The sequence below is a fragment of the Tachypleus tridentatus genome, chromosome 10 (assembly GCF_004210375.1).
Source record: "Tachypleus tridentatus isolate NWPU-2018 chromosome 10, ASM421037v1, whole genome shotgun sequence".
NCBI classification, from domain to species: domain Eukaryota; kingdom Metazoa; phylum Arthropoda; class Merostomata; order Xiphosura; family Limulidae; genus Tachypleus; species Tachypleus tridentatus.
In genome coordinates, this window is record NC_134834.1 from 90,046,064 (window position 1) to 90,116,600 (window position 70,537).

The 70,537-nt window shown below is 33.0% G+C and overlaps 2 protein-coding genes across 7 annotated transcripts; one reads left to right on the forward strand and one right to left on the reverse strand.

Moving 5' to 3' along the window:
* Nucleotides 1–15,455: 15,455 nt before the first annotated feature.
* LOC143228141 (uncharacterized) lies at nt 15,456–19,699 on the reverse strand. 2 transcript variants are annotated; one of them, XM_076459459.1, is made up of 2 exons: nt 19,596–19,699; nt 15,456–17,830 (listed from the first exon to the last, which is right to left on the reverse strand). In XM_076459459.1, exons 1-2 carry the CDS (start codon nt 19,622–19,624, stop codon nt 17,566–17,568), a joined length of 294 nt encoding a protein of 97 aa, XP_076315574.1. In that variant the 5' UTR covers nt 19,625–19,699; the 3' UTR covers nt 15,456–17,565. The 2 variants fall into 2 exon arrangements, with proteins under 2 accessions (XP_076315574.1, XP_076315573.1); XM_076459458.1 differs by having other exon boundaries at nt 15,456–17,866.
* A 12,575-nt stretch (nt 19,700–32,274) lies between these two features.
* LOC143229845 (uncharacterized) lies at nt 32,275–59,873 on the forward strand. Of its 5 annotated transcripts, XR_013016097.1 has the most exons (5): nt 32,280–33,218; nt 35,471–36,809; nt 50,801–50,917; nt 51,889–52,073; nt 57,119–59,873. XR_013016097.1 is itself a non-coding variant. In XM_076462673.1 (4 exons), exons 2-4 carry the CDS (start codon nt 36,405–36,407, stop codon nt 57,125–57,127), a joined length of 531 nt encoding a protein of 176 aa, XP_076318788.1. In that variant the 5' UTR covers nt 32,277–33,218; nt 35,471–36,404; the 3' UTR covers nt 57,128–59,873. The 5 variants fall into 5 exon arrangements, 2 of the variants coding, with proteins under 2 accessions (XP_076318788.1, XP_076318789.1); XR_013016098.1 differs by lacking the exon at nt 50,801–50,917 and having other exon boundaries at nt 32,275–33,218; XM_076462673.1 differs by lacking the exon at nt 51,889–52,073 and having other exon boundaries at nt 32,277–33,218.
* Nucleotides 59,874–70,537: the final 10,664 nt, after the last annotated feature.

A 70,537-nucleotide genomic window follows, 5' to 3' on the forward strand; every position in this document is an offset into this window, starting at 1 on the left:
GAGGTCAAGAACCAACTAACATAACCTTACCACCCAACCCTTGTCATATAATGTCCCAGAAGAAACTGTTGAAGTAGTTCTGGTTTATTTTTTTCATAAAGTTTTTTTTTCTTGAAGTGTCTGTGTGATAACTGTAAGATTTTAGAAATCTACAAAGTTGATGTTTTCAATACAATTTTGAAAGTTCTTGCCCCTGTAATTTGATATGTTCTATACATCTAAAAGAGGTCTAGAGCGTTTTCAAGCTTAAAAGATATACATAACACCTGGATCTTGGTTTATTAGTTTACAACACTGAAGTCCCTCGCGTTATGTCAAAATAACTGCTGATACATTTATACACGAACATATTAGATAAGGTAATAACTTTTTTTTTTTTTTCTCAAGAAAAAGGTACTGAGTGGGCTTTCCACTATCATCGAAAACCAAGTTTAACACAGCAAATATAAATATCATTCAAAATATAAGAGATATAATCTAAACACATAATGAAAAATAAAACTGTATTACATTTTCACCTCAGTTAAAAATTAAAATGACATTAAATGTAATTGGTTATTGTACATTTTTAGATCAACAATGTCACTTTTCTAAAATTAAAAAAAAGCGGTTTTCCTGGAGTCGACCAGTCACCATTCCATTATTATGCACTTACACATTTCAAAGTGTAACAATATGTTTTAATGTATAAAGTCCTGTAGGGATGATACTTGAATAGTACAGTGCGAAAATGTCAGGACAATAGAATATTTTGTAATTCTTTCCATTTGATAAAGCTAATTCTGCCATGCCATAACTGAGTGTAATCTTGATAGATATAGTTAGGCTTCACTGATTTTGATTGAGCAAGAGTGAGAATACTTATCATTCTTTAGGATTCTCCTATAATTGTACTACTTGAAGGATACTATTTTAATTAACATATTGATAAAATTCATTGTTTGAAAGACTCCGTAATTAAACCTAAAAAAAAACCTTGTTTTACATTATATATTAAGTTTTGTTACTATGCAACAGTCCAAAGAGTTTGGAGAATCTGCAGTAGAGCAACAACTTGCATGAAAGATTTACTTGCTGCTGGTTGGACAAATTACTGCATACTTGAAGTGCTCCCTAAACACTTTCAAGTACATCCGAAAACGTGAGACCGATACAAGTAAATTCGAAAACAGAAAATAAAAAGTAAGAACACCTAAACTCAATGATACCGATGTTAAGTATCTTCGAATATGCATCCCCCGAAAAGAAGGAAGACTACCACTGATCTCAATTATGAGATAAATTACCTTTTACTAAGTGACAGAAAAGTGTCCAAATGTACAGTATCCAGATAACTCAACGCTAATATAATATTTCGTCATATAACAGTTGAAAAACCTTTACTCCAAATATTGTCAATAGACTGAAGTTTGCTAAAAAATTCAAAGACTGGACAGTTGATTTTGGAAAAGAGTATTATGGATGGATGATTCCAAGCTTTAAATTTTATTTTAAAGCATATGTTGTACGTCCGGCAGAAGAAAAGTGAGAAATTCTTCACTTAATGCATAGTGCCAACCATGAAGCAAAGGAGAAGCAGTGTTTTTCTGCTGAGGCAGCAGAAGATATTTGCAAAGTAGATGGAATAATAGAGCAGTTGAAGTACTACTAGATACTGATATTTCATGGTATATCCAACTGTTTCCTAATTATTGGTAACGAATCTACTACGAAGACCACAGATACTCATCTGATCTGCGTAGAATTTACTTACGTTAGAAAAAAGATACTGGAGTCATTAGGTCTCAACCTAATTAAGTAGGTCTGGGTCTTGTTGTATCCCATACTTGAAAAATCAAAGTTACATTCAAAGAAACTTCGTAGAATTGTTTTATAGTCATTTGAAGAAATATTTAAAGAACACAAAAGAACAATAAATATAAACATATGCCAGAAAGACAGTCTGCAGTCACTAAAGCAAAAGAGACACAAAAATAATTATTGCTTGTGATAAATATGAATTTTAATAAACGTGTTGATGTTTTACTTATGACTTACCTTCCTTAGTTTTTGAAAGTAGCCTGAAATACAATTTTTAACTTTGTCTTAACACTTGTGAAGAATACTTTATTTCTACATTATTCCTATATTATTATTTGTATTTTTGGAACTGCCATCCCTACATCATCTTACATTTACAACATATTTTTGTACTTTTTTTAAAGTTTATTGCCGTGATGGAAAGTTAATATGTTCTATGAAGCTGTCTAATGAAATTTAATGTTTCTGGCATTGATTTGTTTTACGCCTTCAACTCATATATTATACATTTATTGGCTACCGAAATATACTGATTGTATAGTGCAGAAGACTTTGGATACTCTATATGTTCCATTCATCTAATATTAATCTATTTCTGGCTGGCAATTCTTCTTTCACCCTGTACTGAAGCGTTTCAAAAGGACACCAACTGTCTGTAAAAACCTAATCTAAAAGTGGAATAATAACACCTGCTTATACAAAACATTGTCTTCTCTCCTATATGGACTGTAATAAATTTATTGTATGTACTCTGTATTTTACCTGAATATTTATGTTTGGTGATATATAAGGAAAAATAACTTTGTTAGGTATCTCTACTTCATTTCACTTCTTTATGACACTACATTGTCTTCTTTTTGTCTTCGAGATACACGATTTTGCATTTTCGAAAAGTGGCTTTTTCAATTTTATATATAATATTTTTCGAGTTCGTTTTGTATATAATTTACATTAATTTTAACTTTATGATAATAAGTAATTAGAAAAGGAATGAGTTGTTGACCTTCTTTGCATGTTTTTGTTAATTTTCTTTCTTTCTTTATATAGGTTAAATTCTCCGTTTATTATAGTTTGTGGAAAATTACACATTCTAAGTGTGAACTTTATATTATGTATAATTTCGTTTAAGTTTAAAAAAGATATTTAAATTCGTTTACGTTTTATTTTAAAGTACTAATATAAATACATTAAAAATAAGTTGATAAACTATTGAACATTTCACTTCTATTTTGAACCATCAAACTGGTTTGTATTGAAATTCTAAAGATTTATTTATTTACATATTTAATAAAAATGACTTTAAATACGTGGATGCAATAAACACGAGTATTTATTTAAATATTATTCAGTAACAGTCCATTAATCATTTTATACATTAACTGGATAACGAGAAAATACATTTATTAGTTAGTGATAAGTAAGGTAAATATGTATATATGTATACACTATCTGCAACTAGAAAAAAGGAAAGAAATGATATAAAGGTATGTTAACCTCTTATAAACTGAACTGTTTCATTACACAGAAAAAGTAATTTTTATCAACTCCAGATTGCATTGCATTTGATAGTGTAATTTGTGTGTTATCATAGGTTTTTAAAAGCAAATAAATATTATGTAAACAGAAAACCTACAAATAAGAATACATTTGCTTCAATTCGTATTCAATTCAATTTGAGTCGGAGTTTCAAGGTCGTCGTCAAGCGGAGCGGACGTGCAAGTCGAGAGTTGCGAGAGACGTACTATAGAGACAAGGAATATTTTGCTTAAGTGCTTTATTTTCAAGTTTTACTTTAAAAGGTTTACCCTTAGTCCTTGTCAGGACTAGTAAAACGAATAGGATGAAGAGGAGAAAGATCGTAACACGATCTAATGGAAACGCGCTAACGAACGAGGAGATAATAGAAATGCTGAATGAGATGATCGAAGGACCAGCCTCAGAATCCCCGGGCAGTTCGACAGAGAGTGACTACTCAGGATCAGAAGATATAACAAGACAAGAATCACAAGAAGCAAAAACTACCACGAACAAAAGGAGGCTGAAGAAGAAAAAGGATAAGGTAAATATAGTTTCGAACAATACTACTAACCTTAACTCTAATAACACTAACCCTGGTACTAACAATACTAAAAATTCCAGTGTCAGTAACGCAACTAATGTAAGTAATATCAAAGCCACTAGTTCTAATAATAACAATGCCACTAGTTCTAGCAAAAATAACGCAACTAACCAGGATACTAATAATATCGCTAACAGTAACATGGATAACGCCACTAACTCTAAAAACACCACCGCTGTTATACAATCACACGATTCTCCTCAATACAGAATCCCAACTCTGTTCATTGAAGGAATAAACAACACAACACGCATCCCTCAGATAGTAAAACAACTGAGGGCTTATTACCCGGGCATCCTGTTTAAGGACATTAAACGTCTTCCCAACGGAAGAATTATGTTAAGATGCACAGAACCACACAAGTTTGCACATATTTTGGCCCACTGGCCCAAGGATGCCTTCGGGGTCCAAGCCACCATCAACACACCAAAGTTAACTGTTATTATCAGAGGTGTCGATTTCGACATCGAAGATAACGAGATCACAGAGGAGTTAAAAACACAAAACATTGTAAAATCAGATGGAATCATCTCTTTCAGAACGAAACAAAAAACGCCACTGGTCAAGGTAACCGTGAACAATAAAGATGATCAGGACAAACTATTAAAAAACGGTTGCCTCTTATTCTTCAAAAGACACACGACCGAACCGGAGAAAACACACCAAAAGCCTATTATACAATGTTAAATGTCAAAGGTTCGGACACACGAAAAACAATTGCATGGCCAAAGACAGATGCGTGAGATGTGGCGGACCTCACGAAGTTGCTCAGTGTCCTTATGAGCGTAACCAAGTGAGATGCGCAAACTGTCAGGGCCCTCACGCAGCCAGTTACAAAGGCTGCCCTAAATACACTCAGATACGAAACAAAATTATTTTCAAAACCACTAACAGTAACAAACAAACCCTCGACACACAGATCACTAAACAACCCTTACTACAAACTCCAACAGACACACAGATCACTAAACAACCATTACTACAAACTCCAACAGACACTCATATCACTAAACAACCATTACTACAAACTCCAACAGACACACAGATCACAAACTCTCGGCCACAACCAACACGTACATACGCAGACGTCACACGCTCGAAAACAACACATACATTCAACCCCACAGAATTCACCACAAATTTATTAGCAATGCTAATAGAATTGAGTGAATTCCCTATATTTGAATCAAGGCACGAATCACTCAAGGCTCTTTGTAGCCTTGCAAGTTATTACTTTCACCTTCCCCATCTCAAACCACACCATCTTTCACTTAAAATTCATGCAAGGGAAGTAAAACAACACAATGATACAACACATTAAAATTTTACACATCAACTGCCAAGGAAACCTCAAAGATAAAAGAATAGAAATATACAACATAAACAAACATATAAATGCCAACATTATCATCGTATCAGAAACACTCTGCATAGAGCAGGGGTGTGCAACAGGCGGCCCGCGGGCCACAACCCGGCCCGCCAAGCCATTTAGTGTGGCCCTAGTTGTTGTAATCTAACCATGTGGCCTGATCTGTAATCCAACGCAAATGGAATATTTTTAAAAGCATCGATCCTACGGGATTCCCAGGCTTCGACTCGACAAACTTCTAAAATTATCTTTGCTAGAGAGGAGCAGGCCGAATTCGATTGGTCGGCCTCCTTAGGGCATGAATAGGTGACGTGCACTAGCACTATTGTCTACGACTCAACGTCATGTCCTGAACCTCGCCTTCGCCCGCTGGCGACAATTTTCCCTAACCTCTGCTGTCCGTCATTCATTATTGGTGAAAATTTTATTACCTTTTACAGTTACTACAAGAGATTGAAGGTAAATTGATTATTATTTAGCATATTGTTGTGACTTTACTGAATTTATTAAAATTTTTGCTTTCAGATGCATCTGATTCTATGTACAGTGTGACCTCTGTACGTTCTTTACCCTCCCCGCGAATAGCGAAAAACCGCGAATATTGGATGCAGTTTTAAAACGTATATGTATGCGATTATATACTATATGAAATGCTTCCCAAACACTAATGATACTTATACTCATTGATGCAGTAATAATGTAGCAATATTGCATACTGTTATGTATTTCACTAAATTGTACCGTGCGTTACCGGGCTGTGCTTTGCCGTTTGCGTTGTTGGGGAAGCTGAGGCAGTCAGCCAATAGCAGTCCAATCTTGTTTGGTGAAGACGACAATTGATAAAAACGGCTTGATTGAGTAAATACAACAGAAATCTCCTCGAAAAGCCCTTTCAGTCTCTGTGACCTACAAAAAACGCAGTTCGCGCATAACCCGCGAATATGCGGGGCCGTGAATGGCGAACCGCGAATAGGCGAGGTCACACTGTATTTTGCTATTCTCAATTAATTTAAGTACCGGAAGGCTATGATCGGGATGCCAATTTAGAAACATGTGTTTCTGTCCATAAGAGGTTCCATGTGTAAATAAATTCTATGTTTTTTCTACTTTGCTATTTTCGTGAGAATAATTTTTGTTTTGATTTCAGGGCTAGTAAAATGTCAGCAGTTAAGAAACGAAAAATTGATGATGAGGGAAGGTTATTCAACAGTGAATGGTGCACAAAATATCTTGTTGTCCCACATAATCAAGGTGTTGTCTGCCTCGTCTGTCAAACTACAATTGCAGTCATGAAAGAGTACAATATTAAGCGACATTACGCAACTAAGCACTCCTCCCAGTTTGATGAAATTGTTGGTCAGGCACGAAAGGACAAAATTGAACATTTAAAACATCCATTGAAAAGCAACAAGGTGTTTTACCACTTTCAAGAAAAATTCAGAACTGGTGACAAAACTGAGTTTTAAGCTTTGTGAATGTATGGCAGAAAAGGGAAAGCCTTTCAGTGATGGAGAATTTATTAAAATTGTTTAACAATATTCACAGAATATGCATGTCCAGAGAAAAAATATTTGGTGGAGCAAACTAGCCTTTCCCGCTTTACTGTCTCACGCAGGACAAAAGATCTTTCAGAGGACATCAAAGAAACTTTGAAAGAGAGATTGAATTCGTGTGAAGCTTTCAGTCTGGCTTTGGATGAAAGCACTGATATCAATGACACATCCCAACTTGTCATTTTCATCAGAGCTGTTACTGCAGGCTTTGATGTTTTCGAAGAGTTTTAGATATGGCAAGCCTTTCCTCCACAACCACAGGACAGGATATTTGTGAACAAGTGCTTAAGGTTGTAGAAAAGTTTGAACTGAATCCTTATAAATTATGTGGTGTTACAACAGATGGTGCTCCTTCCATGACAGGTAGGACAAATGGATTCACCAAGAAATTTCTAACTGCAATTGGAGCACAAGACGTAGTTGTAAGCCATTGCATTATTCACCAAGAGAGCTTGTGCACCAAAGTTCTGGATTTTGCAGAAGTTATGAAAATGTCGTCCAATGCGTAAATTATATTCGAACACGAGGATTAAATCATCGACAATTTAAAACTTTTTAGATGAGCTGGACAGTGAGTATTCAGATGTTTTGTACTTCTCTGCTGTACGTTGGCTTAGTAGAGCTGCTACTTTGAAGAGATTCTGGAATCTGCGAGAGGAGATTAAGTTCTTCATGGAGAGCAAACGTCAGAATGTGGACTTCTTGAGCAATGAGAACTGGCTGAATGACTTAGCATTCCTCACAGACATTACACAGCATCTGTCTGATTTAAACTTAAAACTACAAGGGAAAAGTCAACTTGTGAATAAGTTGTTTGAGCATATTTGTGCTTTTGAGAAGAAATTGGAACTTTTCCAGGTTCAGTTGAGAAGAGCCATATTGACCCATTTTACATGTCTTGCAACCAGGAAACTGGAATTTCCTAATCTGGATTGCAACAAATATGGAACCAGTGTACAAAAGCTGCGTGATGAGTTTGCAAACAGATTTCCAGATTTCAGACAAACTGAAATTAGATTGAAATTGTTCGCTCAACCTTTTGATTTGGCAGTGGAAGACAGTCCTGATGATTGCCAAATGGAACTCATTGAACTGTAGGCTGACATGGACACTAAAAGGAAATTCTCTGAAAACAGTTTGCTAGACTTTTACAAACTCTGTGTACGTGAAAAGTTTCCCAATTTGTCCCGTCATGCACAAAGAATTGCCTCCCTTTTTGGTAGCACCTACTGCTGTGAGCAATTTTTCTCCAAAATGAAGCTAATCAAAACCAAATGTAGAAGTCAGCTGACTGATGAACATTTGACCAGTCAGTTAAGAGTGGCAACCACTTCTGTCAAAGCTGATATTGACAAGCTCTGCAAGGACTCTAAATTTCAAGTGTCGCACTAAAATGATCACTCATGCAAAAATATAAAATATTATTGCTTGCATTTTGAGAATTTTTTTTTAATTTATTGTGCATGTACACGAATAAGCTTGTTTTTTAAGTTGCCCCGCTTGATTAATGAAGTTGGTTATATGGCCCACCGACGAAAAATGTTGCACACCCCTGGCATAGAGAAACAAAATACCACAATCCCCGGATTCATCACGCACAGCATACCTTACTCAGAAAACAACAGAGGTATAATAGCCTACTTTACTACAGAATTTTCGCATTTACTATCAATAGAAGATTCCTTTAGATCTAACATAAATGAAACTATTTTTTGTAATATACACTTTAACAACCGGCTAACTAGTCCGATTCTAGCCATATATTGTTCACCATCTAAAGATATTGACATTAACTTCCTTCAAAAATGTGTAAATCGCAAACTCAAACCAATTATTATTGGGGATTTTAATTCTCCGCATACAGAACTAAGGGGAAACAGAAACACACGCAGAGTTTTGTGCATAAAAAATTTTCTTTTTTAGTAACAAAATGCACCTAATTAACGACCATACACCTACACACTTTTCAGCCGCCAACGGCTCATACGATGTACTTGATTTCATCATAGCACCCAAGGACACAGTAAACAGAATCTCTAACTTTAAAGTACATGATGAAATCACGAGTGACCACTTCCCCATTTCATGTATGATTCACCCTCGCCACCCTGCCGTGGCGTACGTGCCTCCCTCTGCATACCCAATACCAAAACTGACTGGCTCACTTTCAATGCTACACTGGACCCTACCCCACCCAAGTGAACATGCTAACAACAAGACAGAACTAGACAATTATGTAAATCAAGTTACAGAAGCCATAAAAAACACAATTCCTAAAACAAGAAGAAAGCAATCACATAATGAATGGACTCTAACACCAGAAATTCACGCACTAATAATCAAACGCAGACAATTAAGACGAACACACTATATTACACGTGATCCATCTATCAAAACACAAATCAATAGAACAAATGCAAAAACTAAACAAGAAATTAAAACAACAAAAGAAACTAATTGACAAAACTTCTGTAAAAAATTAGAAAAAATCAAGAACAATCCAAAAGAATTTTGGAAAAAATTCAAGAGTATTGCTTCAGACAAAAACACAAATCACATGCTACAACATATCACACACAACAATAAAATCGCAAGGACGGACGTAGAGAAAGCCGACCTATTAGCTGACTACTACAAATCCTCCTTTAGCGACCTAAATTCAGTAGACTTTGACGCACAACACCAACATCATGTCAACAAGTTCATAAATACAAACCAAGCTTCATTCTCACCACGGTTCCCTGGCGAGACGCTAGAGGCATACTCAAATTCATTCAATAAAAAAGTAACCATAACTGAACTAAAAATTAATATCAAAAACTTGAAGAATACTTCCCCCGGACATGACCAAATTCCAAACATTATTCTGAAAAAAAGCTCTACTCTCCTATTACAACACCTCACAAACATCATGAACATTTCACTAGCAACTGGATATTACCCTGACACTTGGAAAAAATCCATTATAACCACGATCCCAAAGAAACAAACCAACAGAACTAATCCAGATAATTTCCGTCCTATCAGTCTGTTAAGCTGCCTTGGCAAACTGATGGAGAGAGCTATCTCCAACCGTCTTCTCCATTTTGTGAATCAAATAACATCCTTCCAGAATCCCAAAATGCCTCCAGGAAAAACAGGCAAACAACAGATCACCTCACGCGACTAACCGAATCAATCTATAAAGCTTTCAACAACAACCAAGTAACCATTGGGGTATTCCTAGATGTCAAAATGCATTCGACAGCGTATGGCACAATGCCATCAAATACAAACTAAAACACCTGAAAATAAATCCCACTATAGTTAAATGGATTTCAAATTTCTTAACAGATAGAACAGCACAAGTAAAAGTCAATAAAACTATATCTAAATCATTTAATATAACCGCAGGAGTGCCCCAAGGATCAGTCCTCTCTCCACTTTTATATATTATTTTCGTCAGTGACATACCTTTCCCAAATCTAACATACACGCATAATTCACAATACGCAGACGACATCGCTATCTGGAGCACCTCCAGAAACCCAGTGATGGCCATGTCTCGCGTACAAGAATCACTGAACAACGTCTCAACATGGAGTAACAAGTGGAGAGTAGTGTTAAATCCAACCAAAACACAAGCAATCACCTTCTACAGGAAATTAAAAAAAAAAAATTATCACTCGGAAATACGACCATTAACATGAGCAAAAACATCACATTCCTTCGCATCACTTTCGACACAAAACTAACATGGAAAAACATGTTAACTACATACACTCATCAATTAGAAAACGGATTTCACACCTAATGACTCTAACCAGTAGACAATTGAAATGTTCACCAAACACCATTATCCAAATAAACAAGGCTTACATCCGTCCACTAATAAAGTATGGATGTCAAGTAGCATACAATATGTCAAACAACACACTCCAGAAAATCCAAGTTCAACAGAACAGAATACTAAGATCTGCATTCAGTCTACCGTCATTCACGCCAGTAAATTATATACATCAAATCAGTAACTTACTAACACTAAGAGATAGACTAACCGAAATATCACACAAATATTATATAAAAGCAGAAAACAGAAACAAACTAATGGCATCACTATACAAATTAACTAGTGCACCAACAAAATACATTTCACCTTACAACATATTTCAAGAATCACAAATTACACAACAAAGTATCTAAAGAACTAAACTCATGTTAATAATATGTATTCTCTTTTTCAGATATCGGGCACAGGACAGGCAAAACTTTCGGCGCCTGTCTTATGAAAGTGGGTTTTCTTGGGGCACTCCGTTTCCCCACAGCAAAAAACTTAGGCATTGGATTTTAGATCCCAGCCCAAGCAACTTTATTGCCAAACCCTGATTCGGGTCGTTTGAGTTCATGTTCAAAACTAAACCTAATAACCTTTCACGAAAGGGGACGAAGAGGAACCACAACGTTCCTAAACACCCCAGTTGGAGAGAGAATTCTTACGATTTCTCTCTCTAAACTAAACCCTGCCACGTTAGTCTGCGTTTGCATTCAATTCGTATATTTGTCAATTGCTAAAATAATTTACTTTCTTATCAGTAGGATAAAGAACGCACGATTATTTTACGTTTGCTGAAATAATCTAACCATGTTATATATCTGACTAACCTACCATTAAATCTGGGCACAACACCGAATTTTCTAATGTTTTGTCATCAAATGAAGGCTTGTACAATATATATAGTTTCCTGTAAATGTCTGTTAGAGAATATGATTTGTAAAATCGATTTAATAGTTAATATAATATTATAACAGAAAATAAGACAATATCGGCTACTTTTAAAATGTTTCAATTTCAATGTTGCGTTTTTCAAAATATTAATACTCCTTTTTATATATGTGTTTAAAGTACATCAAAAAATTCAGTTAGATAACGTCTTGTCGACATCCAACTTACATGTATGAATATGGTATAAAAATTAGCAAAATTATGTGTTTAAAGAGCTGTTACCATGGTGACTGAAGCACAAATATACACTGTTAATAAAAAAAAAGACTTACGTAAATTTACTTACCTCACACACGGTTCAAACTTTTATTTTGCTTTTTGTAATAATGTACACAAATCAATCATTCTCTATTTTAACTCTCATAACAACAGTGTGTGTATATGTATTGCTTTTGTTGGTTGGAATAGATAAAACACGTAGACTAAAGGAAAATACCTTCTACTCATATCAAACCATCATTCGTAATGTTCGTCTATGGTAAACCTTCTATTACCTTCCTTAAGTGAGAATCTAATCAAGCAGAGAGCTTACCCAAATAAGATAAATTAGATGCCGCTATCGTTCGCTAGTATGGATTTGTCTAATCCTAAATATCAAACAGGTGAAGAATATGGAAAGCAGCTATCATTCGTCTGTATTAAAATGACCAGTCCAAGAGATGAGTCACATGAAGAGCATGGAATATCGCGTTCGTCTGCCAGTATAGGCTTAGATAACCACAAAACTCAATCACTTCAAGAATCTCAAGTGAGACCAGTTGTCCAATTTTATTCCCTGTTGTTGTGTTCACTGAGAATTTCGGGTCTTGATCTTCTTTATCCATGCAATGGTTCATCAGTCCAACGAATATGTTGGAAAATATGTAAACTCAGAATGGTTTGGAACGTCGTAATATTTATTTATGTTTTGTGCTACTTAGGTTATAGCATTTCTCTTTACGTCATCAACATTAAAGGTAACAGTTTATGGCTTATTATATGGATTTTAAGAAACATGAGCTCTTTGTTAACGATGATTATTTTTCTATTTAATAAACGAAATATTGTAATATTATTGGAAGCCATAAACAAACATTTAATTTTCACAGACAAGAATTTATTAACAAAAGTAAAGAAATTCTGTTTGTATTCCATAATTACTGGATGGACTTATGTAATCATATTCTTTTTAACTTCATTACTGAGCTTATTAACGAATGATAAAGTGAATAATATTTTAGAAGAAAGCTATTTTGGCTTGACAGTTAATAGTTTTAGTGGGAAATGTTTTGCATACTTATTGCTACTTCTAGACTGGGGATTGTACAGTATTGTTTTTTGGGGAGTTCTCGTGTTTGGTCCAATTTTTTATATATCTCTTTCTATAGCAGTAGAAATGTGTTTTAAAACGTTTAACTCCAGAACTATGGAGCTGACGAACTCTCAAGACCCTACTGTTCTGGAACACATTACAGAACTGTCATACAGATATGACAAACTTCGAGAATTGATAGATCAAACGAATACTTGTCTGTCATTTGCTCCCCTGGTGTGGTATAGCGTTTTACTACTGATTACTTGCTTGGAAGTGACACATTTATTAACATACTCCTCAATATCGAAACTTTATTGGATATTTGACATATCTACATATGCTCATCTGTGGATTGTATTTCTCGGAACAACTGTTGCTGCAGGAAAGCTTATGAAGACGTCACAGTTGTCTGGAGTTCTTGTTCAACGTTTGGCGAGAAAAATTAATGTGACATCACCTTCTCTTGTCTTTTTCAGTTCCAAATACTGGAGAAACAAGTATCTAATCCAGTTTCCCTTACAGCAGGAGGCTGTCTTGCTATATCAGAGAAAAGTATTTTACCTGTTGTCGGTGTAATTTGTACTTATACTGTGTTGTTGATTCAATTAACACCAGAAGCGTTAAACAAGATTACTGGTCAGTAGTGCTAAAAAGTACATTAAGAAGAAATGTTCTTTTTCTTTTTCAAACTCGTCGTTTCAATACTATTATCACTTTATGAAACAAATAATTTAACACTTATTGGAAATTCAATTTTATAAATGAAATATACAGTTTTTTAGTCTGACACCATTTGTTAAAACGTTTTACACAAATTGTGTCTGGATAACACAGACTCTCTCTTTAAAATTGTATTTATTTGTACGTGGGTTACTTTGTATGTGGTAATGACGATCACACGTGATATCAATTGTTTGCACTTCTGGATAGTGGCTGTTTGTCTTTACATGCATCAATATAAAATACTATAATTTAAACTCATTGATTTTGTACTTGAGACCTGTAATTTATGTTGTGATTATATTCTGTTTCAAATAAAGTTTTAAAAATAATATTTGGAATGATGAATTTTATTGGTATATTGGTTGTTTGATTAAAACTTAAAACAGAAATATTTACAATTAAATATTTGACTTCCTTTTGGTAAATCATAAAATAAATCAACATTTCATTATCATTTGTTATAAAAGTAAGTTAATTTTTTTTTACTTTCTTGAGTTATGTTGTTCAATAATAAGTTAATAAACTGAATATTAGACATATATCTGTAAGTATAAGCTTACTGTTTAATAATTTGAGATACACCGAGAACAAAGAGTACTGGTGTACTATCTCATTTGAATAATTACACGAATTTCATTTAATCGTATGAAATCTGTAACAATTATTTCTTAACGTTAAGTATTTTACAGTAAATACAGAGACGGTTAAATAAGTTTGTTTTTGGAATTTCGCACAAAGCTACTCGAGGGCTATCTGTGCTAGCCGTCCCTAATTTAGCAGTGTAAGACTAGAGGGAAGGCAGCTAGTCATCACCACCCACCGCCAACTCTTGGGTTACTCTTTTACCAACGAATAGTGTGATTGACAGTTACATTATAACGCTCCCACGGCTGAAAGGGCAAGCATGTTTAGAGCGACGAGGATTCGAACCCGCGACCCTCGGATTACGAGTCGCACGCCTTACGCGCTAGGCCATGCCAGGCCTCCAAAGGCGAGCATGTTTTGGTGCGACAGGGATGCGAACCCACAACCCTCGGATTACGAGTCGAATGCCTTATCAACTAGGCTTTGCCGGGCCTAGGTTAAATAAGAACACCCTTATCTTAAGTTTTCGTTGTTTTTTAAAGTTACGCATATCAATCACACAGATTACTTCTCACAAAATATTTATCCATAAGTGTGTGTTTCAGTATATTACAACGACGAACACCCGTGATACTGCTTAGTTTTTACAGAAGTGTGAACTTTGGATAATGAAAAGTATCCTTTAAAATACAAAACCTTTTAAGTTTGTGAGTCTTGTTTTCGAACACCAAATAAAGACAAATAATTTTTATTTTATTTCCACTTTCATAAGAAAATGAGATTTGGCTGCTAGTATTTTTATCAATAGATATATATATGAAAAAAATAAAAATGTTTGTTTGTTTGTTGAATTTCGCGCAAACCTACACAAGGGCCATCTCCGATAGCCGTTCCTAATTTAGCAGCGTAAGACTAGAGGGAGAGCAGCTAGTTATTACTACCCAACTACAATTCTTGGGCTAATATTTTACCAACGAATAGTAGGATTGAACGTCACATTATGTCGTCCCCATAGTTGAAAGGGCGAGCATGTTTGGTACGACTTGGATTCGAGGCCGTGACCCTCGGAATTCTGTTAGGAATGAGACCTACATTTGTTCACGTGATCAAATATATTGAAATCAGTTTATTGCTAGTTATATAATTAATGAGAAAAAATATGCTACTTCAGAAAAAGAGAAATTCTTTATTGTTATTAATTGAAGAAAAATATGTAAAATAATCTGTACATAAAAAGCTAAGTAGCCCGTTTCCCATCTTCTAGGATATTTTCATGATACATAATTACCTTTCACCAAGTGCAATTAAATCTAAAGTTACTAAAATATGTTTATATTGTATCAATTTATTTCTTGTATTATTGTTATTATTTTAAACTCAGGAAGGCTTAGCAGTTGTAAAAGGTGTAACTCGAATGTGCAGGTAATGTATTAATGACATTTATTTACAAATCACAACCACTATTCACAACTCTTATGTAAAGGGCAGAATATATCACAAATATGAACACTAATGTGAAAAAGTAATTCCATCAATCTCGTTTTATTACCCCAAAATAAGTAACTTTCAGATGGCTTAAAATCATACTAATCAATCTTACAATACTGGCTCAACAGATGACTATACGTGTTGCTAAAAGTTGCCTTTTGTATAGTCCATCAGCTCATAATACACTATATAATATATAATATTAAAAATAGATACCTTCAATGTTGTATTAAATTGTACGTCTACTTGGAAGTTACTAAGTACAGGGGACTATTTTACACATGTAAGCAGAAAGATCTGAGTCAACCTCCTACTCTTTCATAGAGAGAACAAACTAAAAACAAAATTCGGAAACTCCAACATAGAAAAATATCTTAATCTTTAGAACAAATATTACAATCTCTTGGCTAACTAGATGAAAATAATTGCAGTTAATCCAGAGAACCTTTATTATTCTATTCTTAACAACATATATTTTCAAGTAATCTATTCATTCAAACTTGAGAGACCATCAAACCTTTTACCGTCCCATTTGTGATCTCCTGTTAAATATTTTTACAAATATAGTTTTCTTTCGTTTATATTATGTGGTAGTCAAGTGTTTCTGTCAAAAAAAATCAATATTTTCTGTCATGAGCTTCAGAAAAGCTCAAATATTAACAACATTTAGAATAGTTAATAAATATTAAATATAATTAGCTATTTCTATATTATTTGTTCTCTTACTTCCATGTAAAAACTTAATAAATATAAATACTAACATTGATCTACTCCTTAAAACTGACAGATTAGAATTTCAAGTCAGTCAGTTCTCTTTGTTAAGCGATCGTTCTTCCCTAAACATCCTCGTCAATAACGAAGCGCTACAATACTATGTTAAAAATAATAAAGGATGTTCCAACTTCACCCGACAGACTATATAAAGGTCACAGACAGATCTTTACATTTCTTTTATCACTATTTAGATACAATATAACAAGGCATACAAAAATGTTTGAAACTTATATGATCTTGGATAAAATATAGGTATGTATGTTAGTGAAGGACTTTTGAAAACAGTTATAAGAATAAGGAAAAATAATGAAACTTTCGACAAAGGTATTATTTGAAATGCATAAATGTTGTTAATATGTGGTTTGGTAACCACCAATGACGTGCCCTTGATCAGAGCACAGTACGTTACAGGTATTAGGGTCTGAAAATCTTTAACTCTTGCATTGACTGACACAATGTAGGCCTCCGCACCTGACAAACCAATGTGTGGTTTTGAAGGCTTCATGGGTGTGGCACATCGCTGGCTGTTAAGACGTTACGACTGCTAGATAGGATTTATCGATTTCGAAGGGGTATTTTTTGTGATCCACAGGGTAACACCGTTGGTCAGTAGACTCTTAGCTTATTATGAATCCTGTAATGACAACTTCATTAGAGTGGATTCCATACCTGTTTTGTAAGATTTCATCATTTCTATCTTGATAGGTTTAATTCGTCTTCAGATAATACCAAGTGTGATTCCTTTGATGATGATTGATGTTCTTTACTGTGGGGCTCCTGGAACGTTGTTTGAAATTTTGCTTCAGTTAAAGGCATATGACGGCGAGGATTTGAGAAGTACTGGGTGGTGTTATGGCTAATTGGATTTGACGACTGTCTCCCCCCATTGGTAGACTCCTAGTTTCGGGGAATTGGATTTCATGGAAACATGTTTAATGTCCAAGGCGTTTAACGGTTGATGGAAGTTGGCGGGTAGTCCTTCGATTATAATTATGGTGGAATTAACTGGGTTGTTTGCTTTGGTGAATTTGGTACGTGAATTGGTTATTTTACTCTGTGGTTGATGTTTTACCTGAGAGATAAACTTAATTAGATACCTTACCTTTGTTCACTACCTTCGTTAGTGGTTGAATAAGGGTATTTCGTACAGTTGTGGAGAAAGTTAGCTGGATGTAGATATAGATTTGACTGCGTTGTCAAATTCGTAGCAGTATCCGGAGAGCTTCCGTAGACCGCTTTCGATACGGTCCGGCGTAAAATGGCAAGTCGTTGCGGCGAAGTGAGGATAGGTCCTGATGGACGTGTCATTGGCGAATACTGTTTTTCTTCTTTATGACGAATGTGTGTGTTGGAATGTTTAGCTCTGTTAAAAATTGTTCTTGATAGGTCGATATAAAATCTTAAATATGAGATAAAGAAAGTCTTACCTATCTTTTACCTCTTATCTGTGAATGAATACAATACAATATCAGTAAATACCAAGTTCAAAATATTGATCAATACCAGTCAAATGAGTCCATTCTAAATAGAAGTCTCTGACGTTGGTTCTGCCATACATAAAGTCTCTTTGAGTTTTAGAATCATTCAGGAGAGACATTGAGTCCGTACATTCATGTGACATTAGAAGTCTGCTAACTGAATGAAAAATGTATGTCATTGCAATTGACAAAGCACAAATAACTCACTATACAGACTTGTTCTTAACAACAACGACACAAAAAACAAATATAGGGTTTTTAAAGAATAATTATAAATATTTTGAAAGCTATAATTGAAATTCTAGTTTAATTTGCTGACCTTCTTGTACTGTTTTAAAACTGGTTTATAAAGTGTTTTTAAATTCATTAAAATTCGCATACTTCTCTAACATGTCGTATAACGTGTAATTAGTAAAACAGATAAATACTTTTCATTTTTATCAACTTGGCAACTAATAAGTCATTATTGTGCATTTATTATCAAAATAACCAAACTCTGTTATATATAACAGCGAGAGTCCTATATCCACAGTCACCTCCAAGACAAAGAGTACAATTTATATCCCACGTTTTAGCTTGTACCCTGGTTTCCTTTCAATTAGTGTACAGTTTTTATTTTTGTTTCGGGTTCTTTTTGGTTATAACAAACTTATATAATTATTCAGGTCATGATTTGCTGTTTTTAACGCAGTCCTACCTTTTGATTTTGTTTTAATTTACTTATCAGTTTTAATATTCTCTTAAAGTACACACTTGTCTCTATGTTGTCTTTAATAACTAAGTTTGTGATCAAAATGATTTATAGACATATATTTCATTAGTCGACATTACACTGTAAAACATGCCAAATAAAATATACTAACAAACATTTGTGCTGAAAGTATCGCCTACTTGGTAAACATTTTAAGCAAACTCTCTCATATAAACGTACTAAAATCTAATCAATATTCATACAGAAACTAACGTATTACTAGCAACAGGTATTTTATAAAGTATATTGTTATCACGAAGAGTATTTTTTGCAATTTTAATATTTTGTAAGACTCCGTTAAATGCTTTATTTTAATTTTAACTTTTATATATTTTAATTTTTTTCTGTTATTCTAATTAATCGAAATATAAAATATTTTGTTGTTTATAAATAAATTGAGGAAATGTTGATTGTTTCTCAAACCTTTATTTATGACAACCTTATAACATTTAAATCTGTCTCTGTCCAGAGTAACAGTTTCTGAGAGTTTGGATATATAACTTTTAACAAAATTTGAAATATTCATGTGCTTACAAATGTTTAACGTAATCACTCCAGTAACATGTTTCAAGTGTAAATAATAAATGTAATACATTGTGAAATAATAATTTGCTCTCACAACAGATACAAATACCTACAATATGCAATTAACCAATATGACACATCAATTTTGAAACACTTAAGTTCTAATTATGATTATGTTGCTAAGTTCTACATGTTTAACATACAAATACCACTGACTTTACTTTCCTCTATACTCTGTGTAGATTAAATACACTTGTGTTAGGTATAACCTTAAAATTACAACACATGACATATAGAATAATTTGTTGTATTTTACAGAATTTTTGCTACATTTTATAAAACGTTTATCAGCTCATAACATATACATTACTGACCTTTGTTTGTACAGTTTTAAGGCCTGCATATAGTCTCAAAATATAAACCATGGGTGGTTTCAGACAGCTTATTCATGAAGAGAGATACAGAAATCGAATATCCTGCAGCAAAATAAAAAGAATGAAAGATGAAATCCCACAACTCACTTATCTTCTAATTCCATATTTGTTGCTTATTTATGATACATTTTGATAATCTTTAAGTACATTCATTATGTGAAATATTCTATTCTAATAGAAAAGTTCAAAACAAAATGTTTCTATAATAAAAATAATAAACTGGGATAACATATGGGTTGATATGGTTTTACAACAGTTAGTTTTTGTCTGATATACTATAGTACCAGAATTTACAGAGAAAGCAGTAAAACTATTACATGAAACACATAATATATTGATATACATTTTAATTTTTATTTGATAAAAAATTAAGGGCCAAAGTGCACAAATTTAAAATAACTGTCTGCCTCCATAAAAATTTAATAACTAGCAATGTTTTCCAAATGTCTTTATGCATTACATATATATAAACATACATACATATAAACACACACATACATATATACATACACATCCATTCATTCTTATAAATAATTAAAATTTAACAATAGATAGCTAGTTAGACATGGTATTTGACACAGAGAAAAGCAACTGAGTATTTATTTGCTATACTACACAATAAAAGCTAGTGACCTACTTTTCAGGTTTATATGGCTATTGCTTTTGAAATTCTTTATTATATATCCTTTCTATTCAAGTAGGGTGATACTGTCTGGTTTCAAGATTAAAATATGTCAAAAAGTAGTGAGTGGCAATTATACATTGTGAGTCTTCAAGATTTGGTCGTCAAATGAAAAAAAATTAAACTACTGGTGTTGACTGGGCATGAAAATTAGTTGATAAATGTTAGCTTTATTTGTTTAATAAATATACAGACATATACATATATATTGCTAAGCTAGAGATTACACATACAGGACCAGCATGAAAGTAGGTTAGTTGTAATAATTGAAAACTCTTGGCATGGCTTTTAACACAGAGTACAGACTTCATACTTTACAGTTTTAAGTGCAGTGTTAGTATAAGTTTATAAAACTTATGAACTACACCATCAAATAATGGTTGGTTCGTTGATTTGGTATCTTATGGCACAAAGCAGCTGGCCTATCTGATGAAAAGTTAAAGTAAATTTAGTAAAATTCATAAAAGGAAATTAAGGTAAAACAAAACAAAGTTTAAAAAACACATAAATATCATAAAACCAATGTTTACATCTAGTCTACAAAATCAAGAGAAACCTACAGTAATTCAAGTTGTAAAGGACGTTCTATAGCGTGACTGTAGGCCCGGCATGGCCAAGCGTGTTAAGGCGTGCGACTCGTAATCTGAGGGTCGCGGGTTCGCATCCCGGTCGCGCCAAACATGCTCGCCCTTTCAGTCGTGGGGCGTTATAATGTTACGGTCAATCCCACTATTCGTTGGTAAAAGAGTAGCCCAAGAGTTGACGGTGGGTGTTGATGACTAGCTGCCTTCCCTCTAGTCTTACAGTGCTAAATTAAAGACGGCTAGCACAGATAGCCCTGGGTAGCTTTGTGCGAAATTCCAAAACCAAACAAAAACAAACAAGCGTGACTGTAATAATCATAACTCACCAGGAAGACTAATAGGTAAGTGCAAAAACCATTGTCAGTCACTTGAAGTTGGCCTTTCCAGTCCAGATTCAGAGTTATTTGACGTTATGGCTATTTTCAAACAGTAAAGTAGTAAAAGTTTTAAAAACTTGTAGTAAAATTTTAATAAGAACTCGCAAGGATGACTAGTGGGTAGTTCAAACAGCAGCGTTAGTCACCTGAAGTTGTCCTTTCCAGTCCTAGTTTCGAGTTATTTCATGTTATGGCCATTTTGTAATTTCAAATCGAACTAGATGGACTGCAATTCTTAAAGTGTAATCACATTAAAAAGGTCTAATATATAAATTAAAAACTGAACTGGAATTAAAAAGATTAATGGCCTTTAAAAAATTAAAAACATTTCCAAGGTGGACAGTGTCATCATCACCAATAACACTGTCTAACATTATGGACAAACCTTAGGAGATAACATGTTTAAAATGGTTTTGTCGTTGAGAGTCGTCACAACAGCAAGAAAGTAGAATGTGGCTTAGCGTGACCTAAGTGTAACACAGAGTAAATATTGGTGCATCAGTTCCAGATAAAAGAAAATGATGAGTTAAAAAGCCGTGACGAATGTATAGTCTAGGTAGAACAACTTCCTCTTTCTGATCTTTACAGAAGCAAGATGGCCAAAGTTCAATATAGGGTTTTATTTAGAAAAGCTTTTTTTCACGTTGCTCACTCCAAGTCGACTGCTAGCTGGCACAGAGCCGAGCCTTGAATACAGGACCATAGTCCATGTATGGAACAGTCACAGCAGTGACAATGCCAAAGCAGATAGATTTAGCTGCGATGTTGGCAAGCTCATTCCTGCGAATAGCAACGTGGCCTGGTATCCAGAACTGGATAGAAGTAGATGTTAAAGAGAAATGGGCCAGTCAGTTTTGAATATCGGCGAGAAAATGGTATGAACTGACATTAAACGATTCCAGAGCCAGTAGAGAACTAAGCGAGTCAGTCTAAATAGCGCAGTTTGAGTACTGCTTAGATTCTATGTGATCCAGGGCAAGAGAAATGAAATACAGTTCAGCAGTGAAACACAGAAGCTGTAGAGGGGATTCTGTGCACAACCACCGAATCTCAACAAGCCATGAGAGAGTCCACAGTGTCACCTGATCTTGAACAATCCATATAAATAGGAATTGAAGGAAGATTCGAAAGATGTTCAGCAAATAATACATAGTATTTCCAATCGAGAGTATCTGCTTTTCTCAGATGACTTAAAGTTAGGTCACATTTGGAAACTGTAAGAAGCCATGGTGGGATGGGCCTACCAGTGGATACAGCAATGTTATCCAAGGACAGACCGAATTCATCTAACTACACCTGAATAGGAAAACCAAAAGGACCAATGGCAGATCATCTATTCTGAAAAGTATGGCCTACTGAGGAATGAAAACACAGCCCCAGGTGGAATGCTTTGGTAAGGAACGAAGATTTGAAGCATATAGTAAAGACAGTTGCAAACAGGAGAGGTGCAAATAAGGTTCATGAGACTCTATGTATAAGCTCTGATCTGGTAAATTGCAGAAAGCCCCAGTGCAGAGTCGAGGTCCTCGATGATTAATGGAGTCCAGCATCTTTTAAGGCCAAGGTCCTGGCAGAGCCATAGACTAGTGACTCATACTCGAGTTTTAATTGAATAACAGCATTATATACCTTTAGCACAGAACATCGATTCACTCACCAAGTGGTGGAAGAGAGTACATGGAGGATGTTCAGTGCTCTTGTAGATTTGACTCGTAGCTGCTTGATGTGTGGTAAAAAGGTCAGCTTATGGTCAAAGTTAAACCCTAAGAACTTGTTCTCAGGGACCACAGGCAGCACAACTTCACCGATACGGAGTTCAGGATCAGGGTGAATACTCCATTGGTGACAAAAGTTCGTGCAAATGGTTTTAGAGAGAGAGAGAGAAGTTAAAACCGTTTACTGTGGTCTACTTCAATAAATGATTGAAGGCAGTCTGTAGCTGCTGCTCAATATACCTTATGTTTGACAACTGACATGAGATGTAAAAGTCGTCAACATAGATCCCATTTGCAATAGTGAGAAAGAGTTGTTCAGTGATGGCATTAATCTTTATACTCAAAAGTGTGACACTCAAAGCACAGTTCTGAGGGACTCCAACTTCCTGTAGAAAATAACTGGGAAGTGTCGAACCCACACACTCTTTGAATCTCTTGTCTATTAAAAAGTTCTTAATAAAAATGGGTAAATAGCCACGTAACCCACATATATACGAAGGTCTCACAAAATGCCATACCTCCATGTTATGTCATAAGCCTTCTCAATGTCAATGATTATTGATACAAGATGTTGTCGTTTGAAAAAGGCTTCTCTGATTGACGTTTCAAGTCAAATCAGTTGATCCACAGTGGAGAGCTATCATCGGAACTCACACTGGGTGGGCAAAAGGGGGTTCATTCGAAGAACCAAACATGACGAGCATTAACTATCCTCTCTAAGATCTTACATAGACAGCTTATCAAAGCAATTGCATGGCTGTTTGAAGGAATCTTGGGATTCTTCCCAGGCTTAGAGAAAGGTACTAAAATAGCCTGGAGCCATGCATCAGGAAAAACATTCTCCTGCCAGATCCCGTTAAAAACAATCAGAAGAATAGGAAGAGAAGCAGGAGATAGATGGCACAGCATTTCATAGTGTACATCATCAGGTCCAACCAATGTACTGCTAGACTGATGAAGGGCCAAAGTGAGTTTCACCAGTATAATGGAATGAGTATTGTCACAGAGATAATCAGCTCAAAAGGAAATAGGTGATCGCTCTGCCCAAGTCATCTTACCCACCGAGCATGTGTACAGGCCTGCTGGAATGCGATGCGGTTTGAGGGTTTGAGATATCTACAGAAAGTATCTCCGGTCTGTTTTTGAGCCTTCTATGCCATGTGGCAGACAGGATTCTACCACGGATGAGGATATCGTGGTAGTATGTCTAGGTTTTAGGAATACATTGGGTATTTGTCTGTATAATACAGTCAGTTACTGTTGCCACACAGTTATCTATTGATGGCTTACAGATGATGACAGGATCATGTTCAGCAAGAGCAGTGAAAGAGGGCCAGTTTGGGTAATCCAGCTTCCACCGTGGTACGTGAGTCAAATGGCATCGACTACAGCCAGTTTCTCTCAAACTTATGGAAAAATAATCACTGCCTCTTGAATTATTGTCAACACTCCATGAAAATGGGAGAAAAGTGAAGGGGAGCAAACTGACAGATCAATAGCAGTAAAGGACTGACTAGGTGCATGAAAATAAGTAAAAGAACCAGTATTGAAAAGAGAAAGGTTGTGATCAGAGAGCATAAAATTTACAGAGTGACCCCTCTTATCAATATCAGCACTTCCCCAGAGGGGATGATGTCTATTAAAGTCCCCCAGGATGAAAAAGGGAGACGGCAAGCAACTGTTCAATGAGAACATCAACATCTGATTGATCATGGCTCTCCAAGCAACAGGTAGAGAGAATAAACAGTAATGGTATGACTCAAGGAAACACATATGGCTATGGCCTCTAAGGGTGTGTCGAGTGGCATAGACAGAGTGGTACATGCTGATCAACCAACAGTGCCAATCCTCTTTACACTCTTCCATCACTCAGCCTGTCATTTCTGTACAAAGAAAACTGCCGAATGATGACTATCAGCAGGTTTCAGAAATGTTTCCTGTAAGAAAAGACATACAGGATGATTGGAAGCAATTAGTGTTTTGATGTCATCCAAATTAGAACATAAACCTCAACAGTTCCATATTATCAAAATGGCCATTTTTACTTACATGTAGGTAAATTGGGTGAAGAACACTTCTGTTTATGACCATGTTTTTTCTTTACTGTCTTTATTCGAGGGAGATCTATCGACCTACATGAACCCTGCGCTGGGTCGAATTAGCAGGTCTTTGCTGTTGGAAGTGGATTCCAGTGACTGAGGACGACGAATGATTGTTTTGCATCTTGGGGTGGGAGAAGAAGATGTATCAGAGGAAATGCCTGTAACTGAAACCAAAGAAAATGGATCTTAGGATTTGATGGAATGTATATAAGGGACAGAGATAAGTGTTAAAGTTGATTCATCAACGTTTTTCACCACGGAGGTCAAAAGACTTTTCATTTATTTTGAGAACAATTCTTTTGGAGGCACAGAGAGATCCGTCTGCACTCTCACAATAGTAGCGGAAAAACGTGCAGCAACATACGTCCAAGATGAAGTGGTGGACAGCAACTTTTGAACCACAGGATAAGTAATGTTATGAATGGTTTTAAATGCTGCACCTCTTTTTCCAACCATTTAGGGCAAGAACGAAAGTAGGATGGGTGAAATCCATTGCAATTGTCGCAGTGAGGGTCCGTTTCAAACTCATAGGCATCATGGTCCTTGCTACCACAACAAGCACATGTCAGGGAACCACGACATGACGATTTTTAGTGGCTGAACCGCTGACACTGAAAACAAAGAGGGTTTGGAATGTATGGCCGTACCCTGCAATTGAGATAAGCTGCCTTTGTGATGGTAGGTGGACGTGGTGATGTAAATGTCAGAATTAGGATATTGGTCCGTATCGTAATTTCTTCTTTGTGAGTGGAGATACAACTCACTGCAGTAACTCCTTGAGTGGAGAAACCAGCAAGAATCTCTGACAGGGGATGTTACTCAAATCCCTCTCAACAATAACTCCTTGTGATGAATTCAAAGCAGCATGAGGTGTAACCTCAATAGGTATATCCCCAATCACCTTTGAATGCAAGAGAAGTTCACTGTGTTGAGATGTGGATGTTTCCACTAATATGTCACCAGATTGAAGCTTCTTTCCTAACTTTGGAGAGACGGCAAGTCTCTCTAGTCTCTTCTGAATGAAAAATGGAGACATCTCCCCCTGAGGGTTTGTTTGAAAAAGACTGTAGTATAAGAAAATGAGGTACAACAGGTGTTACAGATGTTGAAGATTGCTGTTCAGAATCATCAAGACGTGGTCGTTTACCTATGGACTGTTTTTCACCATTGTTTAAAGTTTTTATATGGAGGATCCATTATAAAAAAAATATTTCGGAGCCCACTGTCCCCACCCACCATGGAGTCCTAGAAGGGGATGCACTACAGTGTCAAACAAGGACACTGCAGCAATGCCAGGGTTTCATGAGCTCTATACCCAAACACCAGCATCAGATACAATGTCCACAACACCTGTTGAGAACATCCAACAATGGAACTTGGTTGACTCTAACCCAAGTGGACTAGCCGACTGACCCAAGGGGGGTCACCCAAAGGCTTCCCGTCTACAGGAATTCAATGCCAAAGTGGTGTGTTAGGTTTGGACCCCTGAACCACGAGGATACTCTCCTCCCTTTCACGGGTTGTCATGCATGGCAAATACGTGGATGAATATTTAGATCTTAGAGGAGATAAACTGATAGAACAGAACCTTCCCTGAAAGGTCCCCTCACCATGTGCAGGAATCAACACTGAGGGGTTTTAAGTTGAAATTCATGAATAGCTGAACTATCAAAAGATATTCATCAAATTAAAGACTTAACATGGTATGCAATTTTTCCTACCATTCTCTTGTCCTAATTATAATTCAATGTGTAAAAGCAAAGATAAGTTAATAAATGAAACAAATTTGGACAAGCGTAAGATGATTTAACTTTTTTCTAATCTTCACAAATGGCTTTTTTTTTCTAACTTTCTAATTTTATTCTATCAAAATAAAATGTAAAATAAGTTATTCCTTAATGTTTAAAAAATTATCCTAGTAATAAACTGATAAAATTATCATAAAGAAGTAACCCCTTATTCTTTAGATAAAAAATACAGTGACAAGATTACCATAAATTTATCTTAGAAACATTAATTAGAAATAATTTAATTAGAAACACTGCTTTAGCTCTTATTCATTTCAAACTTCATTTGTTCTGCATTTTATTTAGATGTTATCAGTATATAAAGGAAAAACTTAGAAGAAAAAAGAAAGAAAGAAACTGTTAATATTTAAAATAAAGATATATAAGAATATTATAAATAGCAAATTCTATACTGTATACAGTGATTTTAAGAACCTTTTGAATCAACCAATAAAATTTCTATTTTGTGGAATAAGCAACATTATAGTAGAGATTATAGCCAATTAAAGAATGCATTAGGCCTGTATATCACAACTGTTTTTTTCAATTTAACTTCTAGTGGAAAAGAGATGTTTAACACATATATACAAATAAAATATCTATCACTACAATTTACGTCAAATAATAAAGAAATTAATAGCAAAAAACAATCACTGCAATTGTTCTAACTCTTTAGAAAGCTGTAATTTCTTTAAACATAAATATATATTTTAATTTTGTTTATACAGTCTCTGTTCGTAAGCTCAGTTTGATTCTAGATGAAATCGACCACAATGATATGAAGAAATGATATAACAAATTACTGTTAAAAATGAAAAGATGTTTTATGTAAAAAAATGTACAGTGTTGAGATGTAGCTCTGAAAAAAATGTCTAAAATTACTGTATTTGTTTTTTTTTCTAAAACTTTTTCTGTTAATGATTTAATATGGAGATTAATTCCACCATACCAAAGTTAACAAGAAACAACAACAAAAAATTTTAAAGAACACAAGAGTTACATAATTAAGTCATGAGGGTAATATAATCACAAGTATATTTCAAGATAATACGTTTGAGTTATTACCTACAGTTGTTCAGAAAGTTTGTACTAAATTACTTTTAGGTATACTGATGGAGCTGTGATTAAATTTGTATTTAACTTTACTTTTATTTGATAAATACCAAGTATATGATCTGTGACAAATATAAGCAAAAACAATTCTATTACTGTTGTTAACTTCTAATTATACTTTAGGAAAAATATTAAGAAACAAAATTTTATAACTGGTAGTGAAAAGTTTACCCAATACGATCTATGAAAACATCATGTTAGAAATTGGGCTACAAACCTTATTATAAAGTGTAGTCCAATCCTTACACTTAAAACACGCTGTTCGACATGGAATTTCACATACAAAATAGATGGCGTTACAAATTAAACCTAATAATGAATAAAACTCGCTTTATTAACAAGTTATTACATAAATATTAATACATTTGTTTATATATATAATAACAAAAGAGATATAAGTTAGAAAGAGGATTAAGTAGTTGTATTTTTTAATACATTGAATATTTAAAACAATTTGAAAACAACGCCAAATAATGCCAGAGAGTTAAGATCTTAACATTAGGCTTTACATAATATGCAAGTAAAGTTAGTATATAAACCTATTTAAAATGAATGAAAAATAACTCAATGGTGTTAAAATCAAGTCTCAATCAAATTATTAAAAACACTTATTATTAGAACACTTCCTTCCAGTTACTTGTTATTTATAGTGTAGAACACTTCCTTCCAGTTACTTGTTAGTTATAGTGTAGAACACTTCCTTCCAGTTACTTGTTAGTTAGATTGTAGAACTCTTTCTTCCAGTCACTTGTTAGTTGTTTTCCTAGTTGCTTAATGCGAGCCCCACGCTAGTACTACGGTATGTCTACGGATTTACAACGCCAAAATCAGGTGTTCGATTTCCCTCGGTGTGCAGAGCAGACAGCTTGATGTAACTTTGCTGTAAGAAAACAAACACAAACGCTTTATGCGAAAAATGTATAACTCATTCTTTCAGTTACTTCACATGCAGAGTGTAGAACTCCTCCTTTTGGTTACTTCTCAGTTGGAGTGTAGAATTCTTCCTTACAGTTACTTGTTGGTTAGAGTGTAGAACTCCTCCTTCTGGTTACTTATGAGTTGAAGTGTAGAACTCTTCCTTCCTGTAACTTGTTGGTTAGAGTGTAGAACTCTTTCTTTCAGTTACTTCACATGCAGAGTGTAGAACTCTTCCTTATAGCTACTTCACACGCATCGTGTAGAATTCTTACTTCTAATCATCTCAAATGCTTAGTACAGAACTCTTCCTTCCAGTTACTTTACACACAGAGTGCAGAACTCTTCTCTCCATTTACTTCATACGAAAACAATAGAACTCTTTCTTTCAGTTACTTCTTGATTAAAAAGTGGAACTCATCCATCCATTTGCTTCATGCAAATATTGTATAACTCTTATAGTTACTTGTTAGTTAGGGTGTAGAACTCTTCCTTCCAGTAACTTGGACATTAGAATGTAGATCTCTTCCTTCCAGTTACTTGTTGGTTAGAGTGTAGAATTCTTTCTTTCAGTTACATCACATGTAGAGTACAGAACTCCTCCTTCTGGTTACTTGTTAGTTAGAGTGTAGAACTCTTTCTTTCAGTTTCTTCACATGCAGAGCGCAGAACTCCTCCTTCCAGTTACTTGTTAGTTTGTTTTTTTCTAGTTGCTTCATGCGAGCACCCTGCTAGTACTACGGTATGTCTACGAATTTACAACGCTAAAATCAGGTGTTCGACTCCCCTCGGTGTTCTTAGCAGATAGCCTAATGTTGCTTTCCTATAAAAACAACACACAAACGCTTCGTGCAAAGAGTGTAGAACTCATTAATTCAGTTACTTACTATTTAGAGTGTAGAACTCATTAATTCAGTTACTTACATTTAGAGTGTAGAACTGATCCTTCTGGTTACTTCTCAGTTGAAGTGTAGAACTCTTCCTTTCAGTTACTTGATAATTAGAGTGCAGAAATCTTCCTTTCAGTTACTTGCTGGTTAGAGTGTAGAACTCATTCTTTCAGTTTCTTTACATGCAGAGTGTAGAACTCCTATTTCTTTTTACTTCAGTTGGAGTGTAGAACTCTTCCATCTAATTTCTTCTCACGCAGAGTTAGAACTCTTTCTTCCAGTTCCTTCTTACTTAGGATGTAGAATTCCTCCTTCCATTTACTTCTTATTTTGAGTGTAGAACTCTTCCTTCCAGTTGCTTCAGACGAGAAGTATGGAACCCTTTATTCCAGTTACTTCACAGGCAGAGTGTAGAACTCTTCCTAATAGTTACTTCACACGCATAGTGTAGAACTCTTCCTTCTAGTCACTTCACATGTAGAGTACAGAACTCTTCCTTCCAGTTACTTTACACGCAGAATGTAGAACTCTTCTCTCAAGTTACTTCATACAAAAATAATAGAACTCTCTCTTCCAGCTATTTCTTAATTAAAGTGTAGAACTCTTCCATGCATTTTTCTCATGCTAAGTGTGTATAACTCTTTCTTCCAGTTACTTGATAATTAGAGTGTAGAACTCTTCCTTTCTGTTACTTCACACGCAGAGTGTAGAACTATTCCTTCCTTTTACTTCTCACTGAGACTGTAAGGCTAGCTCTTCTTTCTGGATACTTCCCACTCAGAGTGTATGATACTTTTTCCAGTAGCTTCTTTCTCAGAGTGTATGATACTTTTCCCAGTAGCTTCTTTCTCAGAGTGTAGGATACTTCTTTCCAGTTTCTTCCTACTTGGAGTATAGGACTGTTACTTCTAGTTACTTCTTACTTGTAGTGTAGTATATTTCTATTCAGTTACTTCCTACTTACAGTATAGGACTGTCCCTACCAGTAGCTTCTTACTTGTAGTGTAGTGTATTTCCTTCCAGTTACTTTCTACTTGGAGTATAGGACTCTTCCTTCCAATAGTTTCTTACTTAGAGTGTAGGACACTTGAGTTCCCTTAATTCCACATATCTTTGACGGTGAAATTCTTCTAACATGAGATAATTAAACAATTTTTAATTATGAAAAAAATATATGTAATCTAATTTTGTGAAGTCTCATTACTTACCTAAAATTTGGATATTTCTTGTTCATAACTGATATGAGATAGCTTTTTAATTTCTAGCCATGGTAATTTTCTTTATGTGCTATTTTTTAATATATATGAGGAACACGATTTCAAGGTACAGTGTGTCGGAACTTAGTAAAAGTATAGCGGACAGGAAACTTATCAACAGCTTGATGGCTTTTGGCAAATGTTTTGTGGAATTTGATCGATTGAGTCTTAAATAAATTGAAGCTAACATTACTAAAATACCGCAAACACAAAGTAAATACATGTTTTCGAGTTCGAGCGATTTTTCCATCCGCCTGAGTAGACAAAAATTATACGACTAATTCGAGAAAAGAAAACAAATCCATTTTATCTGGAACTTGTTTTATAATATTTTTGATACTTTTCTGTAGAACTGGTTTCTAAGGTTTTACTCTTTGCAACAAGACGTGTTTACAATATCACATAGATAATTGTTGTTAAGAGAAAATATATGATTGTTGCACTTTATTTTAATGTTTTGATAAAGTTCAGAGAAACGACCTTTACATGCCAGTTAAATATAAAAGAATATATTTTTATTCAAACCATGTTTCGCCTTTGCGGCTTCTTCGGAATTAATATACATAATTGAGTGATATTTAAATATTCTTAAAAATTATGAAACTGCTTGTAATGTTCTATTTTACAAGTCTTCTGTGACATGAGTTTAACAATGTGTAAATGTATTATTGTTGTTGTTGTTCTGTTATAGTATTGTTATGATACTAATTACGTAGCTATACAAACACGTAACATATATTACTTTAATAATTTATATGCAATAAAGATTTCCTATTTCTTTTGACGATTGATTAATTGCGACCGTAACAGATATATAATATGTTACATCTAAAGTCGTATCGTTGATTTTCGTTTTTAAGGATTCGAAATTAAGCATCTAAGCTAACAAAACGCGTTCTTTTTTCTTCTTCTTTTGAAATTCTTTAGTATATAGTTAAGTACCGCTTTTTAGCGTGTAAGTTCATAGACTTATCGCTGAGGCGCTGGACAAGTGGAAAAGGCAGTTGAAATAATCCAAAAATTGATGTAATTTTAATAAAATGATAAAAAGTAATTGATGAGCGAAATGAAAGGTAACAGATATTTCTCTTTAGACTAAAACGTCAGTATTTGGTATATAAGTGTTTGTCTCTGTTGCAATAAAAATGAGTTTTTGTTTGTTCCGAAAATGTGTTTGCACCTACTACCTAAATGTGCATGCGTACAAACCAACGTGAGTATACTTTATTATACATTTTAGACAGTAATTTGTTAATTCCTTATAATATTGCTCTACAACCTAACGTTAGATATTTTAAAAATTTTAAGTACAGTAAAGTTTAACAATATTTAAACTACTGTGAAAATGTACACAAGTTAGTGTTAATTAATATATTTATCGAATATAGGCGTACTTAGTAAAGGCCTGATTCGTGTTAAAGGTGAACTTTCAACAAATTTAATAATTGCCTTAGAAACTGTACTTTGGTTAGGTATAATTCCTGTGTGGTTGACATATTTTAAACACTTTAGTTTTTGAGTAAAAAATGAAACAATATATACGTGTTTTCGAACTCAAGCTCCTCTCGGTCGCTTGGCTGTTTCCGTGACGTTTTATAACTATGACGTAATACGTGCCAGACACGCTTCGTTGCGCGTCGACCATTTTGTTCCTTTCAGTGCTGGTGTTTTATGTAAATCTATCGGTGCTTTTTTCAGATTACATACTTTGTGAGACTATTTTTGTCTTGATATTGCTACTTTATGTTTGTTTTATGATAACATGGTTTACTGTGTTGCTTATGTATGTAAAAACGGTTCGGCATCGGGCAAAAGCTTCTTTTCGTTTCCGTGCAAGGAGAAGGAACGGCAAGGTGGCGACAGTGGGTAGGAATGGTCAATAGGAAGAACTGGACTCCTTCACACCATGCAAAGCTTTGTCAAGATCACTTTGAACGCTTATGTTTTGTGTCGGATCCCACTGTTTTGGATTCCGTGTATTTCAAGCCAGGCAGGTTGAGACTGAAAAAACCATCGGCAGTAGACAGGATCGTCCCCACCATCTTTCCTCGTGTAGAGCTGAGGGCTGATCTCAGCCTGCAGTGTTCAGGTTCCACCCCTTTGAAGCCATCCCTTGCCATCACGAAAAGAATAAACTTAAAGGTATGTGTGCAGTATAAAGTGATAAACAATAACTAGTATAATATAATAATTTAAAAAGTACAAGTTTTTGAAGAATGTAACTAGACATACACATTTCACGTTCATGAGCGTGTTTTGCATTTGTGGCACCTTAGAGTCAGTGAAATCTTGATTTCTTAGTCTAGACAGTGGACAAATCTATCCCAAATAGAGTATATTTGAAGTTTAAAAGCTGGTAGATCATTCTGTAGATGTTTTTGTATCATTTTTACACATGGAAAAGTTTGAAGAATACCATTTTTTCAAATTTGACATATCAAGATAAATTGAAATAAGACTATGTCTTGAACATGTTGAAGTAATCAAGTACATTTTATGTATTTAAAAAAACAAACATTGTAGACTTGTAAACAATCAAATATAAACTCCATAACATATTTCCATAACTCATCATAATAAAAGTAATCTTAACACAGTACTTTGTCATTGTCATATTAAATGTAAATCTCATAAACCTCATAAAGCATGTTGTTTTAATATATAATCTTATTTCTTCAGTATCACTCACAGTTCCACTACTCTTGCTCGTGGAACTGTCCTCATCACTAGAACTTGTCAGATCTGTGTCAAAAGTAACTGTTCTAGGTTCGTTCAGAGTAGGTTCGAATTGATATGGCGCCACTCGACACTGTTCAGAACACGAAGTCAAAACAGACTCTGCCTCTGTTTCTCCGTATGCACTGGCCATGTTTATTTACATTCAACGCTCTGGCGTTGGCAGTTTGTTTGGCAACTATTACTCCACAGTACTTTTCCTAGCGGCAAACGTAAAAACTAAAACGTTCGAATTGCCGCTCGGAAAGGGCTCTTTCTGCACCAAGTTATATGTTTCATTTATTAATTAGCACATATGTTTTATAAAAAATGTGAACCTGCAAAATTAATCAGTATGAGTAGTTCTTTTGACTACAAAGTTTTCTTTTTTCTGTAAAATTCACGTTTAAACCTGAGACCAGTGGACTTGCTGAAAAGACAAAAGAATTAGAATTGTTTTTTATTATACAAGAAATCCTCTGTTTGAAGAAGTGCTATTGCAGTGAAGACACCAATTTGACCGTTCTAGAGGATGTTTACTATTATATATATTTATGTTGTATAGTTATCAGTTGGCGCACATTTGATGTAGCAAAATATTGTTATATTTGAAATTTATTACTGTCCTAATTAATCTTATTTCACATTCTTAAAAGTATATTAGTTTATATTTATAAATGATTTTTAAAGCATGAAAGCGTCGGGTTATTTTGAAAATGACTTGAGAAGGTCAAAACGTTGTTCTGTGTTTTATTATTAAAGTTTTAATACCCATACCAGCCGTTCGCAGATACATTATTGGAAATATCTTTCGCGACACGATTCATTCAGACAAGGCCATGTTATATTACAACAAGCGGTGAAGCATAGTAGTAAGTAATATATACACCCTAATATACCTTAAGGAGTTGATGTTACATTACGTGAACCGTTAATTCAAGTGACTGGTTGACATTTTATGTCAACTCAGATGGTTGCTACGTTTATGTAGACCGAGGAATATCTGCGCTAGTTGTCCCTAATTTAACTGTAAGACTAGAGGGAAGGCAGCTAATCATCACCACCCACCGCCAACTCTTGGGCTACTCTTTTATCAACGAAAAGTGGAGTTGACCACACTTTATAACGTTTCCACTGCTGAAAAGGTGAGCATATTAGGTGTGACGGGGATTCGAACCCGTGACCCTAAGATTATGAGTCTAGTACCTTAACCACCTGGCGATGCCGGTACTATAGTAAGTGAGGAGTTAATATTTATTTCGTCCCGAATTTCGTATTGGTATAGCCATGTTTCTCTCTGGATGTATAAAACAGCTCACAGTTACATCATAACACTTCCTTGCTACATTTAGTATTAAAATATTGTGATTGTTCGCAAATATAAAAATAGACTAAATTTTGAAAATCATTCTTATTCGTTGATTTGAGACTATTTAAAAACATTGTAACCAGGTAGAGTGCTCAAAGACCCCTCATCCTTGACAACTTTATTAATTCTTAGTTACTATAGCAACATTTAGACTTTTCCCATGATAGCTGGATATTAAACAATTCTACATGTTGTTTGTGTTTAACTGAAATTTTAGTTGTTTTTTTTAAATCTTTAAATTTATCATTGTTGTTTAATTGATTTATTTCCATATATAAATATTTATACATTCATTGTTTTATTGTTACAGACCTTCGTCATCTATTTCGCTACTTTCTTTTTTGTTCGGCGTTTGTGGATAGTTTTTTCAGGTTTTGTATAAACTCGCCACGAAATAAATGAACCTATAGTTTAAATTTTAAATATAAATCGAATCGTCTGCATCAAACTCGAAGTAATTGGCATTACTTACGCCATTATGGGACACACCAATGATGTGAAACGCAGCTTTAGAATTTACAACCATGACTTGGATGCAGAGATGCCAACCATTATGATTTGAGTGTAATCATTACGATTTTGGTGTATACATTACGACTATACGCTCATACAGACAAATATTACGACTTGTTGCAACTCCCAAATTATTATATATTATATAGGCCTGTACAATAAAGTGATAAATTGTTCCCCCAGGGCTTGAAAGTGGTGAAAAGAAAATTTCTAGTGAGATACAAATAAATTTTGATAATAAATAAAAGACATAGTCCAAATGGCTGCTTGCGATAATCGTGTTTGTGCTTGAAATAATAAAAAATATTTGTATCTCCGACGTTTACCAATACTTTGAGTGCGGTGCTTCTCCATACTGGGTACGTGGGTGAATCCATAGTTACGTCGTCAGTGTTTGTTAGCCAATCAGCGCTCGCGTAGATGGGCATTTCTCGTTTTCTATGCGGCATAGAAACACCAATGTGATCGTTCACAAGTGAAAAAAAAAAAAGAGGCCTCGTTCACCAGACTGTCTTGTTTCTGGTAAATCTAAAAGGACTAAAATTGTGAATCAAAAATTTAGGAAAGAGTATAGTGCAAAATATCCGGTCATTCCATCAAAAGTCAGTGACAGTCATGCATTTTGTACAGTTTGTCACATCGATTTTTCTGTGGCACATGGCGGAATAAACGATTGTTCCAGACATACAAAGTCGGCATCTCACCAATAAAAAACTGAGGCAAAGACAAAAATGATGCAGATAACGACATTTATGAGTAAGGATTCAGAATATGAAACCATAAATGCAGAAGTGATGTTCACGCAATTCGTCATTGCTTATAATTTACCCCTAGCTGTAGCCTCTCATGCAGGACATGTATTCAGAGAAATGTTCCCAGACTCTGATGTAGCGAAAAAATATGGCTGTGCTAGAACCAAAACTACAGCCATTGTACAAATGTTGTGTTGTGAAGATGACAAAATGATTTCAAGCATACTTACTAACAGTGTTTACAGTTTAGCCACAGATGGATCCACAGACATGGATGACTCAAACCGTATCCAGTGGTTGTACGATATCTGTACGGGTTCTGTCTACCATCATTACGCTCAGTCATTTGAAATAGTTGGCATCTCCGTGGATGTGGTCATTATAGTAAGCCCATTTTCTTTCATATAAACATATTTATTTTGGCTTGAGTTGGGGAGTATTGAAACAAAAAAAGTAATATACACACGTTTCTGTTGCCTTTTCCTTTGATATTTTTTGTTAAATCCGCGTTACCATAACAACATATATCAGCCAATGGTAGATCACATTGTATCTCAATCTCTCGGTCTCCCCTATGTGGAATGAGATTAACTAGTCATGTGTAAAGCACTTATCACCATGAATAAATTCGATATATTTATTAAGTAAGAATTGATAGATTTAAGCAATCACGCGTGTTTAACAAATGCGTTAGTTTACAAGACGAGTTGCTGTTGGAAGAACATTTCTTGATCATTTCACGAATACATTAAGTGAAGATGTTCAGTTTAGAAAACAGTAGCACACACCTCACTTTAAATTAACATATGTTGAACTGCAGCCAGTATTGGGTAGGGCAAGCTCGTTTAACTTTTGTTAAAACACGATTGTTCTTTAACACAAATTCGTCCATGACCTTGGCCATGTATTTTATCTATTACTTCTAATAAATCCGTGATGACGATAAACTCATTTGAAGTAAAACTGTATTTCAGGACGGTGGGTATAAAAAAAAACAACTTTTTTTAGAATGTCAAAACGTTGTCCTGTATTTTATTTTCGAAAAAGTTTTAACACCCATAAGAACCGTCTTGAGATACAGTTCTAACATGTATGCAAACACCAGAGCTTTATACTCGCCTATGAAATTTTATGACAATTTTCAGTAGTTTATAGGATTACTTAAATCCAGATTAATTGCTATTTTTATTTAAAATTTCGTTAGTTTAACATTCTTTTTCCATATAATCAAAGCACAAAACTATCACTCCAATGAGAAATAGACAAATCAACATAAACCTCCTCCTGGAACCCACCTGAGTGATTTGATAATTGTAATTCTTTTATGTTGGGTTCGAGTATTTCGGTGGATACAGCTCCTGACAGACCATTCTGTAGCTATTCGCTAAACAAATAAAACAATGAAGTGAAATAACACACCACAAAATAGCTTTACTTAGAGAAACTATCTAGCTACGTTTACTATGTATTTAATATTATAAAAGCCAACTTTTTCTTGGCAATAGCCCATAATAAATACTGGCAGGTATCGAAAGCAACTGACATTATTGTATCTTGTATACATACCGACTTACATAATTTGACATTGTTTTAGCATTAATAATCTCTTGGGAAATTTTATCGGTTATCTTTCAGAGAAGTTAACCAATGCCTTTCTATCTTACCAAGGGTGCGAAAAAGTAGTTTTTAATAACCTTCTAAAATACTGTTAAAATATCAAATTTCACACTCAGTGACAGGAAGAAATAACTATTTCAAAATATGAATAATTACTTTAATAGCATTTCAAACTGGAAATTACATTTTTGAAGCTAAAATTTTCTTTTTAACCCATTATGTTGTTTCATATTAATATATTAACAACATAGTAAATAATAGTATGAAATATATTATTTTCCCTAATTTGTAATTGTGAAATACAGTAATATGAAAAAGATAGGACACTCTATAAAAGCCTGTGTATTTTTGTAACATTTTTGGATATATAGATATTTAATCTCAATTTCAACAATACTGAGAGATTATAGGAATATAACTAAACAATTAAAACTGAAGAAAAGACTTTTCAAGATCTTCTGTAAATGTAATTCTACAAAAATGCATATTCTAACTGAGGAAAAGTTAGGACACCCTACCCCCTAATAGCTACCCCTTTGGCTGAAATAACTGCAGTGAGACGCTTCTTGTTGCCATCTACCAGTCCCTGACATCGGTCTGAAGAAAGTTTGCACCACTCCTCAATGCAGAATTCTGTCAGCTGTGAGATGTTTGAGGGTTTCTTGCATGTACAGCCCGTTTTAAGTCACTCCACAGCATCTCAATGGGATTAAGATCTAGGCTTTGACTCGGCCATTCCAGGACTCTCCATTTCTTAGTTTTCAGCCAGTCCTTGGTGGATTTACTGGTATGTTTTGGGGCATTCTCGTGTTGCAGGGTCCAGTTCTGCTTCAGCTTTAATTTTCGTACAGATGGACTCACATGTTCCTCATATACCCTCTGATACACAGTAGAATGCATGGTGGATTCTATGCTTGTGAGCTTCCACCTCCATGCTTCACAGTTGGTATGAGGTTCTTTTCCTGGAAGGGTGTATTTGGTTTATGCCAAACATGTCCTCTGTTCTGATGTCCAAATAATTCAAATTTGAACTCATCTGTCCAAAGAACATTATTCCAAAAGTCCTGGTCTTTGTCTACATTCTCTCTGGCAAACTTCAGTCTGGCCTTGACGTTTCTCTTAGAGAGCAAAGGTTTCCTCCTTGCACACCTCCCATGCAAGTTAAATTTGTGCAGTCTCTTTCTGATTGTAGAGGCATGCACTTTCACATCAACAATAGCCAGAACCTGCTGTAGGTCCCCTAATGACATGTTAGGGTGTTTGGAGACCTATTTTAGCATCTTGCGGTCTGCTCTCGGGGTGAACTTACTTGGACGACCAGACCTGGGCATGTTGGCAGTTGTTTTGAAAGCCCTTCACTTGTTGACTATATTACGGACAGTGGAATGGCTGATTTCAAAATCCTTTGGGATCTTTTTAAATCCCTTACCAGACTCATAAGCTGCTACAATTTTATTTCTGAAAGCCTCAGGCAGCTCTTTGCTCTCACCATGGTGCTCACTCTCACTTCAACAGTCAGGAGCACATCAAACTAAATGTCTGAGGTTTAAATAGGGCAAGCCTCATTCAGACTGCTGAGTAACGATCTTCTAATCATGTGCACCTGGTGTGATACACCTGTGTGTGAGTTGACCTATTTTAAGTGGGAATAAATGTGGTGTCCTAACTTTTCCTCGGTTAGAATATTTATTTTTGTAGAATTACATTTACAGATCTAGAAAAGTCTTTTCTTCAGTTTTACTTGTTTAGTTATATTCCTATAATCGCTCAGTATTGTTAAAATTGAGATTAAATATCTATATATACAAAACTGTTACAAAAATACACAGGCTTTCATAGGGTGTCCTAACTTTTTCACATGACTGTTGGTTTATTACGAAGTAGTGTACCCTGATGTTGCATACAAGTACATTATACACCACGAACACTAGGTAATTCTTATGGAACCTTAAATACGTAGTAAAGTCTTTAAACACAATCAAGTGTTGTTTACAATAGGTGTATTTAATTGTTTGTAAGAATATGCTTATATACCTTCAATATTTACTAAGAAATGTTGCTGTAAAAGTATAGCCTTAGAAACAAAGATGCCTCTCACTTGCTCAGCGGAAGGTTTTTTAAGATTATAACTCTAAAAACTGTGTTTTGATATCTGTGGTGGGCACAGCACAAATAGCTTATTGTGTAGTTTTATGTTTAACAACAATAACAAAAAAAGACCAAGATTGAATGAGTTAAACTTTGTTTTGTTTGTAAAATAATGTTAAATGTTGATGATGTTTTCAGACTTCCATTTATTTCTTCATAAGTTTAATAATCAGTTGAGATTAGTGGTTCTACTTTGTTCTTTTAGAGTAAATACACGCACGTCGCTGTACCTTCAGGAATCTTTAGTGTTTTGTCAATAGTAGCAAGTATTACAGTCTACTCTATACTTGAAACATTTAACAGCCAATTTCCTTATATAATACTGGAGATAAAAGGACCAGAAGGGCTTCTTATCTCGATTTGTAAGTAAACCATAACAGTGACATGATGAAAAATTAAAAAATAATTTTAAAAGAATTAAGGAAAAAAAAATTTTTTTTCTACTTTGTGAATTGAGAATAATTTTTGTCAAGGTCACGTTTTACTTCCGATATCCAGTTCTAGAACATGTGATAATTTTATTCCGCCTGATTGTTTAGCTGTAAGATTGAAAGCTCGACTTTTGTGGTGAACACAACTCATATGGCCAGTTGTGTGGATTTACTCTTGAGAAAAGCAAAACAAACCCAAATAAATATAAATTAATCATATAGATTACAATGATAAACACCTTTACAATAGAAAATATCTTATTTTTATTATTACATCATTTTGACTAATACCATCGATACTGTGCGCAGAAACGTAATTATTAAAATAAGAACATACCCATTGAATAATTGGTTGCTGTGGTATTTGTTAATCAATTACTAATTTCAGTAGGTTTAACTTTAAATGCACAGTTATAAAGTTTATCTTTTAATTTATATACTTCAACAAATAAAGTTGAACTGTTTGTTAGGATTGTTTCATTATTAAGAGAGTTTTTGACGTTTTAGTTTAACAAATCTTCCAGTATACTCATATAAAATATTTACAGAAAATGTTTCACTACTTCTATCAGCCACATTGTAATAAAAAAGAATGCTTCTGTCACGTGAATTGACATTCTTTCTTGATTGCTTGAAGATTAAAAACAAAAAAAACAACAACCTGTTACCAGTTGTTGGAGTTAAGAAACTTTATAACCAATGTGGGAAAAATATTTTACCAGAAAAAAAAAAAAAGTTTTCAAAATTTTAATGTCGACAAGATACTCAGTGTATTCTGTGTTGAAACCACAACTAATATATTTTACATCCTAGTGCTCAGCTGTAAATCTGAAAGTCTATAAAGCCCAAAATCTGGTTTTAGATACATAGAGTTTTGAGGGACATACTAACTGAATCTAGTATCAGTGTTTCTTTTCTCCACCCTCTCTTCCAAGATCTTGTGTACATCAAGTTTGAAACTGTGTTTATATTCTCACTCAAAAGTTATTGAAACTAAACATACCTTATGTGCACAGATATCAATACCATGGTTTGATATCCAAAGCTTTTTTTTTTTGTATGCATGTGTACTGATCCTACTTATGGTTAAATATAAAATAATTAGATATAATAGTGAAGCTTAATTGATACATTGGGTTGTCTGTGAATCATGAAGGGTCCTAAACTCCACAGATATTTTGTGCAAGCTATATTTAACAAAGGTGTGAGTTTACTTAAATAATGAAGAATAAATCTCTTATGTTTTAAAAAAAGGTTTTTTAATTATTGTACAATTATATGAGGATGCAAAGTACCTTAAAGAAGTTGTGACTGTATTATTCAGTCATAGAAAGATGCTAGTTCTTTTAAAGAAGCCTTGGCTTATTATTATTTAGTTAAAGATAGTTTGAAACATTCTATTCAAGTGCTAAAGTGCCATCTATCTTGTTTTTCAATTATAACCAGGGAATATGTTTGAAAATGTTCTTGAAAGATATTATAGTATCTTGCCATTTCTGTTTTGTTTTTTAATAAATGTGAATTTCGTATTCAAATCATTTTTTATAGACTGGCCAAATATCAGATAGAAGGTCTAGTTTGAAGAGATTGATCTTCAAGAAACAGTAACAGAATGAAAATAGAGGAATAAAAACTATATTAACTTGTGTTTAACAATATATTAAAACTGTTTTATTGACTTATAGTTTAAGAAATATAGTCTGCAGTGATGTTTCCAATATTTATTTAGCATGTAGTAAGAGAAAAGGAAACATGTCAGTAAGTAAAATTAAAAAATATATTATATACCAGACCATAGATCTGAGATTCTGTGGTTCGAGCCCCACTTCTATTTCACTTACAGCAAATTTAATGGGAAAAAAATGTACCATGTATTTCTACAGGGTTGGTGCTAAACACCATTATCGAGTTAGAGTGGCCCATAGGGTGGTGTTGGATTGTTTTTTCCTCCCTTCATTCTATAATTTCAAAATTAGGAACAGCAAGAAAACATAGCTCTGAGCAGCTTTAGGGGAAGTTCAATAAGCAACAAACGGAGAACACATCATTGTCAATTATATGAATAGTAAACTATTGCTGCTATATACAAATAAAAACTGAAAACAGAAATATCGTAATTTGGGTAAAAAGAAATCTTAATGTACTGGTAAACAACTTTTCTTTTTATCTTGGTTAACGTCATTCCTTTTTGTCTCTCTATCCTTAAATAGAACGCTACACATATCCTTGTAAATGGCTATGTGAGATAGTGGTTTCCATCATACAGTATTATAAATAACAAGTTCATCAAAAAGAATCAGTTACATATTTCAAAAGAAGAAATAGATGTTTTTGAACATTAGTTTAATATTTTGTATAATTATTCACTGGGTGTTGAAACAAGTCAACTAAACACCCAGAACTGTAATTTTATGAGATGTCAAAAGAATTGTTAAAAGCATTTTATGTGTTTATTTTAAAAATGGTTTGTTAAGTTTCTTATGTTTTAAAAATCCTGAATAAACTCGTGAATATTTTTAACCACAGAACAGTTGAGGTTGTAGTAATAGTTACAACCGTAATTAATCTAATGTAACAATAAATTTTTTACAATCCATAAGTTGTAATGTATAAACTAACATTGAAACTTAAAACAGGTATTTGAACATTTAAATATTTAACAGAACTAGTTTTATTGTTAAATGATGTTAAATAAATTAATACTTAACCTGTGAGAAAATAATAAATATTTGGTTATTTTTATATTACACATGTAAGTTTCTAAAACATACTAAGCACACTTGTGCTCAAATTCATAAAACATGAGCATGTGTTATGTAACTCAAAGGTTTAATGGTTTTCTTACATTCAGCAAAACTATACATTTATGTTAGAAATATAAGTACAAGTTGTATGTGTTGACCACGAATGTCAGCTGGAACAAACATGAATATATTACGTTATTATACACATCATACCCATTACAGCTGTATACTTTAGTATTTCAGGTCATGAACATCACTTGATACCTTATGCAAGAATGTGTAGTGTCAAGGAAAGCAGATTTACACACACTATTCAGTATGCAAGCTGTGTACAGTGTAAGGTTTAACAATTTTCAGAAGTGGATAGTGTACGAGTACTCCTGACAAGCCACACAGCAAGTACAGTAGTTGCATATGTTTAGGTCTGTTTTCATCACAAAGGTTGTGTTTAATACACATGCATTATGTATAATATTGTAATAGATGAGGTCATATGAAGTATTACTTACAGAAGTATTGATCATGAACTATATAAATAATCAGTGTTTAATATTAATTATTTTTACCATACTATAACAGATCAGAAGTTTCTTTAAAGTTCACTTTTTAGTATTTGTTGCCATTTAAATAAATCTTGAAGAGCAAGTATAATAGAAACAATGACAACTGACAGTAATAAATATTCTCACAAGGAGCAGAATTAAATTAATTAATTTGAAAAGAATACAATAGAATTACCTACAACTTGTTAACGAGTTGTGTTATTAATAAATTAATCTTAATCAATGAAAGAAATCACTGTAAGTCTATCAAGTTTCTCATCAGTATCATAAATATTAATATTAACAGTTTTAAGTTTATTTCTCTGTACTTCTGTATCATGATGATTCAAACATCTATAAGACAAAAAATAGTTCATGGTGAATATTGTATCTGTTTGAGGTTCACACAAGTAGTGGTTTTTACTGTTTTAGGTTACTGATGATGTCATGATCAGAATATTATTTTTGGGAGCAGTTTGGTGAAATATAAATATTGTGATGAATAAAAATGAAGTTAATAATTTGTATTATGTAAGGCAAGACTCATTTGATAGTTATGTAGTAAAGTATGATGACCAAATAAATAGGTTACAAGGTATGAAATGTTTTATGTATATTATTTATTTTAGTAACTGTATATATACTTGTATATCAATGTGACATATTTTATATGACACTTTAATACTTTATTAATCTTCAGTTCCACATGTTTTATTGTGAATCTTGTTGACTTATTTAGTACCAGTTCTATTTATCAGTCTTTTCACCTAATGTAGTACCAGTTCTCTTTATTAGTCTTTTCATCTAATTCTTCTTTATCAGTCTTTTCATCTAATGTTGTACCAATTCTCTTTATCAGTCTTTTCATCTAATGTAGTACCAGTTCTCTTTATAAGTCTTTTCATCTAATGTTGCACCAGTTCTCTTTATCAGTCTTTTCATCTAATGTAGTACCAGTTCTCTTTATCAGTCTTTTCACCTAATGTAGTACCAGTTCTCTTTATCAGTCTTTTCATCTAATGTAGTACCAGTTCTCTTTATAAGTCTTTTCATCTAATGTAGTACCAGTTCTCTTTATCATTCTTTTCACCTAATGTAGTACCAGTTCTCTTTATCATTCTTTTCACCTAATGTAGTACCAGTTCTCTTTATTAGTCTTTTCTCCTAATGTTGTACCATCTTTCATTATTAGTCTTTTCACCTAATGTGTTCCCCGTTAGTACAGTGGTAAGTATAAAGATCTGCAATGCTAAGATCAGAGGTTTGATTCCCTTCAGTTGATTCAGCAGATGGCCCGATGGTGGCCTTACTAAATGAAAACACACACACACACCAGTTTTCTTGATCAATCTGTTAACCTACTTTTCACTAATTTCTCTATCAGTTTTGTCTATTGATACAGTATTAAGTTTTTATCACTCTTTTTGCCTACTCATTACCAGGTTTTTATTATGCTGTTTTAAAGATGTTAAAGTTCATAAATGTCAGTTTTGTCAACAGAATGAGTAATAGTTTTAGTAAAACATCAGTTATTCTGTGTTCTAAAGTAACTAATTACTTTATTGTTAGTCTAGTTAGCTAGCTGAATACCAGATTTCTTTTGGGTTTTATGGTGTAAATGCTGGCAATCTATGATTATAATTGATTATACTTACCATAAGGCATTAGTAATAGGTCTGTTACAGTTTTAAACACTACATGCTGTACCTAATCCGTTATTTTCAAGAATTAGTTGAGCATATAATAATAGTATTTCAACCATACTGTGTTCACCATGTATGTTACTAAATATCTAAATATTTTAAGAACACTTCTCATTTCCTTCAGAAGTGTCACACATTTTGAATGTTGACATTACCAGTGTTTATACAGTATTTATACATATAGTGAAAGACTTATAAACTTCCAGTAACCCTGACAACAATTCCCATTAAACATACATGCTGACACTAATATTTGATTAATGGAACTGGTTTTGAAATTGAACTACTTAAATTTTAACAATACCTACAAGTTGAAGTAATCGTACACTAACTGATAGTTTAGACATTTAACCAGTTTCATGGTAGTATTCTAGAGTACAGATAATCAAGTACATGAGACAAGGTGTACTAAATGATAGTTTACCTGTTTAACCACTTTTATAGCAGTGTTATAAAGTACAAATAATTGAAGTGACACGAGTCGAGGTGTACTAATTTATAATTCAGATGTTTAACCAGTTTTATGTCAATGGTTAACACACACAATGTTGCTTTTTCTTGGCTGTTGTAAATGGAGAATTTGTTTAGATTTAGCTCTCTTAACATAGGTTTGGTTGACTGCTCACATAACATCTTTGTCTTTACTCATTTAAAGTGTTTATAGTTTTGGTACTACTAACTTTTAATGTAGTGTGTGTGTATATATATATATATATATATATATATATTCAACATATTTGGCAAACTGTTAGTAAACCTTATAAGTGTTTCACGTAGAAAAATTATATTTTTCATTGAAGTACATTTAAAAAATTGTTATTCTGACTATATTTAGTACTCTTGTCACTAGTCTGTGTGGAAAGTGATGTGAATGTTGAGATTAAAAATAATCCTCTTCATCTCAAAATCACAAATTTCATTGGCTTTATCTCCAAAACCTTTTAAGTACAATTGTTTGTTTTTAGTAAAACTATTTTGTCTGTTATTTTCTCTATACAATGTTGGTCAATTTGACCTATCTCCTGACAACCAAAAGTTAGAAAACCAGAACAGGTGTGGTAATTAAAGGAATTTGTCTGTCTTCTAATACGATTGTTGAATACTCTAGGAGAACTTGTTTACATGTAATACTTTTGTGGTGATTGTGTACAAAGATATCTGCTTTGTTAGCCCTCTTAAATCCTGTAGCTGTGTCATAATAGTTAAATACATACTGTAGATGTATGTATCTGTTGTGAGAATACAGTGCTATATTGGAATGTTGTTTATTACTCACTAAGGAAACAAATCACTGGAGCATTTATATTAAACATTTTCAAACCAAATGTATGAATATTTCGAATTATGCTAAACGTTATAGATCCATACTTCAACAAAGTATTACAATAGAGATGGATTCAAGATGTTTTAAGGTCAGAACTAGACATATACTAGTACTAGTGATAAATTTATATTTCCTTCATGGTTTAAGTTACTTATAACTACATTAGTAATAAATTTAGTTACAAAATTAATTAGCCTGTAAAACACTGAGTATCTCATATGAGTTATGATCAAGTGGTTTCAAAGAATGTCCTTATTTCTGGTTCATATGAAAGTAACAATTAAAAATAAACATTTACAATATTATATTTACAAAATAAATGATAAACTGTAAACTTGAATTCATGGATTAATGTTTACAAACAAGATGTATGTTTTCAAATATTAATGTTTTACTTAATCTGTTGTAGCACATGCACTTTTGTTTATTTTGGACATCAACATGATGGAATTCATCTGGGTCGAGTTGTTTAACTTCAGAACTGTCTAAAATTTATTTTGTAACAATATTACAAAACTTTCAGGCATCGTAAGCAGTATTAATGAAAAAAATAAAATTTCAAACCTAGAAATATTGTTAGAATCTTAAAAAAGTCAAGGCATGAACAGTTATTATTGTAATGTTTAATTAAATTAAATGATGTATTTGTTTAGAAGTAATTAGATTTAAGGGAGGAAGAAACTTATTGTTTGGAATTTTAATTTGTGGCATGTTTTTTTTAATGCACAAAGTTTGTAAAATGTATGGGGCAATATTGGTAAGAATGGGCAGTTATCCTTTTCTACTTTATTTATACTAGTACATGAGTGTATAGTCTGGGATCAACATATTTATGAGGGAAAACTGCTCTTTTGAAAGTCTTGTGGAACATCCCATCTTGATGTTGTCATTATAAATCTTACAATGCTTGGTGGAGGGCATCCTTTCTAATGCAGGACAAAATTAACCACTTGTGGTACCACTAGCATTAGGTAGAGTTAATTTCCCACAATATTTGAGGAGCTCTGGCTTTACATGAATGAGACAATTCAATTCTAATCCCAGTGGCTCTGATGATTGAATTGATTTTCTGATTGCAGTCTGCAGCTTCATCATTTTATGTTAGGTGTGCATCTCAATCTGATTGGTTGAGAACATCATTCTTCTAGGACTAGAAGTATGAACATTGGTTTGAACAGTTTGAAGCTGTTGTTGATATCTCAATTATGGTCTGATATGATTTAACCACAGTTTTTCAGTGACCTTTTACTGTGAACAGGATATATGGTTCACAGTTCTGATGAAGTGGTTCACATGGCATTGTGTGGAGTTGCCCTTTCTTCCATAAATCTTGGACACTTTCTGCTGTTTATCATATGTTTCTCTTTGTTGTTCAGTTAGTGATGCTGATTTTGTCAAGGGTGATCAGTATACCTGTTTCAGATGTGGTGTAGTCTTCCTTTAGTGTATATATTCTTTACAGAGATGTTGATACACTCCATGGGCTCTTTTTAGATGCATTTTGAAAAGGGCTAATCCTGGTAATGTACACCATTCCCTTCACCAGGCCAGTGTGGGATTTTAGTTTTTATATTAGGTGAGGTATCATTTTGCAACATATAATTTTCCTGCCAAGAATATGTATTTCTAATAGATACTTACCACTTTTCACACTTTCTACCCTTCTTTCCCACTTAGTGTTTTTGTATCTGGCATCTAATCTCCAAGTGAGGTTAGACTATACATCAGGGAGAGGTAGTTGCATAAGGAGTGTATGTCACACTTCTGTTGGTAGAGGATTGTTGCATGATTGTATACACGTTACAGTACATCTGAACCACATTAAACATGTAAGGGTTGATGGAAGTATTGAGGCTAGTGGTGAGTGAAATGCCTAAGTGTATAGAGGGTATAATAATTGAGTAAAGTTTTTATGTTAGAGTTGATAAGTATCTATAAGAAGTACATTCTCTGTGCAGAAAAATTATAACATTAGACTGTTGGAAAAAAAGATACTTTAAAGGAAATTGGGTTTTAATTTTCTTTGGTGATGTTTTGGGAAAATGCTTTTTTTAAATCTTCAAACAAACTAATGATAAACTACTGTAGGATATTCTGAAGTACATAAGAACAGAATGTAACATGAGACAGAAACACAATAAATAAACCATATAGTAATGACAACAAAACAGAGCTGATATTGCTAATTTAATATTTATGTAATATGTCACAAATTAGCACCATTATTAACTTCTTCCTAAAAAAATGTTTATCAAGAATGAGCTATTCATACAATGAGAGGTAGAATAGAAATGTGTTAATCTGGAGATGAATACTGATTTTAGTTCCAATTTTGATATTAGAAATATTAGTTTCAGCTTAGTACGTTAACAGGTAGCTAGGATTTCCATATTTAATAAATGAAGAAAAAGCATAATTCTTTAGCTAGTAAAGGAAACACTGGCTTTCGGAGGGTCTTGGCCATGACATAAGACCTGTGCTGAAAAAATCTGGGGGTAATAAGGTGCTGTACATGGTGTAAAAGGAACAAAGGGTATTAGCCACAGTATGTTTTCGAACAGACTTAGACACAGATGAAAAATGGTCACTGTCCTATAACAGTATAACGTACAGGTGAATATCTGTAATTATAGTAATAGATTCAGTAATTGTGGATACTATAATAATACAGTGGGTGACATACTAAAACAAATAACGTATTCATACCAGAAGAATGTATAATATGTAAACTAAGTAACAACGCATATGCAGTTACTGTATTTGTTTTTTCATGTCACATTATTTGTTTTTTAAAACTTCAGCTTCTGTACGATCTCCACAGACTCAGGTACTAAATAAACAGTAACAATGAACAAATGAAATGTAATGGATCTACATGAAAGATGTATTTATGTCAACTTCAATTTTTATTCAGATATACATACAAGTTATGAATTAGTTGTAATGTGATAACACAGTGTCAAAAACTGTAACCCTTGTTCCATAGTGTAATAACAGCAGCAAATTGCATATCTATCTGATATGAAGATACTACTCTTCAAGAGTGACTCATTTCTGATGAAGTAATAGTGTAGAATTCTAACTCAGTTCATAGTGTATGCTTTATTGTAAAAGTGCTGGTGAGAGTACAGGGAAAAAAACATTTTATCATTCTGTTTAGCTATACAAGTTTTGTACATAAAGAAACAAGAATAAAGGTAAACCATTATTAATAGGAATAGATCTGGAGAGAATTGATCGAGATTTATGATTGGGATAAGTTTCATAAACTGTGAAATAGTTTGTGAATGAATGATATCCTAAAATACCAGAGAAAGAAATAAAGACCTGGTTAAATATCATTTGATAAGTTAATTACACATTACTTGTAATCCAATATCAACAGTAATTCTTAATCAAAACAAATGTTGTGTTAATTTTATTTTTGTGCAATTCTGTCAACATTCCTTGAATTAAGGGGTTCAAAATAATCTTTGACTTTCTTTTGAGGGTTACTGGCCAGTTCTGTTGTGTAGATGGATCCATGTGATTAAACCATGGACAAAGGGTCTTTAACTGTGTGGAACATGGTTAAAAACTGAATAAATTCATGGAGAACTTCTTTATATGCACACAAATTACAATAACTTACATAGTATACTTACAAAAAATACTTGTAGACCTTAAATACAATCTGATCCTTTTGTTCACCTTGAGACATTCAAAGATTCCATTTCACAGGAAAGTAGTTAGTCAGTAATATCTACTTATTATTCTGTGTGAAGTTAACTGAACTTTAAACATGAACATTAAATTATACCTTAATCTAGCTTCAAGTAGTTAACAAAGTCTTGGATTCTGTTTTCTTCATGATGTATTCATTTCAGCTTACGTCTTTACACCTATGGATGAATGGTTCAGCTGATGAGTCCAAGCTTGTCGTGTGTGACACTAAAGAGAAAATGTTGCCGAGTTGTTTGAAAGAAGTGTACATGACCATTTGTGTAAGTACTAAATATAATAATAATTAACATTATTCTTTTATGGTTGACACGAAAACATGTAAATTAAAAAAATGCATTTCATTGGTGCAATAAAAATTGCTGTTCATAGTTACCTGTATGAGTACCTTAGTATGTGTACCCACACATTAATATTTACATGTATTCAGATTTGAGTATATAGAACAGGACATTGCTAGGGCTGTTAAATTTATGCAAACATCATTTACAAGTCAGTGAACTTAACTTTGATAATCAACGCCTAAACGTTTTTAATGTTAACTTGTGATAAGTTCTCTAGGTATTATGAAAGTTGTACATAAAGAAAGAAGGCAGTAAAAAATGTTACAACAAATTTGTGTAAACTTTAGATTAATCATTTAAATATTTTTATGTGGTCTATAAAACTTTATCAACATGTTTTTATTATATATATAGACATTAGAAATGTTACATGTTAACAGGTGAACGTAGCTGGATTGAGAAACTGTATCATCAGAATTGTTACAATGAACAGGAAAAAATTATTTCCGTAATGTTACATGATCTGTGTTTGATATAATTAAACTGTAAGTATTATCATTTACTAAAGATGTATACTTCTGGAAAACTTATTATTTGTTTTTATTTAGGAAGAAGTAGCACTTTTAAACTAAACCACTACCATTATTTGAATTTTGTGACCAGCTATTAATATATGTTACAGTAAATGACATGATTAACAGTTGTGTAGATGTAATATAGTTTATAAAATACACATACATGTAAATAAGTCTCTAAGTGTGCATTTTAGAAATTATCTAACTATGAAAGGTTGGAGGGTGTTACTGTATCTGAATAATGTTAAGATAACAGAATTAGTAATTATGTTAGCCATAATGGATACAATTTAAGTAAATTAAGGTTTAATGAAAGAGTCTTCAAAATAAGTTGTTCTATTTGTGACAGTATACGTTAATGTTTTTCTTCTTTAGTCATCAGCTGTACATTTCTGGTTAGAATATGCACTGTTGGAGGCATGGAAGTGAAAGATGACATGGAAAACATTTGGAATGTTTTTAAATGGACAGTTAGTGCTATAGCTCTCAATGTAACACAAGGTGATATTGTCTGTGAAGTATACAGGGAGTTTGAGGTTACCTTTCTTGGTACTGTACAAGTAAGTGTATAAACTATGTAGACAAAATATAATTCTTGAAAGATCTAATATTATAAAGAGTTTATATATCCCTTGTTGCTTGTTTAAATGTTAGAAAAATTCTCCAAGATGGTAAGAAAAACAAGACCACATTAGGTTAACATTGACATAAATTGTTGCCAGTTGAGATGTGTAATAATTACTTCTTAAATCTATACCCAGCTTTGCAATATATGTTGACTTCTGATAATGTTAATTTCTGTTGTTGTAAACATGTTCTTGTAAATGTTTGTCCATTTATACTACTTTTTGGTTGTTCTTTAGCTACTTCCAATATTTGAAATTACTCGTTCTAATTCTTATTGTTAGGTAAGCTTTATAGTTTACCATGTGTGTGTGTGTGTATTGTCTTTATTAACATTACAAAATGAAAAGTAATTTATTATGTAACATTAACAATTATTTAAACTAGTATTGAAACATCCCAACATCTCTATACTATAGTTGTATCTATAGGGTTGTCAAATGATAACTTTTTGTGAACAGTATTGTCAGTGGATATGTGTACTCACAACTAATTGTAATGTGATATGAATAATGAGTAACATTTGAGAACAAGAACCAGAGTCAGTTTACCATTTTAAGTTTAACTAACACTTTATATTTGTGATAAATGTAATCACGGGTTTTAAGTTGAGAAGGTTTTATTCCATTGCTGCAGTCTGATATGCTTGTTATCAGAATCTTAGTATAAAATACACTTAATACACCATAAAAATATATCAAAAAATAACTTTACTAAGTTCATTCAAAAATACATTTTATATTTATCAATTCAACTCACTTGTTACTTATCTTCAGCTAACACTGATTAAATAAGTTTGTGTACAGAAAAAGTTAAAAAAAAGTGTAGTACAGGTAATTGCATTGAAACTAGAACATAATATTATCATAAATTACCATGACTGCCTCAGAGACAAATATATCAGAGCCATTCTGTTTACTCAGGTTCATATGTTAGGTTAGGTTGGTTCAGTGCATTAATGAGAACTTGTACATGCTTCTTAAAAAAATAACATAAAACAAAGTTAATCATATGAAACAATAATTTATTAGTAGAATGTACAAATAAACTAATGTATAACATATATATTATTCAAGTGTTATGAAGCTACAGTAGTAATAACTGAAGTTTTATTTCACAAAATGCTGATTGTTGGATCTAGTTGTAATAATTCTTCATTCAGATGATAAACACACAATTCATCAAGGAGGAGCAATAGATTCTTAATGTTCTACATACTGGTGTTATCATTTGATGTTAAATATGGATGTGGTAATTATTTGTTCAGATGATATGCACAATGTTTCTAAAGAGAAACAGCAGATGCTTACAGTTCTACTTACTACTGTGGTTTTAAGAGAAATTGGGATAGAATGTAACATTTTAGAAAAATACTGAACAACCATTAAAACCATTATTATAGAACTTTGAGTCACAAAAAACACAAACTCAAGAAGTCTTGATACAAAATGATACTAATTTTTATTCCCAGCTTTTTGAAAGTGCTTTGGTTATAGGGTTTTTATCACTTTATAGAGTTTTGAGTTTATTATTTAAATTACTATTTCGTAAATTGACAAACATCAGTTAAATAAGCAACAGTGAAAACATTTATCATAAAAATTTTAACACATCTTTAATTTAGAAATCCATGTGACATATTCCAAAATAACAATTATTATTTTACAATTGTTCATAGTCTCAAGAAAAATAACTATTTCTATGCATGTGGCTTGTAAATCTGACACTGAATTAGTGTGTACAGTTACAGACTTCACAATGTGTGTATACATTGGTGCAAACACATTAGAAAGTGAAAAGTAATGTATTCTAAAACTGTTTTGGTACAGTATTTATATTTGTAAGTAACATTATTTTAATTTAACTTTACATTGATACATACTAAAGATATTTGTATAAAATACATGTGCAAATATTCTTGTAGACAGTCATTTGTTGTGTTTGAAATTAGTTTTTAAAAATACACTAAACATTCCTGAGGCTGGTACTGTTTTGAACACTGTAAACTTTATGTTCCTTAGATCAATATTTTAAATGTTTATATTTAAACAGATTTCTAAATATTGGCTTTTGTGTGTTATGGCATATACTGGATGCTTATTTGGTTTAAATTATATGTGTGTGATGTTCAAAGGCAAAATCTGTCAGTTCCTTAAGAAATAGAATTTCAAATTACCAATATTCACATGCTAGAATATAAAACAAGAACTTCCTATTATCTATTTTCCTAGATATATTTGTCTTTGGAAATGTTTGTTTACATATACTTTCTTCACTGTATGAAGTGTTTATAACCAGAGAAAACTCAGAATTTCCCTTACATGATTTTTCAGCTTTTATTAAGTGTCTTCATAAATAAACCCATTTTTCTGTTGCAGACATGAAATAATTATTTTGTTTTACATATTACATTTGCACAACTCAAAAGGCTTAGCAGATTGTGACATGTAAGTACAACTTACGTAAATAGAGAATGTCATTGTTTTCTATATTTATTTATTTATTATTCTGTGTTTCAAGACAAGTAATTGAAATTGAAATTTTAAAATTTATTTCTAAACAGTAATAATGTATTACATATGCAATGTATTAGAACTCAAATGTGATTGCATTCTACAAAACACTGGTTCCTTAGAACAAAGGAAAGACAGTTGCACTTATTAAAGGTCAGTTTTATGCTATTTTATACCAACTGTGGTTACACGTGACTCACTGATTTTATTATTATACTTTGGATATTTAACTACAGTGGAAACTCACAATTATAATCAGTTGAAATACACAACACTGTATTATTATACTTTGGATGTTTAACTTAGTTGTAAACTTACAATTATAATCACTTAAATTACATGATGAGGTTTGTCACATTGACTTATCATTTTTTATAAACTTTATTGGCTTATGTTGATTTAAATATTGTTTACTAGTATATAACATTACATCTTCAGATACCACATGTCTACTGACTAACCTAGATATCATGATACTTATTTCAGTTTCTGTGACTCAGCAATAAAGACTACATTATAAAAGTTTACTTATTACACACAATATTTTATTAAGGCTTGTTTGACTGTTTGTTTCATCAATACCTGTAGTACAAGACATACTCAAGTTGATGGGTTAGTATGAGCTGATAATTTGTGTTTTGTATGTACAGTGGAACTTGTTTGTGTAAACAATTAGGAAGCTTTCATTGTGACTTAACACTGTGGTGTGTGTTGTATTTTTGCTCATTTTAATCTTAAATAGAAATACTTTCTCCAGCAATCAGAACTTGATTTTTCAAAACATGGAAACAAAGCTGATAATGAATAGTAGAGCCATGGCAACATATGTAAACATCTGTAATGAATGTTTTGAATTACACATATTTCATCTTCAACAAATCAATAAAGTTAATGAATTAAACAATCTTTAGTATAAATATTAATATAAAAATACAATAAACAGTGTTATAAATATTAATATAAACATATAATAAACAGTGTTACAAATCTTTCAATATAGAAAGAAAAAATGCAAGGGGAATGAGTTTGAATTTATATTGGGAGTTGAACTTTCTTTCATCAACAGTTTGTGATCATTACATCCATAAGTTATGATTAAGCATCTTTCAAGGAAATGGGTGGTGATGATGATGTTTCATTGTTGAGGCTATATAGGAAAATTAGGTGGAGTTTGAATTTTAACTACAGTTCTGTGTTCCAGGGTATGTATTGATAAGTGATGGGAAGTCTTATCTCTGTAGGTAGTTTTACATCTACAATCCCAGTTAGTTGTTAGTGGTATGATAAATATGATTTCAGGTTATATCTACAGATATTTACTAGAAATAATTCAGTCTTTTATAAGATTGAATGAAACATCACAGAACTTTATCACTTTATTTGATGCTGTAGTTTATAAGTTATATAAACTTATATTAACACTGCACCTAAAATTGAAAATTGTGAAGTCTGTAATGTATATTAAAAGCTATACCAACAACTATTTTTTTCAATTGTTATAACTAGCCTGTTATAAGGTTGTATGTATGTGGAATTTTCAGCCAAACACAATATAGATATTTGCTGTGCCAAGTTGTTTGCCTATTAGCCTGTTTGATGTTAGATTTTATATATATGTAGGATATTTGTTGTGCCAAATAGGTTGTTTACTGGACTGTTTGCTTCTGAATGTTAGGTGTTCTTTAGGTATTGGCTATGCTAGGTAATTTATCAGTTTGGTCTGTTAGATTTTACACATTAGGTAGGTATGTTTACTTGAACAGTTTACCAACCAGGCTATTTGCTGTTCAATTTTACATATATGGTAGATATCAGCTGTTTAATATAGTTTTTCTACCAGGCTATTTGCTATTAAATTTTATATACTCAGTAGATCCTTGTGGTTGTACCTTGTTATTGATTGTACAGTTTTTCTAACGTTAATAGCTAATTATGAATAGTGATTTGTATATATTTTTATAATGTGTTTTTAACCACAACATAGCAGCTCACAGAACGACTTTGAGTTTTTTTGTTTGTTTTGTCAAGTACAAAATTTTAGCTCATATCTCCAGCATATCTTTACCAATATGAGATCTAAATATATGTTCAGTTTCAGGAGGACAAACCCTTTCAATTGATATATTTGACCATATCCAAGGTCATGTAGATTAATTTATTCTAATCCTGCATGATGAGTAATAAAATTGAACTGAGTATACATGTGTGTCATGCCTGATATTACTGGTGCACAAAAATATAGCTAACAGAAATGGGAAAAAATGGTTTCTTAGATTAATTTACTCCAATCCTGCCCGAACGAATTTCAAGTGCCAGGGCTGTAGAGGATGCCTTCTTGTTATTGGTTACCAAAGATTACTTATCTGTAGCAAAATGTAATATTTAAAGTAAGAACCTTCATAAGATGTTTATTGAAAATATTGATCTTGTATTTAATGTACTTTCAACTATTCATTTTCTTTATTCAGGCTGCATAGAGATGGCAAGCAATATCAAAGGATATTCTTATGTGGACTGTATTGAGCCACTGAAGGAAACAATATGAGAAAAATTTGTTAATTTTGAGAGGGAAGAAGGTATGTAACTTGCCACTTGCAAACACACAAGACTGGTCTTTTATGTTAATTCTAACTTATTTGTAACATTTTTGATATATATCAAAAACTGTATTTCTGACATCACTGGAAGTTAGTGAACCTTACTGATTTTAATTGGTGACTGTATTGTTCATTCACTTATATGAACATGATTTCAATGTCTTTGTAAAATGTTTTTTAAACAGCTGCTACACCAATATACTACATGTACACAATGAATACATCTTGTATGTTGAGTGGGACAAATACTGTCTCTTTGTATTATATTTGATACATCAGATAATGTTTTTAACTGAACTAATTCTTTTAACAGTGATCTGACATAGAGTCCTTAGCCTAACTGATTTTATATGCATGAAGACTGACTGATGGTTAGCTATTACAAAGAGGCATATAAAAACAACCTGGTAAATAGCTATGTTGCATAGTGATTTCCATAATACAGTATTATAAATAACAAGTTCATCAAAAAGAATCAGTTACATATTTGAACATAAGAAATAGATCTTAGGTATTTGAACATTACTTTAACATTTTGTATAATTACTCACTAGGTTTTGAAACAAGTCAACCAAACACTCAGAACTGTAAGCTTATAAGATATCTAAAGAATTGTTAAAAGCATTTTATGTGTTTATTTTTAAAATTGTTTATAAGTTTATTATGTTTTAAAAATCCTGAATAAACTCATGAATATTTTTAACCACAGAACAGTTGAGTTTCTAGTAATAGTTACAACTGTAATCTAATGTAACAGTAAATTTCTTATAATCCATAAGGTGTAATATATAAACTAACATTGAAACTTGAAACAGGTATTTAAATATTTTAATATAACTACTTTTAATTCTAAATTTATTTAATATATCTTTACAGAAATATGGTACACTTTTAGTAAATATATTGTATACAAAAGAAATTTAGAATTTTTAACAAAGTATTTCTACTAAATATTTGTCTTTGAATTTGATCAGCCTCATGCACATTTTAATTAGACTGATTACATAACTTCTGGAACCTTCTAAATTATTATAAAAGATATTTAATGTCCAAACCTATATTTTATCTGCTGTTTTCTCAACCCTAATACAAAATGAGCTTGGTTCCTTTGACCAACCTTGTAACCACCACAAAAAATGAAGCAAGTTTAAGTTACCCTTTGTTTCTTCTTGAATGACTACAGATTGCTATAGAAGATTATAATTATTTATCTTAAGCAGCCTTAGGCTTGTATATTTAACACCTATTACCATTGAATTTTTTTATAATTTTTATTGTTTTTCGAACTGTTTGGCTATTAACCCTGCTTAACAGAATGAGAAACCACTTACCAAAGACATGGCTCAAGCTAAGATAAACTGTTGACATACATAATTCAAGTACAGCTCTTTTGCTGATCTTGGTGAGAAATTGTTTTATTTTGTTTTCTATTTAATTCTTGGTTTCTTACATAACTTGCTATACTCCCGGTTTACATTTTATATATTTTTATAACAATAAGTAAAAAACATACATAAAAATGAATTTAGTGCTTACATGTGGGCCATGTACGTTTTTTATTAGCATCTGAAGGTTGATAAAAAGTTACTCATAATTTTGGCATGATCGTGGTTAGCACTGTACTGAATTTCAAATATTCAAATTTAGAACACAAAATATCAACATACACAAATAATACAATGTCCTGTAACTATTGTAATTTAACAGTCCTTTGAAATAAACTATAAGTGCTTTAAAATTTCCAAACCATTTTTTAAGGTGAATGCAGTGATATCATCTGTGACTCTGTAGACTGAACAATTTAAAAGCTATTACCACAATGAGATAACATTATACACTATGCAATAAATTTAAACTTTCTGTTGATATTGTTGTTAATAATGTTGTAGCAAACATTATTTTTGTGAAAGACAGGATATGATAGAAGGGTTTGACTTTATGATTTATATTTCTGTATATCAAGATGATTGGAAGCTTTAAAATTGTCTCAATAATATATTTAGCAGAAATTTTAATTTTTATTAAATATAAGGAGCTCAGATAGGGTTTGAGAATGTTTAAATGAGCAATTTTGAGCAAACCAGAGTCATGTGATACATAGAAGCAAAGGTTAAGAATTTATTTAAATATTTTCTTTTAAAATTGAGAAATTAATTCTTCTGTAATATTAAAAATTAACTTCTTAAGTAATGTTTTTACACCACATTTATTAACATAAATTGATAATAATGTTTTTAATTAAATTTTAAATGTAACTCTGTAAAACCTCATGATATGTGAAATCCATCTTTACACATAGGCTTAAAAACTGTTATAAATATATTATTATTATTTCAAGTGTTAAGTGGAGTGTTACAAATACACACATTAAACTAAAAATAGTCATTTTAAATTCATATTTGGAATTAATGTTCAATAATGAGTAGGACTATAACTTTCATGGAACAACCTAGCCATAGTCTCTCTTAGTTTGTATTATGTACAACAAGCAAATATAAATTCAGTGTAAAAACTTAATGCAAGATTATTAATCATGCCTTATAGATTCAGGTTTATATTTAGGCTATATCTTGATGTTTAATTGACATAAAAGGCAATCAAAATAAAACTTATTACTTTAACATTATTATGTTGTATTAAAATATCTACTTTTGTATCATGTTGGTCAACGTGTACATTTCACAACTCTTTACAGTGTTATGTGTTCAAAATTTAAATCATTTATGGTATTGTCAATGGACATAAAAATGTGATGTCAAAACATAATTAATAAATAAAATATGAAGAATATACAAGTTTTAAGTTCTTATTCTCATAAAGAAATATTTAAAATATAAAGAAATATTACTTTCAGTATCTACTTTTATTTTGTTTATCACAGTTCTTTTATTAGTTTGCAATAACCACCAAAGAATTTTGAAATTTAATAGAATTGATTGTAGCACATCTACTTCTTTCAAATCAGAAACAGAATACATCTGAAATTTCTAATGTTTTACAGAGAAATATTGAAGGTGATAAATGAATAGAAGGAGCGGTTGTATCATGATTTAAGATTTCTGCATCTGTATAAAGTAGTTGTGACAGTTTTTCTTGTATTTCTTATAAAGTATAATTAAGTTTTTTTATTTTTCACAAGATATTTTTACTCATTTATAGCTGTCATGATAATTTTCACATCATCCTGAATATTTAAAATACATTGATTTCAATATTAAAGAAGGAGACCCATTAAGAATCTAGTGTGTTTATTAATGAACACAAGCTGACAACTGTCTTACTCCAGGCATATGGAGGTATTATATTAAATACTTAGTGAGTTTCTTTTTAAGTTAAACCTGGAAAGAAAGGTTTTTTTATAAGTAGAATGTTCAATAGACACAAAAGTAATAGCAAAAGAAATCAATTAAAAAACAAATTCTGATGAAATTTTAATGTAGTTGCTTTATTCAGTAAATTATTTTGAAATATATGCACTTTAGAATGATATTCTTGCTTGCTTTGAATTGTTATATGTTTAGATATATATATATATATATGTGTGTATATAATGCATAATTAGACATTTAGAAAACATTGCTGGTTATTAAATTTTCTATGGAGGCTTACAGTTTTGTTTTAAATGTGTTCACTTCAGAATGATATTCTTGCTTGCTTTGAGTTATCCTAGGGAAATGCTGCTTGAAAAACTACATTGGCTCTATATACCACTTTTCTAAAGGTAAATGGTGGTCCATCCACATGTTTGTTAGTCTAAGACCAGAGTGCAAGTATTAATTTGACACACTTGATGTTTGGCTTTGATTTTTTTCTCAAATAAATTCAAATTGTATATAAATAAATTAGGTGTTTTTTGTATTTATTGTGTTGCTTTCTCTGTAAATTCTGGTACTATAGTACATCAGACAAAAGTTAACTGTTGTAAATCCATATCAACCTATTTATTATTCAAGTGTATTATTTTCTTAATAATTAAGTTTTTGTTTTGGGCTTTTCTATTAGAATAGAATATTTCAAATAATTAAGATATTTAAACAGTATAAAAGTGTATAATAAACTTGCAACAAATGTGGAAATAGAAGGTCACTAGCTATGCCTCTCTGATTACAATATGCTCTATTGGTAGCATGAAGGTAAAGATGACATAAAAAATGTTTGGAGTGTTTTTGAATGGGTAGTTAGTGCTGTAGGTCTCCATGTTACATAAGGTGATATCATCTGTGAAGCATACAGGGAGTTTGATAACTTTCTTGGTGCTGTACAAGTAAGTGTATAGACTGTGCAGCCAAAATATAATTCTATATAATATTAGACTATTCAGGAATTTATATATCCATTATTGCTTACTTAAATGCTAGAAAGTTCTCCAGTATCAGTATCTTAATGATCATTTGTACATGCATCTTATTAAGTATCATGAAGCTGCCATAGTAATACTTCTTTGAAGTTTTCTTTCATAAAAGGCCCCTCGTTGTGAATGTTGTGAGGGGACCAACCAGGGAAGGATTTGTACTTTCAGTTTACCTCCTCTGGGATCTAAATATCCACCCATGTGTTTGCTGTGTGGGGTGACCCATAAAGGGGAGGAGAGGACTCTGGTGGTTGAGAGGTCCAAGCCTCAAACACTATTTTAACTTTGAATTCCTGTAAGTAGGCAGCTTTGGGGTGGTCCACCGTGGGTCAATTGGCTGGTCCACTTGGGCTTGGGTCAACCAAGAGCCAATGCTGGATGTTCTTAACAGGTGTTGTGGATATTGTATCTGATGCTGTTGTTTGAGTATAATGCTCACAAAACCCTAGCATTGCTGCAGTGTCCTTATTTGGCATTGTAGTGCATACCCTCATAGGGCTCCATGGTGGGTGAGGTCAGTGGGCACTGATATATTCTTTTTTATTATGGATCCTCCAAATAAAACTTGAATAAAACAGTGAAAAAACAGTCCCTAGGTAAATGGCATGCTCCCTGATATTACAGTGGTAAGTCTAAGGATTTACGATGCTAAAATCAGGAGTTTGATTCCCCTCAGTGGGCTCAGCAGATAGCCTGATGTGGCTTTGCTATAAGAAAATACACACATAGGTAAATGACCATGACTTGAAGATTCTGAGCAGCAATCTTCAACATCTGTAACACCTGTACCTCATTTTCTCATACTACATTCTCTTTCATACAAATCTTTAGGGCAAATGTCTCCCTTTTTCATTCAGAAGGGACTAGAGAGACTTTCTGGCTCTCCAGAGTTAGTCAAAAAGCTCAACACAGTGAACTCCTCTTGCATTCAAAGGTGATTTGGGATATACCTATTGAGGTTACACCTCATGCTACTTTGAATTTGTCACACGGAGTTATTGTTGAGAGGTATTTGAAGAACATCCTGAGTCAGAGATTCTCACTGGTTTCTCCACCCAAGTAGTTTCTGCAGTGAGGCATATCTCGACTGCAAAGATGGGATTATGATGCTGACCAATGTCCTAATTTAAACATTTACATCACTGCATCCACCTGCCACAATCAAGGCAGGTTATCTTAATTGCAAGGTATGGCCATACATTCTAGACCCTCTCAGATGTTTCCAGTGTCAGCAATTCAGTCACTTGAAGATATCATGTCATGGTTCCTTGACATGCGCTCTTTGTGGTGGCAAGGCAATGTGAAATGCACCAGTTGCAATGGCTCTCACTGTACTACTTTCATTCTTTCCCTAAATGGTTGGAAGAAAAAGAGGTGCAGCATTTGAAAATGATTCAAAACATTACTTATCCTGAGGCTTGAAAGTTGCTGTCCACCACTTCATCTCAACGTATGCTGCTGCACTTCCTTCCACTACTACAGTAGAAGTGCAGACAGATTTCTCTGTGCCTCCAAAAGAATCATTCTCAAACCAAATGAAAAGTCTTTTGACCTCTGTGGTTAAAAAAGTTGATGAATCAATGTCAACACCCATCTCTGCCCCCTAACATATATTCCAGCAAACCCCAAGATCCATTTCCTTTGGTTCTGAGTACAGGTATTTCCTCAGGTACATCTTTTTATCCTACCTCAAGATGCAAAATGATCCTTCATTCATGCCCTCAGTCACTGGAAACCTCTTCCAGCAACAAAGACATGCCCATTCGACCCAGGGCAGGATCTATGGAGGTCGACAGAACTCCCTCGAATAAAGACAATAAAGAACAAAAACGTGGTCATAAACAGAAGGGCTCTCCACTCAATTCACCTACACATAAATAAAAATGGTCACCTTGATACAATGAAACTGTTGAGGCTTACGTTCTAATGTGGATGACATTAAAGCACTGATTGCTTCCTACCATCCTATATGTGTTTTCTTACAGGAAACATTTCTGAAACCTGCTGATACAGTCACCTTTTGGTAGTTTTCTTTGTACAGAAATGGCAGACTGTGTGATGGAAGAGTACATGGAGGGGTGGCACTGTTGGCTTATCAGCATGTGCCCATCCTGTCCTTCCCACTTGACACACCCTTGGAGTACCATCACTATTTGTTCTCTCTACCTGTCTCCTGGAGAGACCTATGATCAATCAGCCCTTGATGCTCTCATTGAACAGTTTCCGTCTCCCTTTTAACACTGGGCGACTTAAATGGACATCATCCCTTCTGGAGAAATACTGATACTGATGAGAGGGGTTGCTCCTGAGAGTATATGATGTCTGATCACAACCTTTCTCTTTTTAATACTGGTTATTATTCTTATTTTCATGCATCTAGTCAGTCCTTTACTGTTGTTGATTTCTCAATTTGCTCCCCTTCACTATTCTCCCACTTTTATGGATGGTTAACAATAACCCAAAAGGCAGTGATAATTTTCCTATAATTTTGAGAGAGATTGGATGTGGTCAATGCCACCTGCCCCACGTACCCCAGTGGAAGCTGTATGATGTGAACTGCCATTGTCTTTAAGCCATCAGTAGACCACTGTGTGGCAGCAGTAACTGACTGTATTATACAGGCAGCTGCTCATTGTATTCCTAAAACCTCGACACATTTTCCATGATATCCTCATTCGTGGTGGAATCCTGCCTGCCACATGGCACAGAAGGCTCAAAATGGGCTTGGGATATTTTAGGTATTCCACACTGAATCACAGCAGGCCTGTGCACATACTTGGCAGGTAAGATGTCGAAATCAGAAGGAATCTTGAATTAAATTCACAACCAGCATCTCTTCTACCACCAGTTCCAAAGCCTTATGGGACAAGATTCAAAAGGTCAGTGGGTAATATAATTCTGTCTCCTTCTTGATCTTGCTCTCTGATGGCCAAGAATTAGCTGACACCTGGGAGCATTGACGATACTCTAGGTGAAAGCTTTTGCCAGGTATCTAGCACTTCTGCTTCATCCTCCACATTCTTAGCCATTAAGACTCTGGCAGAGTAGTCACCTCTTTCCTTTCAAGCTGATTATCTGTATGATTATACTTGCCCCTTTACATTGCTAGAACTCAAAATGACCCTTCATCAGTTGGACCTGACAATGTACACTATGAATTGCTGTGCCATTTATCTCCTACTTCTCTTGCTTTTCTTCTGATTGTTTTAAACTGGATCTGGCAGAAGAATGTTTTTTCTGATGCCTGGTGCCAGGCTATTGTCCTACCTTTCTTTAAGCCTGGGAAGGATCCCAAGATTCCCTCAAACTACCATCCAACTGCTTTGACGAGCTGTCTCTGTAAGACCTTAGAAAGGATGGTTAATGCTCGTGTGGTTTGGTTCCTTGAATGAAACAATCTACTCTCACCCACCCAGTATGGGTTCCGATGACAGCATTCCACCATGGACCACCTGATTTGAATTGAAATGTCAAGAAGAGAAGCCTTTCTCATATAACAACATCTTGTATCAATATTCTTTGACATTGAGAAGACTCATGATACAACATTTATATGGGTTATCTTGCCATTTGTCCATTTTTATTAATTTTTTAATGGACAGATGATTCCATGTTTGTGTGGGTTTTACACTTTCCTGTTCTTTTCTACAAGAATGTGGAGTCCCTCAGGTCTGTCTTTTGAATGACACACTTTTCAGTATAAAGATTAATGCTGTCACTGAACAACTCCCTCTTACTGTTGCAAACGGGCTGTATGTCGAAAACTTTAACATCTCATGTCAGTCGTCGAACATGAGGTACATTCAGCTTCTCTCTTTCTAAAACCGTTTGCATGCACTTTTGCCACCAATGGGCTTATTTTTGAAGTTATTCTTACTAGACTACTCATTGGTCACAGTTTTTAACTCATTGTTTTCTTTTATCTGGGACTGATGCACCAATGTGTTGTCTGTGTAACACTCAGGTCACAATAAGCCACATTTTACTGTCTTGCCATTGTTATGACTCTCATCAACAGCACCATTTTAAACATGTTTTGTCCCAAGGTTTATTCATAACATTATACAGTGTTATTGGTGATGGTGACACTGTACACTTTAGAAATATTTTTAGTTTTTTAAAGGCCATTGATCTTTTTAATGCTATTTAAGTTTTTTTAATTTATACACTAGATCTTTTTTAATGTGATTCCCTTTTAAGATTCAAAGTACACCTAGTTCGATTTGAAATTGGAAAATGGCCATTAAGTCAAATAACTTGAAACCAGGACTGGAAAGGCCAACCTTAGGTGACTAACGCTGGTGTTTGAACTTACCCATTAGTCATCCTGGTGAGTTATGATAATTACAATTATGCTACAGAAATTCTTGTGCAACTTGTAGTACTGTGATTTTTCTCTCACTGCTGTAGACTAGATGTAAAAATTGGATTTAGTGTTATTTATGTTTTTAATTAAAAAATTGAACTTTGTTTTGTTTTGCCTTAATTTCCTTTTATGAATTTTAATAATTTTACTTTAATTTTAACTTTTTACCAGATGTTTGGTGCAGATAGCCTGGTTGTTTTGCACCATAAAACACCAAACCAAACAACCAACTTTTATAAAAGGATGATTCTTGGATTAAGTTGTGTTAATTCTTTGTTCAGATGATAACACATAATTCATCAATAAATTCATATACTTCTTTGTACTGGTAATATTGTTTGTTTAATTAATCTAGGTGTCATAATTATTTGTTCAGATGTCACCAAAGAGAAACAGCAGATCCTTACAGTTCTGTTAACTAGTGTGGTAATCTGATTGTTGAATCAGGAGTGTTAATGCTTTGTTTGGATTAAAAAGAAGCAACAGATACTTACAGTTCTACATATTAATGTAGTTTTAAGAGAAATGAGGATAGACTAATAATTTTAGCAAAATACTGAACAGCAATTAACACCATTATTATAGAACTTTGAGTGAGAAAAACACAGGCTTAAGAAGTTTTGATATAAAATATTAATTTTGGTTCTCAGTTTGCTACTGAAGAAGGAAGGTCCACCTTTTGAAAGTGCTTGGGTTATAGGGTTTTTATCATTTTATATAGCTTTGAGATTATTATTTAAATTACTGTTCTGTATATTTAGAATCATCAGTTAAGTATATCACAGTTATGAACATTTATCATAAAATCTGTAACACCTCTTAAACTTAAAAATTGTTATTTGTTGTATTTAAAATCAGTTTTCAAAATAAACTAAACACGCTTCTAGCTGATACTGTCATGAACACTGAAAACATTATATTCCTGAAGTTTACAAATTAAATGTTAATATAAAACATATTTCTAAATAATTTTTTGTGTCATGTGATATACAGGATACTTATTTTGTTTAAAAGTATTTCTTTGTGATGTCCAAACACAATGTCTGTGGTATTTTAAGAAATAGAAATTCAAATTTACAACATTAGCAAGCTAGAATATAAAATAAGAACCTCCTATTTTATGTATTGTCTGAGATATATTTAGAAAATCAAACAAGTTGGTTCTGCCACCTCTGTATGAAGTATTTATAACCAATCAAAAGTTCAGAATTTACCTTACATGATTTTCAGCTTTTGGAAAGTGTCTTGATCAGTAAACCCATTTTTCTGTTGTAGACATTAAAAAAAAATATGTTGTTTTACATATTACATTTGCACAACTCAAAAGACTTAACAGATTGTGGCAAGTGAGTACAAATTTTGTAAGTAGAAAAGATCATTGTTTTCTGTATTTCTTTATTTACTGTTCTGAAATTTAAAGATTTATTTGTAAATAGTAATAATAATATATATACATGTGTAATATATTACAACTGAAATATAATTGTATTCTACAAAACACTGGTCCTCTAGAACAACGGAAAGATAGTTGCAATTATTAAAGGCCAGTTTTATACTCTTTAAAACCAGCTGTGGTTGCATGTGGCTCACTGATTTGTGTATTAAAAATTGTTGTAACATAACACACTCAACCCTTTGTATTATTATACTTTGGATATTTAACTTAGTTGAAAAATGGCAGTTATAATAAGTTAAACTACTTTATGAGGTTTGAGGTACATTTGATATTTTATTGTCTTACAGAGAAATATTGAAGGTGATAAATGAATAGAAGGAGGTATCATGATTTAAGATTTCTGCATCTGTATAAAGTAGTTGTGACAGTTTTTCTTGTATTTCTTATAAAGTATAATTAAGTTTTTTTATTTTTTCACAGGATATCTTTTACTCATTTATAGCTATCATGGTAATGATCACATCATCCTGAATATTTAAAATACATTGATTTCAATATTAAAGAAGGAGACCCAATAAGATACTAGTGTGTTAGTTAACGAACACAAGCTGACAATTGTCTTGTTTAATTGCATATTGCAGGTATTTGTATCTGTTGTGAGAATATAATATTATCTTGTAATGTTTTACATTTATTATTTACCTTTGAAACATGTTACTGGAGTGATTACATTAAACATTTGTAAACACATGAATATTTCAAATTTTGTTAAAAGTTATAGATCCAAAGTCTGAGAAATTGTTACTCAGGACAGAGACAGATTCAAGATGTTGTAAGGTTACAACTAGATCTTTACTAGCACTGGTGATAAATTTATATTATTTTCATGGTTTAATTTACCTATAACTACACTACTATTAACTTCAATAACAAAAGACTACCAGTAGCTCATTTGAGTTGTGATAAGTGGTTTGAAATGCTTTTGTCCTTATTTCTGTTAATATTAAAGTGATTTATGTGAAAATAACAGTTTATGATACACATTTAAAATTTATATTTACAAAACAATGATAAACTCTACACTTCATGTTTTCATTTATTAATGCCTTCACTTATAACTGATGTAGCACTTGCATTTTTGCTCATCTTGATAATCAACAAAATAAAAAATCATCTAATAAGTAATCTAACTTCAAAACTATGAAAAATTGATTCTGTAACAATGTTATAAAAGCCACAAGTTTCACAAACAATATTAACTGATGAAAAACAAAATATCAAAGTCTAGACAAATTGTTAGTGCCTAGAAAAAAAAACCAAGCCTTGAAAATTTACACTGTCAATGTTTAATTAATGTTCTATTTGTTTATAAATAATTAGTTACAATGGTAAATACTTATTCTTCACACATACAACATGTTTATCTTTACCATTAAATACAATATTTTTATAATATTAAGAAATAGAGAAGTGTGAAGGTGATGAAAACTTTCATTACGATACTTCTGCTCACATAAAACTTTTCTTTATTATTACTGATCTGTATATCCTCAAGGATTTTACTTTCCACTATCTTCCATACTTTCACCTTTGTTCATGTGTCTAACATGGTTGAGCTGTGCTGTATCATGTAAATAATCATGCAACAACCTTCTACTGATAGGAATGTGACACCCACTTATGCAGGTAGCACTTCCTGATTTATAGTTTAACTTCTCATTAATTTGTCACTCAAGTGTTTAGACTTATTACTTGCCATGCTTTGAGTTTTCAAATTTTGCTTAACTTTGTTCATAGTTTTGAACTTAAGTGTTTGGTATTTAACTTGCAACTTTCGAAGTCTAAAAGCACTAATGTGAGAATTGAATTTACTTCATGAAACTCTTTGATTACCAAGATTTTTTCATCCTGAATTATGTACTCATTTCATATTCAGTTATGAACTTACACTTTATTGTTATGACTTCTTCAACTGGTACTAGTATTTGTACCCACAGGTGACCTTTATTGACAGAACATTTGGTACTCAGTGAAATAAAGTCATTCCTGCAGTGTAGGGTTCTGCTGACTATCAGTCTTTCTTCCTTAATCCAGGATGTTAGATTAGAGGATGAAGACATGACAGGCTTTTTTATGTTTTGTACTTTCATTTTTATATGACACACATCCTTTTCTGAATACTGTATGTCCTCTCCCATTCATGTAATCTTAAATGCCCATACTTTTGGTCTGTCATTCAGATTCAAATTCTGTAGATTCTTTAATCCAAGTTTGGTTTCAGACATAGATATTTCATATGTAGAGTATATCCATCTTTGTTTATCTTTAATCACCTGCAAATGTTACTTCACATTTTCAATTTGTCTGATGCTATCTATCATTCCTCTGAGAGTTTTTGAAAGGTGGTCATTCTCTCTTTGCTTTTTTTGGTAGCCCATTTGTTTTCTTTAGCTCCCATGTTGTTTGGATTTGTTGGGTAGATACATCCTCTTGACATGTATGAATTCACTATAGATTTACACACTTTTGTTCTTCAATCTGAATCAATTACAAGATATTTTGTTTTTCATTTGCTGGGCCACCTCCGTTTTTCTGTTGGGTGGTCAGAGCTTTTGATAGATTCTCCACTCCAGGAAGTATAGTTACATTAATACAAGGACAAATCACATTCTCTAGCTCCATCATGGACAGTAGCCTCCTGGCACACTCAACTGTTTGTTGACAGTAGATATGTTTCATTTGACTCCAACTCAATGTTTGGTTGATACTGAGGTTTTTTTAAACTCCTACTTCAACTGTTTCCAGTTCGTCTTCAGTCCATGAGACCATCAGTTTAAAAAGCACAATCCTGCTTGAAAGGTTCTGTTACATTTGGGGACTTGTTTTGGAAACTCTTATCCCCAAGATCTGGCCCACATGATAATTCTTTATGAATTAAATATAATTAATAGCAACTTGCTAGAGAGCCCTTGGATTCTCCTATTTCCCTTTTCTTCCTTCTTCAAACAGAACTTAATGGCTAAACAGACAACACCACAGTTGGAGTACCTCTTCTACCTACTAGACTAGATTTACAACTTTTTACAGGTCAGGTTGGAGGGGTTGACCTGGATGCATGAAAATTATCTGGTCAGTTGTCCAAGGTCAAGTCCAAGTTTCATATCATTCTCCTGGAAA

Bases quoted from the DNA above. Each gene is read 5' to 3' on its own strand.
- LOC143228141 (XM_076459458.1), bottom strand. From the start codon at position 19,624: ATGCAGGCCTTAAAACTGTACAAACAAAG. The intron at 17,867-19,595 runs GTCAGTAATGTA...CTCATATTTAAG, and splicing joins TTAAAACTGTACAAACAAAG to ATTTTATATCGACCTATCAA.
- LOC143229845 (XM_076462673.1), top strand. From the start codon at position 36,405: ATGATGCAGATAACGACATTTATGAGTAAGGATTCAGAATATGAAACC. The intron at 36,810-50,800 runs GTAAGCCCATTT...TATTCATTTCAG, and splicing joins CCGTGGATGTGGTCATTATA to CTTACGTCTTTACACCTATG.